The 72089-nt window shown below is 43.0% G+C and overlaps 1 gene segment (V, D, J or C); it reads left to right on the top strand.

Annotated features, from left to right (window-relative positions):
• Window positions 1-15331: 15331 nt before the first annotated feature.
• On the top strand, window positions 15332-48726 carry LOC134372827 (Ig heavy chain V region MOPC 315-like). The segment is given in 7 exon segments: window positions 15332-15377; window positions 15463-15773; window positions 16764-16788; window positions 27831-27838; window positions 37549-37788; window positions 48029-48125; window positions 48695-48726. Coding segments are annotated over 7 exon segments (759 nt in total).
• Window positions 48727-72089: the final 23363 nt, after the last annotated feature.

Here is a 72089-nt window from a genome sequence, read left to right as displayed (position 1 = left end):
TTCCCTTAAAATGTTCTTTCTCTTATTTTAAAATGATTAATGTAAACCAAAAATAAAATTTTAAGTATTTTTTTGTATACTGGTATAGCATTACATTTTAAACTGTACAGTTTAGTGGCATTTAATGTTTTCACATGGTTTATTAACTGTCACCATTGTTTGGTTACACAACATCCTTATCACCTGATAAGGAAATGCCATACCCTAAAATCAGCCACTTCCCGTTCCTTTCTCTCCGTGCTTCTGAAAACCACTAATATGTTTTCTGTCCCTATGGATTTGCCTATTCTGGGTATTTAATATGAATCAGATTATACAAGATGTGGCCTTTGCGTCTGCTTCTTTTACATGGTATAATGTTTTCAAAGTTCATTTATTTTGTAGCATTTGGCAGTACTTCATTACTTTGTATAGGTGACTAGTTTTTCACTTGTATCAAATTACAATGTTTGTTTATCAATTCATCTGTCAGTGAACATTCGGGATTGTTCACTTTCTGGCTACTGTGAATAGAGCTGCTATCAACATTCAGGCATTTGGACTTTGCTTGTAGCAGTTGAGTTTCATAGTTTCTCTTTGCACTGCCAGCTCCTTGACCTTTGTGTGATGAATAAAGACCATTCATTCTCCAACCAAGGCCCCAAGGACCTTTTTGCTGGTTATCTAGCTTATAGACCTGCATGTGAAGGGTGTGTCAATGGGCTTGAGGGGTCTGTGAGCTCCTGACCCAGCTCTAGCTCTATACCAATAAGTAAATTGTTACCAGGAGTTGTTTATTGATCATATCAAATACCTGAAAATGTGGAAGAGGCTTTGGAACGGAGTAATGGGAGGAGGCTGGAAGAGTTTGGAGCAGCAGACTAGAAAAAGCCCAGATCCTAGTGAGGGACTGGAAGGCAGGAAGAGAAAATTATGTCCATACAAAAAACGTACATTTATGTTTATAGCTGCTTTAATTGTAGTTGTCAAAACTGGTCCTTCATAAGTAAATAGATAAACATCCACACAATGGAATGTCACTCACCATTGAAAGAACATGAGCTATCAAGTCATGAAAAGAGATGGAGAAACATTAAATATATATTACTAGGTGAGAGATACCAATGTAGTCAAATAGATTGTTTCTTATTCCAACTACATGACATTACAGGAGAAGTAAAACTATGAAGATTTTTTTTTATAAAACATTCGGTATTGTCAGGCTTTGGGGTGTGTAAACAGGCCAAGGAATGCAGAATCTTAGGAATATTACAGACAGGAGCCACCTATGACATTCTACACAGACAGCCAAACTTAAACCATCATTTTAGGTGTAGTCCTGGACAGTATTAGCTATAATGTATACTTGGTCTGTATACACTACAGATGACAACTTTTTTAGATGTGGGAGCATGTTACCTTCTAACAATAAAATTACTTATGAGAAACTATACTTAAGTGGAGGACTGAACATCAGTGGTCTCTGCCGGAATTGCAAAAATTGGTGACTCAGCCTATGCCTTTGGGCACTTTTGATCTACACTCAAATATGATTTTAGAAATAGCTGAAAATCCACTATGTAATGAGAACTTATGCCAAATTGCTGTGAATGCTGCACAGTGACGATTACTAGGATTTTGAACCATAATGTTTTCAGATGTGATTAAACTGCCATTTCCCAAGGAATGTGCACAAGTGATTCAAAAGATCATGTTTACAAAAATGGCTTCATTGGAATTGTTATATTGGCTTATTATTACTTTTGTTCTGTAGATAATCACACCCTATAATTTCTATGATTTTATTGTGGAAATTTGTGTGAACTCAGCAGTGGCTACACTTAAATTCATCATTGCCGTGGCTATCAGAATAGAAGTGTGTTACTGCTCCAGCCACCAGAGTTCTGGTGCCTCCAGTGAAACCTTATTTTGTTTAAAGATTGACATTGGGTCCTCACCCTGTGCTCTCCAGAGAGAATCTGTCCCTCCACCTCTCCCAGGTGCATCTCAGTGTCACACTCACCTGACCGATGTCAATCCGCACAAGAGGTTGCACTGGACAGTCATTCTCTGACCTTCTGGCTGAGGTGCACTTTCAGGTGAAGATCATGGCCCCTGTCCTTCCTAGTGCCCTGTCCCACCTCCAGAGCTAGTGCTGGCCCTCGTGTTCTTTCGCCACTTCTGCTGAAGAGCATCTGTTGTTTGTCCAGACGCTCGTTCCCACAGCTGACGTTGTTTTCCATCCTTGTCCCATTTCTGCTGCTCTGTGCTTCCTTGACGAATAAGGATTTTAATGTTTTAGGAAGACAGGGGAGATGGTTCTGGACAGAGCTTTGTGTTTTCTTCTGTCGCCTCCCAGTCGCTATGAAATTCCACTAGTACCTGTAGAATACTGGTTTTGGAGTTTTTACTGACGCAAATTAAGTTTTAGTACCATAGAGATGGTAGGGAAGGTCGGTCTGGATGCATTTCAGCAGAAGTCACTGTGTTTTTTCCCAGTCAGAAGCACCACAAGGGTTGGAGCATGCAGATTTCAATAACGTGTCTTCATCCAGAAGCAAAAGGCTTCAAGGAGAATTGGAACCCACAAATATATGCCTTCGGAGAATTTTACACTACAAATCCTTTACCACATTCAACTTCAAGCAATCCAGTAAATATTTCTATTTGAAGCATATACCAGCCTATATGACATTAGGCGTCCTGTAATAAGCTAATATTTTGGTCATCTTTCTCCCTGCAAATACTTACCTTTCTCTAGATTTCAGATCTGTTGGTTGTCTTATAGTGCTAGTTATCTGACGTGCTGAAGAAAATTTGCTAAATTTAAGCAAATACAAATTAGTTATTTTTGTTATAAGAATTAGAACAAACTTTTAATTGGACACCTAAATCTCCAAGCTGAATAGCAGCTTTATTTGTAATATTCAGAAACCGGAAACAATCCGAATATCAAGCAGCTTCCTATGTACAAACAGTGTGTATACATGTATTGAAATACCTTCTATCACTAAAATATCTGATACACGGAAACATGGCACATTCACAAGTAAGTATGCTGAGCAAAGAAGACAAACATATAAAACACATATTGATGATTTTATTCTTATAAATTCTAAAATATTAAAAGAATTCTAAAGTATATTAAAGATGAGACATTGGGAACATGGGTGGAAAAAGAGAATGACTGAAAACAGAACATGAACATACAGTTAACGGTAATTTGTTTATTTTGCTGACTGTTATGACGGATGTGCAGGTGTACATATGCGTCAATATGTATCCCATTGTACACTTCAACTGTGTATGTCGTATTTGCTATATGTCAATTCTATGTCATCAAAGCTGCTAAAATAAGAAAATAATTTGGTAGAAAAGACGTGGTAAAATGATAATCTTGAAATGTCTGAGACTTCTGCAAATACATCTGCATCAACCCTGCATTTTTGTAAACACAGAATTCAAGAAGAAAAAAAAAAAAAAGACCTGCATTTAGGAAACACAAAATGCCAAAAAAAAAAAGAAAAAAAAAAAAGAGCAGGCCATGCTCTTACCACAAAAAATTGTTCTGCAGACCTCACTATTCATTTTCCACCGTGTCCTGGAGTTGGTTCAGCAAAGACTAGGAGTACTGTGGTGAGAAGCAAAGGCCCAGGTACCGGGGCTCAATTATACCAGATATGTGATGCTGGACACATTACACAACTTACTTGAGCTTCTGTTTTTAACTGCATATCTGTGAAATGGAAATAACTTTAATCCTACATACCCTGTTTTTTCTGCATGTAGAAAAATGAAATTAGATGATTGGTGCTTAGTATTTACTAAATATTGCAGATTTTGTAGATTTAGTATACCTCAATAAATCCATTTTTTTCAAATATACATCAAATAAATACACAATGGGTGCTACTAGTTTAAATAGCACAATCTAATAATAGAAAATCACATTTTGCTGAATACTGTTAACGTCAACAAAACCTTCAGGGCTGAATCACCATTGCATGAAGGGCCTGCCCCAGATGACCGTGTGTCCAGGAGCTCACTGGTCCTTCCTCCCAGTGCTCCCATGACTTCTCTCTCATAGGTCTTTACTTTTTGTGTGAAAATGATTCCCATTTCCCTTATCATGTTATTATTAGCAAGGAATACCTTTACGTCTTGAACAAAGAACGGTGTCTTCAAAGTATGTGTGCTTTACACAATATTTCTTCCAAAAATATGAGTGTTTCATCATGAGGGTTTCACGTGTAAACTGAAAGAACTCGCTCACCTCACGGGCAGGTCTCCATTCTCACGTAACTGCTGTGTCTATTTGGAGACACACACGTGTCCTCATTTAAATTCAGCAACAACCCTGGATTAACTGTGTGAGATGCTCCCACAAGATGAGCTCTGCTGAGGTGACGGCTTCAGAACAGGAACGCAAGAGTGACACTGCTGCGCGGTGTATGACGGCTTGTGTAAGACAAGCGGCAACCTCTCCAGGGCCTACTAAAATCTACCACTGCTCCTTCAAAGCTTTTTGTTTGGTTAGATTTTTTTAAAGTTGATTCACTTCAGAATTTCTACAGAGTAAAAACACATTTTATTTTGTCTAGTTCTACTGAGGTTTAACTGACAAATAAAAAGTTTATGTATTTAGGGTGTATAATATGATGGGGTAATAGATGAATACATTGTGAAATCATTGACATAACATGGCTTAATAACACATCCAACATCTCCCATAGTGACCACATTTGGGGGAGGAAACACTTGTGATCTATTCTCTTAGAATATTAGACGTATGCAGTTCACTGTGGTTTGAAAAACTCCTGTTGAAAGCTTAACCCCAATGTTGTATTTTTCAGAGTTATAGCCTAGTGGTTGGTCTGTGGGCCATTGGGGTGAATCCTTCATGAGTAGATTAATGCTCCCTGGGGTGGGAGTGAGTTACCTCTTGCTCTGTTATTTTCCTACAGAGTTGTAAGTTCAAAGGAGCCTGGCACATCCACACTCTCGTGGTGGTTCTTCTCTTGGCATGTGGTCTCATTGCACACGTACATTCCTCTTCCACATCCCACCATTAGCAGATGCAGCCTGAAGCCTGCACAAGATGCAGCTGTCCCAGACTCATGAGACAAATACACCTCCTTTTCCTTATAAATTACCCAGTCTCAGGTATTCTTTTATAGCAACACAGGAAACAGACAAAGACAGAAAATTGTTACTGAGGAGCCGGGTGCAGCAATACACACACCTGAAAACAGAGAAGCAGCTTTGAAAGTGACTAATGGAAAGGGGCTGAAAGGGTTTGGAGGAGCAGAGTAGCGAAAGGCTGTATTGCAGTAGGTACTGAATTAAGGGTGATTTTAGTGAGGGATCAGAGCAAGAGAAATAAAGACACAAAAAAGTGTGAAACTTCTTAGAGATTGGTAAAGTGGGGAAGGAATGGATGTGAACAGGCAAAATTGTGGGGCAGCTGCCAATATGACACCTTGCTGGATGAATTCCCATGTGCATAGAAACAGCACAGCTGTCATGACCGCATACAGTCAATAACACAAAGTAATGTGACTGGATTTATTTTTCATGAGAAAGGATGACCCCACAGTATGCCCAAGTGGAAGAGAAGACTGAAATTGTAGGGGGCCTTTAGCAAGGGCCATGGTGGATGGTAGAAGGCAGACTGTTGCTCCCAAAGACAATCCATTGGAAGATTATCAAGGCTCTACATGATGCCTTCACTTTGGGGAGAGGGGCAACCTTGGCCACGGTCACTCATCTTTTTACAGGCTGGGGATTGGCACAAACAGTTAATAGGTTTCCAGGGCCTGTTCTCTGTGTGCCTACAGCAGCTCGGGCCAAGTGTGCCTCCAAGGTTGGAACCAGTCCAGCAGGGGGGTTCATGTCCAGGGGAAGACCGGCAAGTTGGCTTCACCTATACGCCTCCATGCCGGGGATGAAAATGTCTGCTGGTTTTCATGGACACGTTTTCTGGATGAGGAGAGACTTATCCTACTAGAACAGAAAAGTCCGCTAAGGTGGTTGAAGCTCTTCCCAAGGAAGTGATTCCCAGGTTTGGCCTCCCTGCAGTCTTCAAATCCGTTAGGAACCATCCTTCACCCTTAGGAGTGTGCAATGCCCCAAAGGCAAAGCTTGATTTCAGCCCCTATGAACTGCTGTGTGGCAGACCTTTTCTTTCAACAGACATTTTCACAGATCCTGAGACTGCAGGCCTCATACAAGACATTACCAACTTGAGCCAGTTCCAAGCAGCCCAGAAGAAAAATGTAGCTCATGTTTTACCGTACCCTGGCAGTAACGCTCAGGGGGCACAGACAAAGCCAGGAGACCAGGTCCTAATTAAGACCTGGAAGGAAGGACCTGCTAACAAACAACTAAACACTAAATAGAAGGACCCTTTTACAGTAATTCTAGCAACCCCCTCTGCAATAAAGACAGCTGAAATGGATAGTTGTGTTCATCTCTCCAGGGTGCAGCCTGCCCCCCTTTCCTTACAGGAGAGCAATAACTGTGACCCAACCCGAAGGAGTCAGCCTACTCCTGTGAGCCTTTAGAAGACCTCGAGGTGCTTTATAAAAGGAGATAGAGGGTTCTACCACCAGGCCTTATGACGTGCATTATCCTCCTCTGCCTCCGGACCTCCATCTTCTTTGCTGGATCACTGTTACACCCGTGCCAATGCGATGACATGATCCCCTCCACCAGCAAAGGATGCCTATACCCTCACATGGTCTACTACTAAAGATAAGTATTAGTCAGTAAGGAAAACCTTGTAGTGCCCCATTTATATCTCGGTTTATGTATGATTAACCTCACAGTTACAGAAGATCCATCCACAGAAGGAATCTAAAGGTTGATGGCTTTGTCTGTCTTCATCATCTGCCTGATATTCAGCTGTCACTGTTCATGTTCAAATGTGGGCCACCGGCTCCAGGATCAGAGAGATTCAGTGCTAGGGGTGGTACTGCAAAACAGCAGAGGGTTAGACATCCTAATGCCTGAAAAAGGCATATTTTGCTTATTTGGGGAAGAAAGTTGCTTCTCTGTTAACCAGTCAGGCCTACTGAAGGATGCTGCAAAGAAATTAGCAGTTACGCCATCATGATTATGATTATAAGCACTTTTGTTCTGCGGTGCCTGTGGAAAAATCTGGCATTAGTTCCCACGGCTGTTGCCCCTATTAGGACCTATGATGATGCTAATTCTGGCCCTGCTTTTGGGACCCTGTTGACTAAACCTCTTAAGCAAATTTTTCTTTTCTTGTGTAGAGACCATAAGACTACACATGACCATGCAGCAATGATATCAACCCATTAGAACTGCCACTGACCCCTACCCCACACCGCACAGGCCACACACCAGCTCACCCCTAACATTCTTTGGACTGACCACAGCCATTTCTCCCAATCCTGCCCTCCCACTTAGATCAGGTAGGGCGAGAGGTTTTAGGTGACATTTCATTATGGTTTTAACTTGCATCTCGCTGATGATTAGAGATGTTTAACATTTCGTCATATATCTCTTGGCCATTAATACGTCTTTTAAAAAGTGATGTCTATGCATGTATGTTACCCATTTTTTAATTGGGCTATACTTTCCTTGCTATTCAATTGTGTTAATTTCTTATATTATTTGGATATTAGCCACTTATTAGATGTATGATTTGCAAATATTTTCTCCAGAACCAGACAATTTGCAAATATCGTCTCTTCACTCTGTTAATAGTTTATCTTGCTGTGCAGAGCTTTTTACTTTGATGTAATCCCATTTGTCTATTTTTATTTTAGCTTCCTGTGCTTTCAAGGTAGTAACTAGAAATCATTGCCTGGACCAACGTTATGGAAATATTCCTCTAAATCTGCCTCTAGTAGTTTTACCATTTTGGGTGTCACATCTGAGTCTTTAATCCATTGTGAGTTGATTTTTCTATGTGATGTGAAATAATCATCCCATTTTATTATTCTTCATGTGGATATACAGTTTTTTCCAAAAATTTTATTGAAGAGATTGTCCTTTCCTCCTAGTAGTCTTGATACTTTTGTCAGAAATCCATTGACTGCAAATGTGTGGGTTAACCTTGGGGCTTTTTGTCCTGTTTTATTGGTCAACACATCTGTTTTTGCACCAGGGCCATGTTGTTCTGATTACAAACATTTTATAATATGTATTGAAATCAGAGGATGTGATGCCTCAAGGGTTGCTCTTTGTGCTCAAAATTGTTTTGCCTCGTAGGTCCTTTTCTAATGTTGTACAAATTTTAGAATTGTTATTTTATCATTTCTGCAAAACAATATTGAAATTTTGATAGGGAATGATTGCATTAAACATGTAAATTTCATTAGTGGTATGTATATATTAACAATATTAATTTTTGCAATGCATAAACTCATGGTTTATTTCAGTTCCAATCCTATTCAATTTCTTTCATCAGTGTTGTGTAGTTTCTAGTCTATACATCTTGAACTTTCTTCGTTAAACCTGCTCCTCACATTTTTCTGGATAGAAGGTGGGCCAGACCGCTGACTAGAGGTGCCTGGAGCATGTTCCTCCCACAGAAAAGTACAAGAATAACTAATATACACCCAAATACTGACAGGATCATATCTGGGTGTGTGGAGGAGATTGGCAAGATCCTGTGGAGCACAACAGCCTTTGGTGGCATCACGGAGAGACAGAGAAGCACACGGCCTCATCTGCCAAGACTTTGCCACCTTGATCAGTGCAGGAAAAACTTTCCCTTGTGGAGAAAAGCTAGGAAGAGGGCCAACACCAGTGCTTATCCTTACCTTAGAGGCCTGCAGTCCATACTGCAGGAGGATTCCTTGCAAGCCCACAGCCAAGCACGGGGAGCTGCCTAGGATGCACACACTGCACTTCAGGAGCTCACACTGTGCACCTCCAAACCCCTGCCCCATGATGAGTTAATGCACTATGGAGTGTTCTTGTGGTAGGATGCACTGCCCAGGGACAGAAGCCGCTGCACTTCCCCTGGCTTAAGTCTTTGTTTTTATTTCAACACACTCACAGGAGAGTCTACAAATCCCTGATCCCAGCACTTTAACTTCTGAGCCCAGGAGAGAATGTGACTGCAGTCCTGCAAATCTCGGAAGCCCATCCCAGGCCTGCTGAACTGAAGCACCTTCACATCCCTGGCCAGAGATCAAACAGGTGGAAAACCACCCACCCACCCCATCAGAGGGCTGAGTTCTGTGTGCCCGAGCTCCAGATCCAGAAGACAGCTCACAAGTCCCAACCCTCACAAACACACCCGTGGGATGGTAAAAACAAAGCTTATCACTCTGTCTCTGAGAAGCGGCCAGGGGATATTGCCCTGAAATCTCCAATTGCAGCATTACCCACTGCCTACAAGGTGACTGGAAGGACCCGCTCTCTGCTGGCCTGCTTCACAGCCTCACCCACCATCCAAGAAGCAGTTGTCTGGGCCCCACCTCTGCAGGCCAGCCCTGCAGGTTTGCTCACCACCTCAGAGGAGCTGGCCAGATCCCCTACATTCGGGCCTCCCTAGTGTCCTCAAGCACCACCTGAGCAACAGCTCTGCAGCCTCTCCCTTGGAAGACGTGCTCCTGAAGTGCCACCAGAAGCACGATCTCCCGCCTGGCCCAGATAAGTGCAGTACATTGGCTGCTAGAAGACCCGCACACAGCCAACTGAGCCAAAGCATGTCTGCTGTGAACTGATTGAATTGTGTCCCCCAAACTCATTTACTAAAAACTTAATTCCCACTGAAACTGCTGAGGGTCAAAAATCCTATTATGGTAATTGAAATGTGGGACCTTGAAGAGGTGATGGGACTATAGGACTGTGCTGTAGTGAATGGACTAATAATGGTTGTCAGGGGGCGGGGTTTGAGCGCTTTTAAAGGGGAGCACATGAGAGTCACTCTGTCTCTGATTCACCATTTTCTGACATGTGAGACTCCTGCATTGTTGTAAAGCCAGCACCAAAGAATGCCCTTGTCAGATGTGTTCCCTAGACTTCGGATTTCACAGCTTCTGTACGTAAGCAATTAATTTTCCTTTCTAACAAATCACCCGGTTCCAGGTGTATTTCTATGAGCAACACACATGGACTAATACACAAAATTGTCACTAAAAGTGAGGTGTTGCTTACAGCTAATGCTTGAAAACGTGAAAGTGGCTTTGGAACTGGATAATGGGCGAAGGCTGGAAGAATTCGAGGGAGCAGACTAGAAAAAACCTACCTGCTGGTGGGAATTTAGAAGAAAAGGAATCCAGGAAAAATTTGGAATATTTTAGACAATGGTTAAGTGGTGTTGGTAGGAATGCTTATGGAAATACGGACCGTAAAGACCATTCTAAGGAGGTTTGAGGAGTAAGAAGGAGTTTATTGGAAACCGAGGGGAAGGTCACTTTTGCTATGAACCGGCAAGAAACTTGGCTGCATTCTGTTCATGCCCAAATATTTTGTGGAATGTGGGACATCAAGGTGCTGACTCAGGATATTTCGTGGAAGAACTTTCTAAGAGCAGAGCATTAAAGAAGCTGCATTGCTAGTTACAACAGTCTATGTGATGTTAGGACAGAGGATGTAGATAGTAAAGCCAGAATTTACAATACAAAAGAGATAAGAGGGCAAAAAATTAGAAAACTTTCAACCTGGTTACAAGAGCAAGAGTGTAGAACAGGGATCATTTGCAAAGGAGAAGAGCAAAGGAGAAAGGGATTATGAGGACAGAAAAAAGGCCTTGAAGGCGTTTCAGAAGCTCATGTAGGCGGTGCTTTTCATCACAGGTCCAGAGGCCTACGGAGACAGAATGGTCTCTGGGAACAGGCCCAAGGCTTCCTCCACAGGCTCGCTGACCAGGGCCTCCTCAGGAGCTGCTCCCCACTCCATCACCCTGGTTGCTGCAGCTGTGACTAATTTGGCCCCGGGTTGGCTGGATCCACAGCTTTGGAAAACACAAGGGTGAAGCCTTGGCAGTATCCAAGTGTTGATAAGTCTGTAGGATGACAGAAAGCCAGAGCTATGGTGGCTTGGGAGCCTCCACCACACTCTAAAAGGAGGTATGGAAAAGGCTGCACACCCAGGAAGAGATCGTTCTCAGGTGCTGAGTCAATACAGACAGCTTTTGCTAAAGCAATGTGTAAGGAAAATTGAAGGAAAATGGTCAGGGCCCCTCAGATGTTCAGAATCTTTCCGTGAATTGGATGTAAATGTAAGTGTGAATTTGTGCCCAGGTGTTCCTGGCATGTCTGACTTGTACCCAGGTGTTCCTGGATTATCAGACGTAAGTATAAAGGATGAGTAGCTCTGATCTGCAGGGCCCTCTGCCCCCGACATGCCCACAGGGGGCCCATAGGGAGGCTGCTACTGTTGCCGTAAGCAGTTGCTGCTGCTGCTGAGGAAGCTGAGGACTGAGCTCACACTGGAATGAATGTGTCTAATCTTCCAATAACTCCCTGGATCTTTCCCATTTACCTAGCTCATGACATGCACATGAAGGGTCTCTCACCCAAACTGTGACACAGCCTGGTAAGTGAGGGGTCTGTGACCAAGCTTGGACAATGGGTTTGAAGGGTTTGAGCCCTACCCTGACACAATGCCAAGCAGAAATATAGGTTGGAGTTTCAGCAGAGAAACCCCATCAACATCATGCCTAGTGGAACCATGAGAGTGGCTTAGCCATGGAGACCTCAACTTATGTGGCTACCAGTGTGCAATGCCAGCCTAGTGAGCTGAAACATGGCCTCAGCCCAGGAAATCCATAGAAGCAGACACGTCTGAGGACTTGGGGACCCAACCATTGCACCAGCATACAGAGGACACTGACCATGGAGTCAAGATACATGATTTTCAGCTTTGAGATTTAGTACCTGCCCTGGTGGGCTTTTTAAACTTGTTTCGGACCTGTCGCCCCTTTCTTTTGGGTGATTTCTCCCTATTGAAATAGGAAAATGTATCCTATGCTTGTCCCACCATTGTACATTGTCAGTAGATAACTTGTTCTGATTTCACAGATGGGACTTTGAAACTTGGGCTTTTGAGTGGAAACAAGTAAAGTTTTGGGGGTGGAATGAATATACTTGCTTGCGGGAAGAACATGAACTTTGGGGATACAATGCTGTGGATTGATTGAACTGTGTCCCACAAAGCTCATATACTAGAAGCTTAATTCCCACTGTAACTGTTGAGGGTGGGAAGTCCTATCTTGGTAACTGAAATGGAGCCTTGAAGAGGTGGTTAAATTTTAGGACCATGCCATAGTGAATGGTTTAATAATGGTTGTCAGGGACGTGATTCTGAGGGCTTTAAAAGGAGAGCATGTGACAGCCTCTCTCTCTCTCTCTCTCTCTCTCTCTCTCTCTCTCTCTCTCTCTCTCTCTCTCTCTCTCTCTCTCTCTCTCTTTGCCGTTTTCTGCCACATGAGGTTCCCGTTGCTGAAAAACCACCAAGGAAGGGATTCACCAGATGTGTTCCCTGTACTCTGAATTTTACAGCCTGCAAAACTGTAAGCAATAAATTTTATTTTCTTACAAATCACCCACTTCCATGTGTGTTGTTATAAGCAACAGAAACAGACTCACACAGTGTCCACACCCGAGATCCAGAGAAATAATCAAGCTGCCATGCCCTGGAAGATCCTTCCCTGAGTCTTTGAACAACTGCACACACATGCATCTGAGTAAGAAATAGCTAGACTTACACGTCCCAGGCTGGCCCACCACATTCAGGCACTGGTGATCCAGTCCCCAAATGCCTGGCATGCCACACACCCATACCCAGTCCGAAAATCAGGCCATCAACCCCATCTGCAATGAGCCAGCTGCTGACATGACTGACCCACAGTGAGGATGTGCACACCCCAAGCCTGAGAGTCAGCACAGCAAGTCTGCCCCGGAAAATCCACGCCACCACTGCCACCAACCTCCCAAGCTTAGGTCACCTATTTTATTTTTATTTTTTAACAATAGATCCACCCAGAAAACACAAACACTTCTATTACAAGTTAATATCCAGGATGCGTATGAGGCTAGCAGGACAATTATGATACAAAGAAACAGTGTGCAATTAACTCTCGAGGACACATAGTGTCCTCCTGCTCACTTTGTATCTCAAGGGATTTTTCCTATACACTGTGACAGTTCAAAACAGAACTGTGAAGACGAATGGGTTTTTTGTGTGTTACAACAAATTGCTCAGCATCAATCAAAAGCATCATTACACGTAGATTTCCAAAAAAGACCAATGGCGAGCGCGCGCGCACGCGTGTGAATGTGTGTGTGTGTGTGTGTGTGTGTGTGTGTGTGTGTGTGTGTGTACATGTGTGGAAAGAGATAAAGCTAGAGAAAGACAGACAGAGATAGAGAGATGACACCTGTTTAGTGTATTAGACTCCAGTCCAATCAAAACCTTATTTTTCCCCTTCATCCTGAGATCACAGATAACACACGTGTTGATCTTTTGATGTATGTCAGGGCCACATGATTAATTATGCCATGTACACAGTTATAACACATACACTCACAGCCTGGCTACTTCATTTCAACAGGTACAAAGTTTTAGCTACGCAAGATGAATAAGTTCTAGAATCTGCTATACAACACTGTGCCCGTACTTAACAATACCGTATTGTGCACTTAAAACGGTTAATAGGGAGATCTCATTTTGAGTGTCTTTGCAACAGTTAAAAAATATCCCACCTGAAATGTGTTTCCATCTCCTCTGTATACTGTTATATGTCAGTCCACAAGCTGTAGACTCTGGGTTTAAAACCAGTGGGAGTCTGGATTCCTGAGTGACGCTATGAATCAGACACATCTTCTCACCACAATTTCCCTCCTGAGCACATTAGAATAGAAACAAGCAAGATGCAGATCTCTGTCCTTGTCCCTTACTCCAGATGAGATGCTGGGCTGTTTGCTCCACTAGGCAGAGCGTCCTGATAGATTATCCTGGACAAATAGACGTGGGCAACAAGAACTCTTTAGAGTGAGCTGAAGGGTTGGAAAAAAACTGAAACGTAATTGCAAACTAAACATGGTTGCTTTAAGTCTACTCCCTGATTATTAGAAAATCTGTGTCATATCTTAGTCTGGTTCTGATATTGATTTGTTATTTCAGAGCATTTGTTTCTCTTTGCCTTTTACCAGGACTTCTAACATTTTGGAAAACTCCAAGAAAATGTGTGAGTTAACAGGAACTGAAGAATTGGTCCCAAATTGTCCAACAGGAGCTCCTGTCTTGAAAGTCATTTAGGGCCCTTGAAGGGCTGTCCCTCCATTACATGTACCTGCTCTTGGGAGTGAGAGGGGGCTCATAGGGTCAGACACAGCACAGCATCCACCCCAGCTCCTGGCCTCTTTCTCTGTGGTGGGCAATGGTACAGAGGCTGATGCCCACAGTACCGGAGCAGCTGTCATGGGCCCCAACACACAGACCTCAAAGGGAAATAAGTTTTTAAAATTTTTATATTAAGGATGTTATTACTGCTTGCATGTTAACCATTGCAATTGATTGTGTGTGTGTGTGTGTGTGTGTGTGTGTGTGTGTGTGTGTGTGTGTGTGTGTATTTACAGCTGGAATATCTGATGAGATTGGGAAATTAAATGAAAGATTAACATCCGTAAAATGTGAATGAAAACTGAATTTAGGTTGAACATTATTACACTCTAGATGAACAGGAATGACTAAAGGAAGCCGGAATTTACAAGAGTCTTGATCTCTTTCCAAAACATTGAGAATCCTTTTCCATTCTCCAGAGTAATGCACAGGGCATCGTCTTTGGCAGGTCTCTGTGGATTCTGAAGGGCTGTGTCTTATATGGCAGGACGGAGAGCACAAGGCAGGACTGGAACTCGTGGAGCAGCAACAGTGGAACGATGGAACGAGCTCTCAGGGTGACGAGAACCACATCACGGGAGAGGGTGCAGGGAAAGAAAGCAGGGGGTGCTTGGACCAGAACTGTGGAAGCAAGACCCAGAGCCTGAGTTTATGAGAGAGAGTTGAGCTGAGTCCAAGAGAGCGCAGGAGAAGACAGGGGTTGAAGGAAGGTAGATCGGGCCTCAGACAGCTAGGGTCACATCTTTCCATGTTTGAAACTCAGTAACTTCTCATCCATCTCACAATTACATGTCAAATAATTTTAGGGAAAAAAAAACCTCGCAGTTAATTAAAAGAAAACAAAAAACACAGATAGTCTCACCTCAGTTCCTCAGCACTTATAAGAACAGAGCTCTCCCACATGCAAATTTTCCTTCAAGCTCCAGGGTAAATATAGACTCATGGGCGGTGGAAGCTCACAGGTCTGTCCTCAGGCAGGGCTCAGGTCTCTGGGGAAGGCAGAGTTGAGATCTAACAGAAGATGAGACTGTGGGGTCTTCTCCTTTGCCTGGTGACAGCTCCTCAAGGTGAGTGTCTCAGAGGACAGAAGTGGGTCAGTGGGATGGTTGTGACTGCATGTGACTGACAGGTTCTGATTCTCCTTGTCTCCAGGTGTCTTTTCCGAGGTGCAGCTGCAGGAGTCGGGCCCAGGACTAGTGAAGCCCTCGCAGACCCTCTCCCTCACGTGCACCGTCTCTGGTTACTCCATCACCAGTGGTTACTACTGGAGCTGGATCCGCCAGCCCACGGGGAATAGCCTTGAGTGGATTGGAAGCATTAGTTATAGTGGAAGCACATATTATAACCCGTCCCTCAAGAGCCGCACCTCCATCACCAGAGACACGTCCAACAACCAGTTCTCCCTGCAGCTGAGCTCTGTGACCGACGAGGACACAGGCGTGTATTACTGTGCGAGAGACACAGTGACAGGAAGTCAGCGTGAGCCCAGACACAAACCTCCCTGCAGGATACAGGAGGGGTCTGGGCTGCAGGGGGCGCTCAAGGCCCACCCAGCTCCTGTGCCCCATGGAGCAGGTGCAGAGAGGGATGGGCGTTCCTCTTGGGATCTGAGGTTTCCTCTGCTCTGCTGACTCTCAGATGTCCCCCAGGGTCGTTTCTTGCTTTGTTCTTTGTGACTCTAATTCCCATGTACTCACTGCAGGCAACACAGAGTGAAGTAACTTTTCTCATCTGTAGATAAGATTTTTCCATTCACTGGGACCTTTCTTTTGTTAGGTGATAACATGAGCTGTCCTCTTTCTGACACATAAGTCATTGTCCCTTATTGGCATTCCCCTCAGTCAAGCACACATGTCCCCACATTTTTATGCTCATCCTACAGGACCTCTGCCCATGGCGTCTCTCTCCTCACTGAGGAATTTTAGCCTCTGGATCCTCATCCACACTGTGGACACTGATGTTCAGGGTTGGTCTCACTCTCTGTCCGTTCCTCAGTGTCCTGGACAGAGAAGCAGCTGCCTGAGGGCCAGACACAGCTCTGATACTTCATGTGGAGGATTCACGATGACAAGTGCAGAAATAAAACCCAATTAGGGGCCCTCTGGGCTGACTTTTGGGCTGTGTCTCTCAAAGTAGCCCTGGGAACTGCGTCCTACATCTTGTCTCTCAGCTTCCATGGGGAGAATCCATGCGGATAATGAGAACCAGATGGACAGAGCCCGGAGACCCGCCCACTCCCCACTCTGCTGCCCCCATGTATCCCACAGACACTCACCCTAGTGTCACCTTCTGTCTTCTACTGTGCAAATTCTCACTTGCTCTGTCCCCAGATGCTCAGCTCCACAGGTCCAGAGCCCTGCTCAGTTCCCATCAACCCTCCCCAGTGCAGGTGCAGATCCGAGGCTCAGTGATTGGGATGAGCTGTGAAGGCAGAGACCTCACGTGGTGCAGAGCAGGGATCCTATGGCTTCCACATATGTCAGGAAATGAGGAAATGCCAAGTACATAGGAGGTGATAGAACAGCATGATCCACGGTAGAAACATGAAAAGCCTAGAGTTGTTAATTAAAAACTTTGCCCCTGCAAAGCACACTGTAAGTAGGATAAGACATGCTATAGACTGGATGAAATGTCCCTTGATGTCTAAGAAGAGTTACTGATTTTCAGTCTGTTCAGGGTTTTTCTTGTTGTCTGGATGGGAGTGATGACGTCCAAGCTCCTTATGTGCAAATCCTGAAAACAGAACTCCTCGTGTCACACCGGAAAGTCAAGGACTGTGTGTGTGTGTCCTCATGATTGCTGTTTCTTTGCATCTACTTGTCACATTGAAGGTGTTGAGCAGAAGCTGTGCTGGCAGCCGTGCTCACCTCGTTCATGATTCTGAGGGATGCCTTGATCCTTCACCACTGTGTGGTCTGAGAGACGCTTTATTTCTCCTTCACTTTTTCATTAATGTTATCTTAATTGATAAATCATAATTGTATTCATTTATGGGGAACATGATATTTTGATAAATGTATATAATGTGGAAAAATCAGGTTAAACTGATGAACCCATGCCTCCCCTCACCGTACCATTTTTGTGGTGAGATGTTTTAAATTTACTCTTTTCACTATTTTGAAATTACAATCTATTATTATTGACTATAATTTCCATGCTATTCGACATATATCAAATAGTCATTCCTTCTCGGAGGGAGGGAACATATGAGGAGATGCTGGTCTCCACTTTTGCAGGATCATTTAGCTGAATATAGATTCCTGGGGCGTGGTGAGTGCAGCTTCCAACACTTTGAGTATTTCAAACCTCTGCATTGTTGTTTGCACTGATTCTGACATGAAGTCCCCTGTAACCTGTGTCATTCTTCTCTTGTATTTAAGCATGTTTATACCTAACCTCTTTGAATATGTTCTGCCATTTTATTATGATATGGCCTAAGGTTTGGGTCATGGTTCTGTGTGTCTGTGTGTATTTGTGCATCTGTGTGTGTTTGTGTTTAGGCGTGTGCATGTGTGTATCTGTATGTGTTTGTGTGGGTGTATGTGTGGGGGGGGATGTGTATGTATGTAGTGTATCTGTATGTGTGTGTGTGCCTGTGTGTGTGTGTGCATGTGCATGTACGTCATTGCTGTTGTTTTATTTATCCTGTTTTGTCTTCTCTGGGCTTCCTTGATCTTTATTTTTGTGTCTGCCATCATTGCTGAAAAATTCTCATCCATTTATATTTAAACTGATTCTGTTCTGCTTGCCGTCTGCATCAATGGAGATCCAACTATTCACATGTTACATGTTTAGACGTTCTCCCACAGATCATCTATGTTCTGTCTATTTTTAATTGTTTTTCTTAATTTTCATTTCAGTTTGAAATCTTCTATTTGACACGTGACGAAACTCTCTGACTCTTTCCTTGGCAGTGTCTATTCTACTTATGACCCCCCCCCCAACATTCTGCGCTTCTCTTGCAGTGCTTTTCTATTAACCTTTTCTTTTCATCCTTTCTAGTATCCTAAGGAAGTTGAACAAGTTATGGAGTCTTGTAACATAATCTCTAAAGGTTTCAGTACATATTATAATCACTGACGGCCTTCAACTTTGCTGTTTAGTTCAGAATTGCTTTGATTCTTTGAGGTCCTTCGTGGTTTAAAACAAATTTTCGATTTTTTTTTTAATTTCTGTGAAACAATTACATTGGGATTTTGATACATATTGTGTTACATGCTTGCTTGTGTTTGATTCTATATCAATTCTTCAAATTCATGAAAACAAGATATCTTTCCAATTTTTATGTCATTTCCATTTTTTATCAATGGTTTAGTGTTTACAGGATACACATTTTAAAACCACTTGGTTAAATTCATTCCCATAAATTTAATTTGTCTTTCTAATTCTACTGTAATTGGGACTATTTTTTAGGAAGTACGTTGTTATTGTTTAGGAACACTACTGATTTCTGAGTGTTGATTTTTATCATGCTATATTCCAACTTTTTTCATTAGTTCTCAAAATTTATAGGTGGAGTTTTTAGGGTTTTATATGTAAGATCATATTATCAGCAAACAGAAGCAATTTTCATTCTCCTTTCCCCTGTGGATGACATTTGTTTATTTTTATTACCTAACTGCTCGGACTAGAACTTCCAGTTCTATGTTGAAGAGATGTGGTGAAAGAGGGTGGTGTTGTCTTCTTCTGATCACATATAACAAACTTGCAACTTTCACTGTGAAGCATATCGGTAGCTGTGGGATTGTCATATATGACCTTTAATATAATGAGGTATATTTTTTTCTGTAACTGATTTTTTCAAATTTTTGTTATAAAAAAGGTATTAAAGTATGGTGAATGTTTTTTCTGCCTGTGTTAAGATGATCATATGCTTTTTCTCCTTCATTCAGTAATGCAGTTTATCACATACATTTGCTTGCTTATTTTGGATCGTCCTTGCATCCCATAGATAACGCCTACTTAACCTTGGTTCTAAATATATTGTAAAGGTAAAGTAATCAAAACAGCATGCTAAAGACATACAATCAGACTTAGAGACAAACAGAACAGAGAGTCAAGAAATAAAACCAAACATTTGTGTTCTCATTACTTTGAACAATGTACAAGAACACATAATGAGAAGGGTACAATTTCATAAGAAAACTTATGCTGGGAAAATTGGATATCCATATGCAAAAGAATGAAATTAGACCCTCTTAGAAAAATTCACTCAAAATGGATTATACATTACTTTTGAATCCTGAAACTATGATACACTTAGAATAAAACATAGAGGAAAATCTGTACAATATTGGCCTATGGAAAGCAGCAAGAGCCCTGGACGGTGACACAGGACTGGTTTAGAGGGAACTCAGGACCCTCAGCTCAAAAGACCCAGATCCGTTTGCACATGCAGAGCAAGGCTGAGAGTAAGCACTTGTTTGTTTGTTTGTTGAAGGGGTCTGCATCTTCCATTTCTATGAGAAAATCTATGCCTGTAGACCTACTATACCTTCCCATATTTAAGTCTTTGTTTTACATAGATGCATAGTCCCTGTTTTTTATTTGTACCTCTGATCCATTTCAAAGTCCATGTTTTCACTGTGATTAGCTGAGATTATCTGCTGTATGTCCTGAACCATCATAAAGGGGTAGTTTTTACTTATGTTTTAATATTTTTCACAACCTGTAACTTCTTCTAGCTCATTTTAAATTAAAAAGACTAAAAGATGTAATCCACTGCAAACAAGAACAATTTAAAATTGAGAAAGGATGTGTCCTAACAGGGTGGGACTAGAATGCCAAAGGGGAAGCTGTGAGTCTTGCAGTGTCATCACCAGACAGTAGAAATAAACCAGCACCAGACAGTGGCACCACGTGCCCAAAAAGTGTTCAAAGTTGCTGTGATCCAGTGACTCCCAGGGGCCTGGAATTACTCTTTGAACACGGTTGTCTACAGTTTTCATCCTAGAAGTGACTCATCACAGTACATTGGGTTAAGGGGAGGCGGGGCACAGAGTGTCCAGCTCACAGGTTTGCAGATGCAGGAGGAGCTGCGCTTGAGAGAACACCACCGAGGAGTCACCTGTGACGGGAAGCAAGTGACGAGATCACGAACCTCAAGACTGAGTCTGATGTGACAGTCAAGGCTGACATTGTAGGTGTTGGGGCAGGAGTGTGAACAGATGATTTCCAAATGAGACTGAGGAAGGTCAAGCTTTCTAGAAATTTCCAACATAATATTTCTACTCCCATGTGATTTTGTCACACAGTGGGTACGGGGCATCTTTTCTATGTGTTTGCCTTAGTGACTTGTCTCTGAGGAACAAGATGTGGTAGAGGTCTCTCTCTCTCTCTCTCTCTCTCTCTCTCTCTCTCTCTCTCTCTCTCCCTCGATAAACACATGCGTACATAAGTATATGTGTGTGTATGTATGTGTATGTATGTATGTGTATATATATACACGCACCACAAAGACTTATACCTGATTCTCCTATAAATGTCTCTTTGTTCTGGCGGGAGCCAACAATAAGATTCAAAAAATTCCAACTGTATCATTGAAGTGACATATAATGGGTTTTTGTCCAGAGAGACTGAAGCCAACAGCTGGCAGCCAGCATCAATATCAACACAGATATTGTGCATGGAGCATTTGAGGATCAAAAGGTCATGGACCTCTCCTTGAACCTCGAATCTCTTTAATTCAAATGTTTCTTCATGGTCTGCTCTGTCAAACCCTCCATGCTCAATCCCCGCTTCTCTTCATATTTGTCTGGACACAGGAAGACCAGGCAGTGATGCAGAGAAGAGTCTCTGAGGTTCTGTCTCCCCAGTTCCTCTCAGCAGCACAAGGTAAAACGCTCTGCCCAGACAAGGACAGACAGAGACCGTCCCCTCTGCTCCCACACTTATATCCTCGGGGGCCTCTTCATGCAAAGCAGACCCCAGTGTCAGGCTGAAAGGCCAGCCCTGGGCTGAGCAGCCCCAGTCTCCTTCCACCAGGAGCCCTTCATCAGAGCATGGGTGTCCTGGTGGCCTCTCTCTGCTGTGAATATCTCAGGGATTTTAGGGAAGGGACATGGACATGTGGTGATTTCAGGTGTGTTTGATGATGATTCTCCTTGTCCCCTGGTGTTCTGTCCCAGATATACCTGCAGGAGTCAGGACCTGGCCTGGTGAAGCCCTTGCAGACTTTGTCTATAACCTGCTCTATCTCTGGATTCTCTTTAACCAGCTGTGCTGTGAGCTGAATCCTCCAGGAACCAAGGAAAAGGCTGGAGCGGGTCGTTGTGATGTGGAGTGGTGATCGCACCACTATAATACAGATCTTAAATCTCAAGTCAGCATCACCAGACATACCTCCACGAACCAAGCTTATTTAACACTGAGCAATCCTAATAGTTGAGGACAAAGCTGTGTCTTACTGTGTGAGAGACACATATGTGAGGGGAAGTCAGCATGAGCCCGGACACAAACCTCTTTGTGGGAAGACAGGAGGGGACTTGGTGGTTGAGTGAACCCAGAGCACACTACATGGAAACTTTCCACGAGGAGCAGGTGCACACAATACCCAGGGTTTCCTTTCAGACCTTGGTGTTTCCTGTCTCTATTCAGCAAAATTCTTACTCAGGAACTCTTATATTTTATTCATTTCTTTTGTGGATTCCCTTAAAATGTTGTTTCTCTTATTTTAAAATGATTAATGTAAACCAAAAATAAAATTTTAAGTATTTTTTTCGTATACTGGTATAGCATTACATTTAAAACTGTACAGTTTAGTGGCATTTAATGTTTTCATATGGTTTATTAACTGTCACCATTGTTTGGTTACACAACATCCTCATCACCTCAAAAGGAAATGCCATACCCCAAAATCAGCCACTTCCCGTTCCTTTCTCTCCGTGCTTCTGAAAACCACTAATATGTTTTCTGTCCCTATTGATTTGCCTATTCTGGGTATTTAATATGAATCAGATTATACAAGATGTGGCCTTTGTGTGTGCTTCTTTTACATGGTATAATGTTTTCAAAGTTCATTTATTTTGTAGCATGTGTCAGTATTTCATTTGTTTGTATAGGTGAATAGTTTTTCACTTGTATCAAATTACAATGTTTGTTTATCAATTCATCTGTCAGTGAACATTCGGGATTGTTCACTTTCTGGCTACTGTGAATAGAGCTGCTATCAACATTCAGGCATTTGGACTTTGCTTGTAGCAGTTGAGTTTCATAGTTTCTCTTTGCACTGCCTAGCTCCTTGACCTTTGTGTGATGAATAAAGACCATTCATTCTCCAACCAAGGCCCTAAGGACCTTTTGGCTGGTTATCTAGCTTAGAGACCTGCATGTGAAGGGTGTGTCAATGGGCTCGAGGGGTCTGTGAGCTCCAGACGCAGCTCTAGCTCTACACCAATAAGTAATTTGTTTCCAGGAGTTGTTTATTGATCATAACAAATAACTGAAAATGTGGAAGAGGCTTTGGAACGGAGTAATGGGAGGAGGCTGGAAGAGTTTGGAGCAGCAGACTAGAAAATCCCAGATCCTAGTGAGGGACTGGAAGGCAGGAAGAGAAAATTATGTCCACACAAAAAACGTCATTTATGTTTATAGCTGCTTTAATTATAGTTGTCAAAACTGGTCCTTCATAAGTAAATAGATAGATAAACATCCACACAATGGAATGTCACTCACCATTGAAAGAACATGAGCTATCAAGTCATGAAAAGAGATGGAGAAACATAAAAAATATATTACTAGGTGAGGGATACCAATGTAGTGAAATAGGTTATTTCTTATTCCAACTACATGACATTACAGGAGAAGTAAAACTATGAAGATATTTTTAAATAAAACATTAGGGATTGTCAGGGTTTGGGGTGTGTAAACAGGCCAAGCGATGCAGAATCTTAGGAATATTACAGACAGGAGCCACCTATGACATTCTACACAGACAGCCAAACATAAACCATCATTGTCACCTACCCCTAGACAATATTAGCTATATTGTATACTTGGTCTGTATACACTACAGAGGACAACTTTTTTAGATGTGGGAGCATGTTACCTTCTAACAATGAAATTACTTATGAGAAACTATATTTAAGTGGAGGACTGAACATCATTGGTCTGTGCCTGAATTGCAAAAAGTGGTGACTCAGCCTATGAATTTGGCCACTTTTGATCTACACTCAAATATGATTTTAGAAAGAGCTGAAAATTCCACTATGTAATGAGAACTTATGCCAAATTGCTGTGAATGCTGCACAGTGACGATTACTAGGATTTTGAACCATAATATTTTCAGATGTGATTAAACTGCCATTTCCCAAGGAATGTGCACAAGTAATTCAAAAGTTCATGTTTACAAAAATGGCTCTATTGGAATTGTTATATTGGCTTATTATTACTTTTGTTCTGTAGATAATCACACCCTATATTTTCTATGATTTTATTGTGGAAATTTGTGTGAACTCAGCAGTGGCTACACTTAAATTCATCATTGCCGTGGCTATCAGAATAGAAGTGTGTTACTGCTCCAGCCACCAGAGTTCTGGTGCCTCCAGTGAAACCTTATTTTGTTTAAAGATTGACATTGTGTCCTCACCCTGTGCTCTCCAGAGAGAATCTGTCCCTCCACCTCTCCCAGGTGCATCTCAGTGTCGCACTCACCTGACCGATGTCAATCCGCACAGGGGTTGCACTGGACAGTCATTCTCTGACCTTCTGGCTGAGGTGCACTTTCAGGTGAAGATCATGGTCCCTGTCCTTCCTAGTGCCCTGTCCCACCTCCAGAGGTGGTGCTGGCCCTCGTGTTCTTTCGCCAAATCTGCTGAAGAACATCTGTTGTTTGTCCAGAGGCTCTTTCCCACAGCTGATGTTGTTTTCCATCCTTGTCCCATTTCCACTGCTCAGTGCTTCCTTGACGAATAATGATTTTAATGTTTTAGGAAGACAGGGGAGGTGGTTCTGGACAGAGCTTTGTGTTTTCTTCTGTCGCCTCCCAGTCACTATGAAATTCCACTAGGACCTGTAGAATATTGGTTTTGGAGTTTTTAGTGATGCAAATTAAGTTTTAGTACCATAGAGATGGTAGGGAAGGTGGGTCTGGATGCATTTCAGCAGAAGTCACTGTGTTTTTTCCCAGTCAGAAGCACCACAAGGGTTGGAGCATGCAGATTTCAATAACGTGTCTTCATCCAGAAGCAAAAGGCTTCAAGGAGAATTGGAACCCACAAATATATGCCTTCGGAGAATGTTGCACTGCAAATCCTTTACCACATTCAACTTCAAGCAATCCAGTAAATATTTCTATTTGAAGCATATACCAGCCTATATGACATTAGGCGTCCTCTAATACGCTCATATTTTGGTCATTTTTCTCCCTGCACATACTTACCTTTCTCTAGACTTCAGATCTGTTGGTTGTCTTATACTGCTAGTTATCTGACGTACTGAAGAAAATTTGCTAATTTAAGCAAATGCAAAATAGTTATTTTTGTTATAAGAATTAGAACAAACTTTTTATTGGACATCTATATCTCGAAGCTGAATAGCAGTTTTATTTGAAATATTCAGAAACCAGAAACAATCCGAATATCAAGCAGCTTCCTATATACAAACAGTGTGTATACATGTATTGAAATACCTTCTATCACTAAAATATCTGATACACAGAAACATGGCACATTCACAAGTAAGTATGCTGAGTAAAAAGACAAACAAATAAAACACATATTGATGATTTTATTTTTATAAATTCTAAAATATTAAAAGTAATCTAAAATATATTAAAGATGAAACATTGGGAACAGAGGTGGAAAAAGAGAATGACTGAAAGGAGAACATGAAAATACAATTAAAGGTAATTTGTTTATTTTGCTGATTGTTATGACGGATGTGCAGGTGTACATATGCGTCAATATGTATCCCATTGTACACTTCAACTGTCTATGTGGTATTTGCTATATGTCAATTCTATGTCATTAAAGCTGCTAAAATAAGTAAATAATTTGGCTGAAAAGAAGTGGTAAAATGATAATCTTGAAATGTCTGAGACTTCTGCAAATACATCTGCATCAACCATGCATTTTTGTAAACACAGAATTCAAAAAAGAAAAAAAAAAAGTGACTTGCATTTAGAAAACACATAATGCCAAAAATAACAATAAATACATAAAGCATGCCATGCTCTTACCAAAGAAACTTGTTCTGCAGACCTCACTAGTCATTTCCCACCGTGTCCTGGAGTTGGTTCAGCAAAGACTAGGAGTAGTGTGGTGAGAAGCACAGACCCAGATACCAGGGCTCAATTTTACCAGATATGTGATCCTGGACACATTGCACAACTTGCTTGAGCTTCTGTTTTTAACTGCATATCTGTGCCATGGAAATAACATTAATACTACATACCCTGTTTTTTCTGCATGTAGGAAAATGAAATTAGATGATTGGTGCTAAGTATTTACAAAATATTGCAGATTTTGTAGATTTAGTATACCTCAATAAATCTATTTTTAAAATATACATAAAATAAATACACAATGGGTGCTACTAGTTTAAATAGCACAAGCTAATAATAGGAAATCACATTTTGCTGAATACTGTCATCGCCCACAAAACCTTCAGGGCTGAATCACCATTGCATGAAGGGCCTGCCCCAGTTGACCGTGTGTCCAGGAGCTCACTGGTCCTTCCTCCCAGTGCTCCCATGACTTCTCTCTCACAGGTCTTTACTTTTTGTGTGAAAACGATTCCCATTTCCCTCAATCATATTATTATTAGCAAGGAATACCTTTACGTCTTGAACGAAGGTCAGTATCTTCAAACTATGTATGCTTTACACAATATTTCTTCCAAAAATTTGAGTGTTTCATCATGAGGGATTCACGTGTAAACTGAAAGAACTCGCTCACCTCACGGGCAGGTCTCCATTCTCACGTAACTGCTGTGTCTATTTGGAGACACACACGTGTCCTCATTTAAATTCAGCAACAACCCTGGATTAACTGTGTGAGAAGCTCTTACAAGATGAGCTCTGCTGAGGGGACGGCGTCAGAACAGGAACGCAAGAGTGACGCTGCTGCACGGTGTACTACGGCTTGTGTAAGACAAGCGGCAACCTCTCCAGGGCCTATTAAAATTTACCACGGCTCCTTCAAAGCTTTTTGTTTGGTGAGATTTTTTATAGTTGATTCTCTTCAGAATTTCTACAGAGTAAAACATTTTATTTTGTCTAGTTCTACTGAGGTATAACTGACAAATAAAAAGTTAATGTATTTAGGGTGTATAATATGATGGGTTAATAGATGAATACATTGTGAAATCATTGACATAACATGGCTTAATAACACATCCAACATCTCCCATAGTGACCACATTTGTGGGAGGAAACACTTGTGATCTATTCTCTTAGAATATTAGACGTATGCAGTTCACTGTGGTTTGAAAAACTCCTGTTGAAAGCTTAACCCCAATGTTGTAGTTTTGAGAGTTTTAGCCTAGTGGTTGGTCTGTGGGCCATTGGGGTGGATCCTTCATGAGTAGATGAATGCTCCCTGGGCTGGGAGTGAGTTACCTCTTGCACTGTTAATTTCCTAGAGAGTTGTAAGTTCAAAAGAGCCTGGCACATCCACACTCTCGTGGTGGTTCTTCTCCTGGCATGTGGTCTCATCGCACACATACACTCCTCTTCCACATCCCACCATAAGCAGATGCAGCCTGAAGCCTGCACAAGATGCAGCTGTCCCAGACTCGTGAGACAAATACACCTCCTTTGCCTTATAAATTACACATTCTCAGGTATTTTTTTATAGCAACACAAAACAATCAAAGACAGAAAATTGTTACTGAGGAGTCGGGTGCAGCAATACACACACATGAAAACAGAGAAGCAGCTTTGAAAGTGACTAATCGAAAGGGGCTGAAAGGGTTTGGATGAGCAGAGTAGCAAAAGGCTGTATTGCAGTAGGTACAGAATTAAGGGTGATTTTAGTGAGGGATCAGAGCAAGAGAAATAAAGACCAGAGAGAGTGTGAAACTTCTTAGAGATTGGTAAAGTGGGGAAGGAATGGATGTGAACAGGCAACATAGTGGGGCAGCTGCCACCATGACACCTTGCTGGATGAATTCCCATGTGCATAGAAACAGCACAGCTCTCATGACCACATACAGTCAATAACAAAAAGCAATGTTATTGCATTTATTTATCATGAGAAAGGATGACCCCACAGTATGCCCAAGTGGAAGAGAAGACTGAAATTGTAGGGGGCCTTTAGCAAGGGTCATGGTGGATGGTAGAAGGCAGACTGTTGCTCCCAAAGACAATCCATTGGAAGGTTATCAAGGCTCTACATGATGCCTTCCCATTGGGGAGAGGGGCAACCTTGGCCACGGTCACTCATCTTTTTACAGGCTGGGGTTTGGCACAAACAGTTAATAGGTTTGCAGGGCCTGTTCTCTGTGTGCCTACAACAGCTCGGGGCCAAGTGTGCACCCACGGTTGGAACCAGTCCAGCAGGGGGGTTCATACCCAAGATCAGACTGGCAAGTTGACTTCAACTATATGCCTCCATGCCGGGGATGAAAATATCTGCTGGTTTTCATGGACACTTTTTCTGGATGAGTAGAGACTCATCCTACTAGAACAGAAAAGTCCACTAAGGTGGTTGAAGCTCTTCCCAAGGAGGTGATTCCCAGGTTTGGCCTCCCTGCAGTCTTCAAATCCATTAGGGACCATCCTTCACCTCCCATATAACCCAGGAGATAGCAAAGGCCTTGGGAATACAATATCTTCTACATTCTGCCTGGAGGCCACAGCCCTCTGGAAAAGTAGAAAGGGCCAAATAAATCCTAAAAAGCACTGTTGCCAAATTATGCCAGGAAACCTCTACGCACTGGGTCTCTGTGCTCCGCATTGCCCTTATGAGTGTGCAATGCCCCAAAGGCAAAGCTTGATTTCAGCCCCTATGAACTGCTGTGTTGCAGACCTTTTCTTTCAACAGACATGCTCACAGATCCTGAGACTGCAGGCCTTATACAATACATTACCAAATTGAGCCTATTCGAAGCAGCCCAGAAGAAAAATGTAGCTCATGTTTTACAGTCCCCTGGCAGTAATGCTCAGGGGGCACAGACAAAGCTAGAAGACCAGGTCCTAATTAAGACCTGGAAGGAAGGACCTGCTAACAAACAACTAAACCCTAAATGGAAGGACCGTTTTACAGTACTTCTAGCAACCCCCTCTGCAATAAAGACAGCTGAAATGGATAGTGAGGTTCATCTCTCCAGGGTGCAGCCTGCCCCCCTTTCATTACAGGAGAGCAATAACTGTGGCCCACTCCTGAAGGAGGCAGCCTATTCCTGTGAGCTTTTAGAAGACCTCGAGGTGCTTTATGAAAGGAGATACAGGCTTCTACCACCAGGCCTTATGACGTGCATTATCCTCCTCTGCCTCCGGACCTCCATCTTCTTTGCTGGATCACTGTTACACCCGTGCCACTGCGATGACATGATCTCCTCCACCAGCAAAGGATGCCTCTACCCTCACCTGGTCTACTAATAAAGATCAGGATTAGTCAGTACGGAAAACCTTGTAGTGCCCCATTTATATCTCGGTTTATGTGTGATTAACCTCACAGTTACAGAAGATCCATCCACAGAAGGAATCTAAAGGTTGATGGCTTTGTCTGTCTTCATCATCTGCCTGATATTCAGCTGTCACTGTTCATGTTCAAATGTGGGCCACCGGCTGCAGGATCAGAGAGAGTCAGTGTTAGGGGTGGTACTGCAAAACAGCAGAGGGTTAGACATCCTAATGCATGAAAAAGGCATCTTTCGCTTATTTGGGGAAGAATGTTGCTTCACAGTTAACCAGTCAGGCCTAGTGAAGGATGCTGCAAAGAAATTAGCAGTTACAGCCTCATGATTATGATTATAAGCACCTGAGTTCTAGGGGTGCCTATGGAAAAAGCTGGCAATAGTTAACATGGCTGTTGCCCCTATTAGGACCTCTGATGATGCTAATTCTGGCCCTGCTTTTGGGGGCCCTGTTGACTAAACCTCTTAAGCAAATTTATCTTTTCTTGTGTAGAGACCATAAGACTACAGATGACCTTGCAACAAGGATATCAACCCATTAGAACTGCCACTGGCCCCTACCCCACACTGCACAGGCCACACACCAGCTCACCCCTAACATGCTTTGGACTGACCAGAGCCGTTTGTCCCAATCCTGCCCTCCCACTTAGATCAGGTAGGGGCAGAGGTTTTAGGTGACATTTCATTATGGTTTTAACTTGCATCTCGCTGATGAATAGAGATGTTTAACATTTTGTCATATATCTCTTGGCCATTAATACGTCTTTTAAAAAGTGATGTCTACGCATATATGTTACCCATTTTTTAATTGGGCTATACTTTCCTTGCTATTCAATTGTGTTAATTTCTTATATTATTTGGATATTAGCCACTTATCAGATGTATGATTTGCAAATATTTTCTCCAGAACCAGACAATTTGCAAATATTGTCTCTTCCCTCTGATAATAGTTTATCTTGCTGTGCAGAGCTTTTTAGTTTGATGTAATCCCATTTGTCTATTTTTATTTTAGCTTCCTGTGCTTTCAAGGTAGTAACTAGAAATCATTGCCTGGACCAACGTTATGGAAATATTCCTCTAAGTCTGCTTCTAGTAGTTTTATCATTTTGGGTGTCACATCTGAGTCTTTAATCCATTGTGAGTTGATTTTTCTATGTGATGTGAAATAATCATCCCATTTTATTATTCTTCATGTGGATATACAGTTTTTTCCAAAAATTTTATTGAGGATATTGTCCTTTCCTCCTAGCAGTCTTGATACCTTTGTCAGAAATCCATTGACTGCAAATGTGTTCGTTAACCTTGGGGCTTTTTGTCCTGTTTTATTGGTCAACACATCTGTTTTTACACCAGGGGCATGTCGTTCTGATTACAAACATTTTATAATATGTATTGAAATCAGAGGATGTGATGCCTCAAGAGTGGCTCTTTGTGCTCAAAATTGTTTTGCCTCTTAGGTCCTTTTCTAATGTTGTACAAATTTTAGAATTGTTATTTTATCATTTCTGCAAAACAATATTGAAATTTTGATAGGGAATAATTGCATTAAACCTGTAAATTTCATTAGTGGTATGTATATATTAACAATATTAATTTTTGCAATGCATAAACACATGGTTTATTTCAGTTCCATATCCTATTCAATTTCTTTCATCAGTGTTGTGTAGTTTCTAGTCTATACGTCTTGAACTTTCTTGGTTAAACCTGCTCCTGACATTTTTCTGGATGGAAGCTGGGCAAGACAGCTGACTAGAGGTGCCTGGAGCATGTTCCTCCCACAGAAAAGGACAAGAATAACTTATATACACCCAAATATTGACAGAATCATATCTGGGTGTTTGGAGGAGATTGGAAGGTCCTGTGGAGCACAACAGCCTTTGGTGGCATCACGGAGAGACAGAACAGCACACGGCCTCATCTGCCAAGACTTTGCCACCATGATCAGTGCAGGAAAAACTTTCCCTTGTGGAGAATAGCTAGGAAGAGGGCCAACACCAGTGCTTATCCTTACCTTAGAGGCCTGCGGTCCATACTGCAGGAGGATTCCTTGCAAGCCCACAGCCAAGCACGGGGAGCTGCCTAGGATGCACACACTGCACTTCAGGAGCTCACACTATGCACCTCCAAACCCCTGCCCCATGACGAGCTAATGCAGTATGGAGTGATCTTCCAGTAGGATGCACTACCCAGGGGAAGCCGCTGCACTTCCCCTGGCTTAAGGCTTTGTTTTTATTTCAACACACTCACAGGAGAGGCTACAAATCCCAGATCCCAGCACTTTAACTTCTGAGCCCAGGAGAGAATGTGACTGCAGTCCTGCAAATCTCGGAAGCCCATCCCAGGCCTGCTGAACTGAAGCACCTTCACATCCCTGGCCAGAGATCAAACAGGTGGAAAACCACCCACCCACCCCATCAGAGGGCTGAGTTCTGTGTGCCCGAGCTCCAAATCCAGAAGACAGCTCACAAGTCCCAACCCTCACAAACACACCCCTGGGATGGTAAAAACAAAGCTTATCACTCTGTCTCTGAGAAGCGGCCAGGGGATATTGCCCTGAAATCTCCAATTGCAGCATTACCCACTGCCTACAAGGTGACTAGAAGGTCCCCCTCTTTGCTAGGCTTCTTCAAAGCCTCACCCACCATCCAAGAAGCAGTTGTCTGGGCCCCACCTCTGCAGGCCAGCCCTGCAGGTTTGCTCACCACCTGAGAAGTGCTGGCCAGATCCCCTACATTCAGGCCTCCCTAGTGTCCTCAAGCACCACCTGAGAAGCAGCTCTGCAGCCTCTCCCTTGGAAGACCTGCTCCTGAAGTGCCACCAGAAGCACGATCTCCCGCCTGGCCCAGATAAGTGCAGTAGATTGGCTGCCAGAAGACCCGCACACAGCCAACTGAGCCAAAGCATGTCTGCTGGGAACTGATTGAATTGTGTCCCCCAAACTCATTTACTAAAAACTTAATTCCCACTGTAACTGCTGAGGGTCAAAAATCCAATTATGGTAATTGAAACGTGGGACCTTGAAGAGGTGATTGGACTATAGGACTGTGCTGTAGTGAATGGACTAATAATGGTTGTCCGGGGGGTGGTTTGAGGGCTTTTAAAGGGGAGCACATGAGAGTATCTCTGTCTCTAATTCACCATTTTCTGACATGTGAGACTCCTGCATTATTGTAAAGCCACGACCAAAGAATGCCCTTGTCAGATGTGTTCCCTAGACTTCGGATTTCACAGCTTCTGAACGTAAGCAATTAATTTGCTTTTCTTACAAATCACCCAGTTCCAGGTGTATTTCTATAAGCAACACATATGGACTAATACACAAAATTGGCACTAAAAGTGAGGTGTTGCTTATAACTAATGCTTGAAAATGTGAAAGTGGCTTTGGAACTAGATAATGGGCAAAGGCTGGAAGAATTCGAAGTAGCAGACTAGAAAAAACCTACCTGCTGGTGGGAATTTAGAAGAAAAGGAAACCAGGAACAATTTGGAATATTTGAGACAATGGTTAAGTGGTGTTGGTAGGAATGCTTATTTAAATACGGAACGTAAAGACCATTCTAAGGAGGTTTAAGGAGTAAGAAGGAGTTTATTGGAAAGCGAGGGGAAGGTCACTCTTGCTATGAACCGGCAAGAAACTTGGCTGCATTCTGTTCATGCCCAAATATTTTGTGGAATGTGGGACATCAAGGTGCTGACTCAGGATATTTCGTGGAAGAAATTTCTAAGAGCAGAGCATTAAAGAAGCTGCATTGCTAGTTACAACAGTCTATGTGATGTTAAGACAGAGGATGTAGATAGTAAAGCCAGAATTTACAATACAAAAGAGAAAAGAGGGCAAAAAATTAGAAAACTTTCAACCTGGTTACAAAAGCAAAGTGTAGAACAGGGATCATTTGCAAAGGAGAAGAGCACAGGAGAAAGGGATTATGAGGACAGAAAAAAGGCCTTGAAGGCGTATCAGAAGCTCATGTAGGCTGTGCTTTTCATCACAGGTCCAGAGGCCTAGGGAGACAGAATGGTCTCAGGGAACAGGCCCAAGGCTTCCTCCACAGGCTCGCTGACCAGGGCCTCCTCAGGAGCTGTTCCCCACTCCATCACCCTGGTTGCTGCAGCTGTGACTAACTTGGCCCCAGGTTGGCTGGATCCACAGCTTTGGAAGATACAAGAGTGAAGCCTTGGCAGTATCCAAGTGTTGATAAGTCTGTAGGATGACAGAAAGCCAGAGCTATGGTGGCGTGGGAGCCTCCACCACACTCTAAAAGGAGGTATGGAAAAGGCTGCACACCCAGGAAGAGATCGTTCTCAGCTGCTGAGTCAATACAGACAGCTTTTGCTAAACCAATGTGTAAGGAAAATTGAAGGAAAATGGTCAGGGCCCCTCAGATGTTCAGAATCTTTCCGTGACTTTGATGTAAATGTAACTGTGAATTTGTGCCCAGGTGTTCCTGGCATGTCTGACTTGTACCCAGGTGTTCCTGGATTATCAGACTTAAGTATAAAGGATGAGTAGCTCTGATGTGCAGGGCCCTCTGCCCCCGACATGCCCACAGGGTCCCATAGGGAGGCTGCTACTTTTGCCGTAAGCAGTTGCTGCTGCTGAGGAAGCTGAGGACTGAGCTCACATTGGAATGAATATGTCTAATCTTCCAATAACTCCTGGGATCTTTCCCATTTACCTAGCTCATGACATGCACATGAAGGGTCTGTCATCCAAACTGTGACACAGCCTGGGAAGTGAGGGGTCTGTGACCAAGTCTGGACAATGGGTTTGAAGGGTTTGAGCCCTACCCTGACACAATGCCAAGCAGAAACATAGGTTGGAGTTTCAGCAGAGAAACCCCATCAACATCATGCCTAGTGGAACCATGAGAGTGGCTTAGCCATGGAGACCCCAACTTATGTGGCTACCAGTGTGCAATGCCAGCCTAGTGAGCTGAAACATGGCCTCAGACCAGGAAATCCATAGAAGCAGAGATGTCTGAGGACTTGGGGACCCAACCATTGCACCAGCATACAGAGGACACTGACCATGGAGTCAAGATACATGATTTTCAGCTTTGAGATTTAGTACCTGCCCTGGTGGGCTTTTTAAACTTGTTTTGGACCTGTTGCCCCTTTCTTTGGGGTGATTTCTCCCTATTGAAATAGGAAAATGTATCCTATGCTTGTCCCACCATTGTACATCATCAGTAGATAATTTGTTCTGATTTCACAGACGGGACTTTTAACCTTGGGCTTTTGAGTGGAAACAACTTAAGTTTGGGGGGTGGAATGAATATACTTGCTTGGGGGAAGAACATGAACTTTGGGGGTACAATGCTGTGGATTGTTTGAACTGTGTCCCACAAAGCTCATATACTAGAAGCTTAATTCCCACTGTAACTGTTGAGGGTGGGAAGTCCTGTCATGGTAACTGAAATGGAGCCTTGAAGAGGTGGTTAAATTTTAGGACCATGCCATAGTGAATGGTTTAATAATGGTTGTCAGGGACATGGTTCTGAGGGCTTTAAAAGGAGAGCATGTGAGAGTCTCTCTCTCTCTCTCTCTGTTTTGCCGTTTTCTGCCACATGAGGTCCCCATTGCTGAAAAACCACCAAGGAAGGGATTCACCAGATGTGTTCCCTGTACTTTGAATTTTACAGCCTGCAAAACTGCAAGCAATAAATTTTATTTTCTTACAAATCACCCACTTCCATATGTGTTGTTATAAGCAACAGAAACAGACTAACACAGTGTCCACACCCGAGATCCAGAGAAATAATCAAGCTGCCATGCCCTGGTAGATCCTTCCCTGAGTCTTTGAACAACTGCACACACATGCATCTGAGTAAGAAATAGCTAGACTTACACGTCCCATGCTGGCCCACCACATTCAGGCACTAGTGATTCAGTCCCCAAATGCCTGGCATGCCACACACCCATACCCAGTCTGAAAATCAGGCCATCAACCCCATCTGCAATGAGCCAACTGCTGACATGACTGACCCACAGTGAGCATGTGCACACCCCAAGCCTGAGTCAGCACAGCAAGTCTGCCCCAGAAAATCCATGCCACCACTACCACCAACCTCCCAAGCTTAGGTCGCCTATTTAATTTTTATTTTTTAACAATAGATCCACCCAGAAAACACAAACACTTCTATTACAAGTTAATATCCAGGATGCGTATGAGGCTAGCAGGACAAGTATGATACAAAGAAACAGTGTGCAATTAACTCTCCAGGACACATAGTGTCCTCCTGCTCACTTTGTATCTCGAGGGATTTTTCCTATACACTGTGACAGTTCAAAACAGGACTGTGAAGATGAATGGGTTTTTTGTGTGTTACAACAAATTGCTCAGCATCAATCAAAAGCAGCATTACAGGTAGATTTCAAAAAAAGACCAATGGCGTGTGTGTGTCTGTGTGTGTGTGTGTGTGTGTGTGTGTGTGTGTGTGTGTGTGTGTGTGTGTGTGTGTGTGTGTACATGGGTGGAAAGAGATAAAGCTAGAGAAAGACAGACGGAGATAGGGAGCGATGACACCTGTTTAGTGTATTAGACTCCAGTCCAATCAAAACCTTATTTTTGCCCTTCATCCTGAGATCACAGATAACACACGTGTTGATCTTTTGATGTAAGTCAGGGCCACATGGTAAATTATGCCATATACACAGTTATAACACATACATTCACAGCCTGGCTACTTCATTTCAACAGATACAAAGTTTTACCTACGCAAGATGAATAAGTTCTACAATCTGCTATAAAACACTGTGCCCGTACTTAACAATACCGTATTGTGCACTTAAAACGGTTAATAGGGAGATCTCATTTTGAGTGTCTTTGCAACAGTTAAAAAATATCCCACCTGAAATGTGTTTCCATCTCCTCTGTTCACTGTTATATGTCAGTCCACAAGCTGTAGACTCTGGGTCTCAAACCAGTGGGAGTCTGGGCTGAGTGACGTTATGAATCAGACAACTCTTCTCACCACAACTTCCCTCCTGAGCACATTAAAATAGAAACAAGCAAGATGCAAATCTCTGTCCTTATCCCTTACTCCTGATGAGATGCTGGGCTGTTTGCTCCACTAGGAAGAGCGTCCTGATAAATTATCCTGGACAAATAGACGTGGGCAACAAGAACTTTTTAGAGTCAGCTGAAGGGTTGGAAAAAAAGTGAAACGTAATTGCAAACTAAACATGGTTGCTTTAAATCTACTCCCTGATAATTAGAAAATCTGTGTCATATCTTAGTCTGGTTCTGATATTGATTTCTTATTTCAGAGCATTTGTTTTTCTTTGCCTTTTACCAGGTCTTTTAAAATTTGGAAAACTCCAACAAATTGTATGAGTTAACAGGAAGTGAAGAATTGGCCCCAAATTGTCCAACAGCAGCTCCTGTCTTGAAATTCATTCAGGGCCCTTGAAGGGCTGTCCCTCCATGACATGAACCTGCTCTTGGGACTGAGAGGGGGCTCACAGGGTCAGACACAGCACAGCGTCCACCCTAGCTCCTGGCCTCTTTCTCTGTGATGGGCAGTGGTACAGAGGGTGGTGCCCACAGTCTCGGAGCAGCTGTCGTGGGCCCCAACACACAGACCTCAAAGGGAAATATGTTTTTAAAATTTTTATATTAAGGATGTTATTACTGCTCGCATGTTAACCATTGCAATTGATTGTATATATATATTTACAGCAGGAATATCTGATGAGATTGGGAGATTAAATGAAAGATTAACATCCGTAAAATGTGAATGAAAACTGAATTTAGGTTAAACATGTTTACACTTTAGATGAACAGGAATGACTGAGGGAAGCCGGAATTTACAAGAGTCTGGATCTCTTTCCAAAACATTGAGAATCCTTTTCCATTCTCCAGAGTAATGCACAGGGCATCGTCTTTGGCAGGTCTCTGTGGATTCTGAAGGGCTGTGTCTTATATGGCAGGACGGAGAGCAGAAGGCAGTCCTGGAGCTCATGGAGCAGCAACAGTGGAACGATGGAACGAGCTCTCAGGGTGACGAGAACCACGTCACGGGAGAGGGTGCAGGGAAAGAAAGCAGGGGTCGTGCTGGGACCAGAACTGTGGTAGCAAGACCCAGAGCCTGAGATAATGAGAGGGAGTTGGGCTGAGTCCAAGAGAGCACAGTGGAAGACAGGGGTTGAAGGAAGGTAGATCTGGCCTCAGACAGCTAGGGTCACATTTTTCCATGTTTGAAACTCAGCAACTTCTAACCCATCTCACAATTACATGTCAAATAATTTTAAAGAAAAAAAAAAAGCTCGCAGTTAATTAAAAGAAAACAAAAAAAAACAGAATATCTCACCTCAGTTCCTCAGCACTTATAAGGACAGAGCTCTCCCACATGCAAATTTTCCTTCAAGCTCCAGGGTAAATGTGGACTCATGGGTGGTGGAAGCTCACAGGTCTGTCCTCAGACAGGGCTCAGGTCTCTGGGGAAGGCAGAGTTGAGATCTAACAGAAGATGAGATTGTGGGGTCTTCTCCTTTGCCTGGTGACAGCTCCTCAAGGTGAGTGTCTCAGATGACAGACATGGGTCAGTGGGATGGTTGTGCCTGCATGTGACTGACAGTGATTGATTCTCCTTGTCTCCAGGTGTCCTGTCCGAGGTGCAGCTGCAGGAGTCGGGCCCAGGACTGGTGAAGCCCTCACAGACCCTCTCTCTCACCTGCGATGTCTCTGGTGACTCCATCACCAGTGGTTACTACTGGCACTGGATCCGCCAGCCCACAGGGAAGAGCCTTGAGTGGATGGGACGCATTAGTTATAGTGGAAGCACATATTATAACCCGTCCCTCGAGAGCCGCACCTCCATCACCAGAGACACGTCCAACAACCAGTTCTCCCTGCAGCTGAGCTCTGTGACCGACGAGGACACAGGCGTGTATTACTGTGCGAGAGACACACTGACAGGAAGTCATCCTGAGCCCAGACACAAACCTCCCTGCAGGATACAGGAGGGGTCTGGGCTGCAGGGGGCGCTCAAGGCCCACCAAGCTCCTGTGCCCCATGGAGCAGGTGCAGAGAGGGGATGGGGGTTCCTCTTGGGATCTGAGCTTTCCTCTGCTCTGCTGACTCTCACATGTCCCCCAGTGTCATTTCCTGCTTTGTTCTTTGTGACTCTAATTCCCATGTTCTCATTGCAGGCAACACAGAGTGAAGTAACTTTTCTCATCTGTAGATAAGATTTTTCCATTCACTGGGACCTTTCTTTTGTTAGGTGATAACATGAGCTGTCCTCTTTCCTGACAATTAAATCATTGTCCCTTATTGGCCTTTCCCTCAGTCAAGCACACATGTCCCCACATGGTTATGCTCATCCTACAGGACCCCTGCCCATGGCGTCTCTATCCTCATTGAGGAATTTTAGCCTCTGGATCCTCATCCACACTGTGGACACTGATGTTCAGGGTTGGTCTCACTCTCTGTCCGTTCCTCAGTGTCTTGGACGGAGAAGCAGCTGCCTGAGGGCCACACCCAGCTCTGATACTTCCATATGGAGGATTCAGGATGACAAGCACTGAGATAATCAATCAGAGGCCCGCTGGGCTGAATTTTGGGCTGGGATCTATGTACCCTTGGGAACTGTGTTCTAAGACTTGTCTCTCAGCTTCCATGGGGAGAAGATAATCCATGCGGATAATGAGACCAGATGGACAGAGCCCTGAGACCCGCCCACTCCCCACTCTGCTGCAACCATTTATCCCACAAACACTCACTCTAGTGTCACCTTCTGTCTTCTATTGTGTAAATTCTCACTTGCTCTGTCCCCAGACGCTCAGCTCCACAGGTCCAGAGCCCTGCTCGGTTCCCATCAACCCTCCCCAGTGCAGGTGCAGATCCGAGGCTCAGTGATGAGGATGAGCTGTGAAGGCAGAGACCTCACGTGGTGCAGAGCAGGGAACCTACGGCTTGTATATTTCAGGAATTGAGGAAATTCCACATGTAGAGGAGGTGAGACAACAACAAGATCCAGGGAAAAACCATAGACAGGCTGGAGTCATTAATCAAAACTTTGCCCCTGCAAAAGACACTGTAAAGAGGATGACATGACAAGTCACCGACTCGGTACAATGTCCCCTGATGTCCTCCTTATTTTCTCGTCTGTGGATTATGGTTTCACAGACACTGCTTAAATGTGGTGCTTTAGTTTTTCTCTGATATTACACAGAAGCCCCGTCCATGTGGGTAAGGTGTGGGGTAGGGGAAGCACTGCACAGTCCTATGATGACTTCTGTCCTTTAGTGAGCCGTGTCCTGGGTGGGACCTTCCAAGTGCTTCTGCCTTCACCCTCCCTTAGTGGAGACTAGAAAGCTCTCAGGGGCAGAGGGATGGAGTTGAGCGCATCTCTTCTCTCAGGTCGATGATGCTCTGATAAAACCCCAACCTATTAGGATCAGCTAAATTAGTTCCTCCTGATGTCAGTCTTCTCAGAAAGAACGTCCTGCTCTGGTGTGTCTCAGGCTGGCTCCTTTCCCCCTTTCTCTGCTGGGAGCAGGAGGATTCTTCTATGATATTTTCCTTGGGAACCTAGTTGGGTCCTTCAGGTAGAGTTTAATAGTTTTGGGGATCCCTAAGGCTGGCCTCCTAGGGTGCACCCAACTCTGATTGGCACACACTGAGTCTTCAGCAATTTTTCATTTACAGTTCATGTTTTTCTACCCCGTCCTGGATCCCATTCAGGTTTCTGCTCGTGAGTTTCTGATCAGGCAAGCTGTGACCCTCTGTTCCTTCCTGACTGCATCTTCAATTTGGGGACAGCAGTTCACCCTGTGACTTCACTTCTTTTACAAATAGAAGAAGAGTTACTGATTTTCAGTCTGTTCAGGGTTTTTCATGTTGTCTGGTCGGCAGTGATGACGTCCAAGCTTCATATGTGCAAGACCTGAGACCAGAACTCCTCGTGTCACACCTGGAGATCAAGGACTGTGTGTGTCCTCATGATTGCTGCTTGTTTACGTCCACTTGTCACATTGAAGGTGTCGAGTAGAAGCTGTGCTGGCCGCCGTGCTCACCTCGTTCATGATTCTGAGGGACGCCTTGATCCTTCACCACTGTGTGGTCTGAGAGAGGCTATTTCTCCTTCACATTTTTCGTTAATGTTTTCTTAATTGACACATCATAATTGTATTCATTTATGGGGAACAGCGTGATTTTTTGATAAATGTGTATAATGTGGAATAATTAGGTCAAACGGATTAGCAGATCTATCACTTTCCCTTATAAGTTTTGTGGTTAGACTTTTGAAATTTACTCTTTGCTGTTTTAAAATAAACGATCTATTTTTATTGACTATAGTTCCAGTGAAATTCAACAAATATCAAATGTTCACTCCTTCTTGGGTAGAAGGAGGATATAAGGAGACCCTGGTCTCCTTCAGTTTTGAAGGGTCATTTAGCTGAAGGTAGAATCCAGGTGATGGTGCTTGTTGCCTCCAACACTTAAAATATTTCAAACCTCTCCATTTTTGTTTGCGTGGATTCTGACAAGAAGTCCTCTGTAATCCCTATCATTCTTCTTTTATATGGAAGCATCTTTAAAATGGTTAGTAGGGAGAACTCATTTTGAGTGTCTTTGCAACAGTTAAAAAATATTCCACCTGAAATTTGTTTCCATCTACTCTATTTACAGTTATATGTCAGTCCACAAGCTGTACATTCTGGGTTTAAAACCAGTGGGAGTCTGGGTTCCTGAGTAACGTTATGAATCAGACACATCTCCTCACTGCAACTTCCCTCATGAGCACATTATAGTACAAATGAGCAAGATGGAACAGCCCGAGGTGGCAGTGGCTGAGAACGGGGAAGGCGGCAAACCAAAGGCAGAGAGTGAGCGCAGGACCTGGCAGAACCCTGTGAGTGACCCCTGGACCAGCCCTGTTTGGGGGGCTGATGCCCACACGGCTCTCGCTTGCATCACCAGGCCACTGACCGCCCCCGGGGCTGCCTCCATTTTCCCAGGTGCTGACAGCTCTGCAAGGCTCGGCCGTCACTGAGCCTTCCCAATTGCTTGCCCCGGAGCGGGGCTTTCTGGAGCCTGTGGGCCGGCTTCCCATCCCACTCCCTCCATGGTTCTCTGGCGGGTTGGTGGCATGGGGCATCCCCGTCCAGTGTCGAGAGGGCAAGGATGTACGGGCGAGCCGACTGTCATTCCACCACACCCTGGACTCTGGCCCCTGGTAAAATTCCTGTTACTGGGAGGCAGATACCATCTCTGCGGCCACCAGTTCGGAAAAAAGCCTAACCAATTTCTGGTTGGGAATAGTGTGCTAGGAGAGTTCCCAGGTCCGCTTGAACCTGCCGGAGAGCTGGCTGCAGGCGGGCGCAAGACTCGGTTTATACCGGGGGGATACAAAGGTGAACAAGTCCCAAGAAAGATCTACACAGTGCTACAAAGGCACCCAGAGCGACTGGTCGTCTGTGCCTAGCAGAAACCTGGTAGACTTCCTGGGTGAGGCGGTGCCGAGCAGGGTCTTGAAGGCCCAGCTGATAGACGAGGGTTGTAGAAGACACGCCCCAGCCCAGCACAGTGTGCACAGAGTGGGGAGACCTGCGGCCAGGGAGGCGGAAACTCGACAGAAACCACACACCCGGTGGGGTCGCCACTGCACGATCTAACAGCCTGGGCCAGAGCACACAGAACAGGGAGAAGTCCTGCACAGGAAGGGAAAGCTCAACAGAGATCACACACCCTGGGGTACGTGATGCACCAGCCCAGCAGAGTCCAAGCTGACCAGAAAGGTGGCTCTCGGGAGAAGCCCAAGACCGGAGCCAACAACACACACAAGGCACTAGAGGCCAACTGAGCAGCCACGGAGGGAGCCATACAAAATTGGCAACCACAGCAACATCCTAGTTATTCATCAGTCTCAAACCAGTGGACTATGAAACCCCCTGCCAGAATGAATAAACATCAAAAAAAAAGATACCAGAAATACAAAAAATCAAGAAAGTACACCACCAAAAGTTAATAAATCTCAAACTCTAGATCCTGTAGAACAAGAACCCCTTGAAATGACTGACAAGTATTTTCGAGTGATAATTCTAAGGAAACTGAATGAGATACAAGAACACACAGATAGACATCATGATGAAATGAGGAAAAGTATACAGGATCTGAAAGAGGAAATGTACAAAGAAATCAATGTCCTGAAAAAAAATGTAGCAGAACTTGCTGAACTGAAGAAGTTATTCAGCGAAATAAAAAATACAATGGAGAGTTTAACCAGCAGGCTTGTCGAAGTTGAAGAGAGAACCTCTGAAGTTGAAGATGGGCTGTTTGAAATAAAACAAGCAGACAAAAAGAAAGAAAAAAGAATCAAAGACATTGAAGAAAATCTGAGGGAGATATCAGACAACCTTAAGCGCTCAAATATCTGAGTCACGAGTATCCCAGAAGGGGAGGAAAACGGAGATTCCATTGAAAACATATTCAACAAAATACTGGCAGAAAACTTCCCAGGTATAGGAAAAATCACAGATCTTCAGATCCAGGAAGCTCAATGATCTCCAAACGTATTCAACCCAAAAAGGCCTTCTCCAAGTCATGTCATAGTCAAATTGGCAAAACTCAGACACAGAGAGAGAATCTAAAAAGCTGCAAGAGAGAAGCATCAAATCACATATAAGGGAGCCCCAATCAGGCTAACATGAGACTTCTCATCACAAACCCTAAAAGCTAGAAAGGAATGGGATGATATTTTCAAAATACTAAAAGACAAAGATTGCCAGCCAAGAATACTCTACCCTCCAAGCCTATCCTTCCGAAATGAAGGGCAAATAATATATTTCTCAGACAAACAAAACTGCTAGAGTTCACTACCACACGACCACCCTTACAAGAAATCCTCAAGGGAGTACTGGGTTTGGTTCCTGAAAAATAAATACCACTGCCATAAAAACCCAAGAAAAATCAATACCTACTAGTATAATAAAAATGGCATTCATGAAGAGAAAACAAGCAAACAAAAATGCTATCTACAACCTAAGGAACCAACAAACACAGAAACCAAACAGTAAATCAGAAAGCAAGGAACAAAAGACACCTAAGACAACCAAACAACCAATAAAATGCAAGGAATAAATCAACACCTTTCAATAACAACTCTGAATGTAAAAGGCTTAAATTCCCCAATCAAAAGACACAGACTGGCTGACTGGATCAAAAAGGAGGACCCAACTATATGCTTCGTACAAGAGACCCACCTCACCCATAAACATTCACACAGACTAAGAGTGAATGGATGGAAAAAGATTTACCATGCAAACAGAAAAGAAAAACGAGCTGGAGTGGCTATTCTTATATCTGACAAAATAGACTTTAAACTAAAAACCATAAAAAGAGACAATGAGGGACACTACTTAATGATAAAAGGACTGATCCATCAAGAAGACATAACAATCATAAATATGTACGCACCCAATGTTGGAGCAGCCAGATTTATAAAACAAACTCTATTAGACCTAAAGAAGGAAATAGACACTAATACCATAATAGCAGGGGACCTGAACACCCCACTGTCAATATTAGACAGATCATCTAGGCAAAGTATCAGTAGAGAAACACAAGATCTAAACAAGACTCTAGACCAATTGGAATTGGCAGATATCTACAGAACATTCCACCCAACAACCTCAGAATATTCATTCTTCTCATCAGCACATGGATCATTCTCCAGGATAGATCACATATTAGGTCACAAATCAAGTCTCAATAAATTCAAAAAAAATGGAACTATCCCATGTATTTTCTCAGACCACAATGGATTAAAACTAGAAATTAATAACAAACGAAACTCTGGAAACTATACAAACACATGGAAATTAAACAGCATTCTACTTAATGACATATGGGTCCAAGAAGAAATCAAGCAGGAAATCAAAAAATTTATTGAAACTAATGAAAACAATGATACATCATACCAAAACCTGTGGGATACTGCAAAAGCAGTATTGAGGGGGAAATTTATTGCATTAAACACTCACTTCAGAAGAATGGAAAGATGGCAAGTGAACAACGTAACACTTCACCTTAAAGAACTACAAAAACAAGAACAATCCAAACCTAAAGTTAGCAGACGGAGAGAAATCATTAAGATCAGAGGAGAACTGAATGAAATGGAAAACCAAAAAACAATTCAAAAGATCAACGAATCAAAAAGTTCGTTTTTTGAAAAGATAAATAAAATTGACAAACCATTAGCATGGCTAACAAAAACAAGAAGAGAGAAGACTCAAATAAAAAATTAGAAATGAAAAAGGCGATATTACAAATGATTCATCTGAAATACAAGGAATCATTCGAGACTACTATAAACAACTAAACGCCAACAAATTTGAAAATCTGGAGGAAATGGATAAATTTCTGGACACACACAAGCTCCCAAAACTGAACCATGAAGACGGAGAAAATTTGAACAGACCAATAACAATAAAGGAGATTGAAGCTGTTATCAGAAGGCTCCCAACAAAGAAAAGCCGAGGACCAGATGGATTCACAGCAGAATTTTACCAAACATTCAAAGAGGAATTGACACCGATTCTTTACAAACTATTCCAAAAGATTGAAACGGACGCAAATCTCCCAAACTCATTCTATGAAGCAAACATCATCCTGATACCAAAACCAGGTAAAGATATAACCAAAAAAGAAAACTACAGGCCGATATCCTTGATGAATATAGATGCAAAAATCCTCACTAAAATACTAGCAAACAGAATACAGCAACACATACGTAAAATTATTCAACACGATCAAGTGGGATTCATCCCAGGGATGCAAGGTTGGTTCAACATACGCAAATCAATAAATGTGATACACCATATTAATAAACTCAAACACAAGGACCATATGATCATCTCTATAGATGCTGAAAAAGCATTTGATAAAGTTCAGCACTCATTCATGACAAAGACCCTCTATAAGTTAGGTAGAAGGGAAAGTATCTCAACATAATTAAAGCCATATATCACAAACCCACTGCCACTATCATCCTGAATGGGGAAAAGCTGAAAGCTTTTCCTTTAAGAACAGGAACTAGACAAGGATGCCCACTCTCACCACTCCTATTTAACATAGTGTTGGAAGTACTAGCCTGAGCAATCAGAGAAGAGAAGGAAATAAAGGGCATCCAGATTGGAAAAGAGGAATTCAAACTGTCCCTGTTTGCAGATGACATGATCCTATATATCGAACAGCCTAAAACCTCTACAAAAAAAACTGCTGGAATTGATAAATGATTTCAGCACAGTAGCAGGATACAAAATCAACACACAAAAATCAGTAGCATTTCTTTTCTCCAATAGTGAACATGCAGAACGAGAAATCAAGAAAGCCTGCCCATTTACAATAGCCACCAAAAAAATAAAATACTTAGGAATTGAGTTAACCAAGGAGGTGAAAAATCTCTATAATGAGAACTACAAACCACTGCTGAGAGAAATTAGAGAGGATACAAGAAGATGGAAAGATATCCCATGCTCTTGGATTGGAAGAATCAACATAGTGAAAATGTCCATACTACCCAAAGTGATATACAAATTCAATGCAATCCCCATCAAAATTCCAAAGACATTTTTCTCAGAAATAGAAAAAACTATCCACTCATTTATATGGAACAATAAAAGACCACACATAGCCAAAGCAATGCTGAGCATAAAAAATAAAGCTGGAGGCATAACACTACCCAACTTAAGCTATACTACAAAGCTATAATAACCAAAACAGTATGGTACTGGCATAAAAACAGACACACTGACCAATGGAATAGAATAGAGAATCCAGAAATCAACCCACACACTTCCTGCCATCTGATCTTTGACAAAGGCACCAAGCCTATTCACTGGCGAAGGGACTGCCTCTTAAGCAAATGGTGCTGGGATAACTGGATTTCCATATGCAGGAGAATGAAACTAGATCCATACCTCTCACCGTATACTAAAATCAACTCAAAATGGATCAAGGATTTAAATATACACCCTGAAACAATAAAACTTCTTAAAGAAAACATAGGAGAAACACTTCAGGAAATAGGACTGGACACAGACTTCATGAATACGACCCCAAAAGCACAGGCAACCAAAGGAAAAATAAACAAATGGGATTATATCAAACTAAAAAGCTTCTGCACAGCAAAAGAAACAATTAACAGAGTTAAAAGACAACCAACAGAGTGGGAGAAAGTATTTGCAAAATGTACATCTGACAAAGGATTAATATCCAGAATATATAAGGAACTCAAACAACTTTACAAGAAGAAAACAAGAAACCCAATTAAAAAATGGGCAAAAGAGCTAAGCAGGCATTTCTCTAAGGAAGATATCCAAATGGCCAACAGACATATGAAAAAATGCTCAACATCACTCAGCATCCGGGAAATGCAAATCAAAACCACATTGAGATACCATCTAACCCCAGTTAGGATGGCTAAAATCCAAAAGACTCTGAACGATAAATGCTGGCGAGGCTGCGGAGAAAAAGGAACAATCATACATTGTTGGTGGGACTGCAAAATGGTGCAGCCTCTATGGAAAATGGTATGGAGGTTCCTCAAACAATTGCAGATAGATCTACCATACGACGCAGCTATCCCACTGTTGGGAATATACCCAGAGGAATGGAAATCATCAAGTCGAAGGTATACCTGTTCCCCAATATTCATCGCAGCACTCTTTACAATAGCCAAGAGTTGGAACCAGCCCGAATGTCCATCATCAGAAGAGTGGATATGGAAAATGTGATACATCTACACAATGGAATACTACTCAGCTATTAAAACGAATGAAATACAGCCATTTGCAACAACATGGATGGACCACGAGAGAATTGTATTAAGTGAAACAAGTCAGGCACAGAAAGAGAAATACCACATGTTCTCACTTATTGTTGGGAGCTAAAAATTAATATATAAATTCACACACACACACACACACACACACACACACACACACACACACACACGAAACCGGGGGGGGGGCGAAGAAGATATAACAACCACAATTACTTGAAGTTGATAGGACAAGCAAACAGAAAGGACATTGTTGGGTGGGAGGGGGTGAGGGAGAAGGGAGGGAGGTTTTGGTGATGGGGAGCAATAATCAGCCACAATGTATATCGACAAAATGAAATTTAAAAAAAAATAAAAATAGAAATAAAAATTTTAAAAAAAAAAGAAATGAGCAAGATGCAGATCTCTGTCCTTCTCTGTTACTCCAGATGAGATGCTGGGCTGTTTGATCCACTAGGCAGACCGTCCGGTTAAATTATTCTGGACAAATAGACGTGGGCAACAAGAACTCTTTAGAGTCAGCTGAAGGATTGGAAAAAAACTGAAACATAATTGCAAACTAAACATGGTTACTTTAAATCTACTCCCTGATAATTAGAAAATCTGTGTCATATCTTAGTCTGGTTCTGATATTGATTTGTTATTTCACAGCATTTGTTTTTCTTTGCCTTTTACCAGGATTTTTAACATTTTGGAAAACTCCAAGAAAATGTATCAGTTAACAGGAACTGAAGAATTGGCTCCAAATTGTCCAACAGCAGCTCCTGTCTTGAAATTTATTCAGGGCCCTTGAAGGGCTGTCCCTCCATGACATGGACCGGCTCTTGGGACTGAGAGGGGGCTCACAGGGTCAGACACAGCACAGCATCCACCCTAGCTCCTGGCCTCTTTCTCTGTGGTGGGCAGTGGTACAGAGGGTGGTGCCCACAGTCCTGGAGCAGCTGTCGTGGGCCCCAACACACAGACCTCAAAGGGAAATATGTTTTTAAAATTTTTATATTAAGGATGATATTACTGCTTGCATGTTAACCATTGCAATTAATTGCGCGTGTGTGTGTGTGTGTGTGTGTGTGTGTGTGTGTGTGTGTGTACTTACACCTGGAATATCTGATGAGATTGGGAGATTAAATGAAAGATTAACATCCGTAAAATGTGAATGAAAACTGAATTTACGTTGAACATTTTTACACTTTAGATGAACAGGAATGACTGAGGGAAGCCGGAATGTACAAGAGTCTTGGTCTCTTTCCAAAACATTGAGAATCCTTTTCCATTCTCCAGAGTAATGCACAGGGCATCATCTTTGGCAGGTCTTTGTGGATTCTGAAGGGCTGTGTCTTATATGGCAGGACGAAGAGCACAAGGCAGGCCTGGAGCTCATGGAGCAGCAACAGTGGAACGATGGAACGAGCTCTCAGGGTGACGAGAAGCACATCACGGGAGAGGGTGCAGGGAAATAAAGCAGGGGGTGCGGGGACCAGAACTGTGGAAGCAAGACCCAGAGCCTGAGTTTATCAGACAGAGTTGGGCTAAGTCCAAGAGAGCACAAGGGAAGACAGGGGTTGAAGAAAGTTAGATCTGGCCTCAGGCAGCTAGGGTCACATCTTTCCATGTTTGAAACTCAGCAAGTTCTCACCCATCTCACAATTACTTGTGAAAAAATTTTAAAGAAAAAAAAAAAGCTCGCAGTTAATTAAAAGAAAACAAAAAAACAGATAATCTCACCTCAGTTCCTCAGCACTTATAAGGACAGAGCTCTCCCACATGCAAATTTTCCTTCAAGCTCCAGGGTAAATGTGGACTCATGGGTGGTGGAAGCTCACAGGTCTGTCCTCAGACAGGACTCAGGTCTCTGGGGAAGGCAGAGTTGAGATCTAACAGAAGATGAGATTGTGGGGTCTTCTCATTTCTCTGGTGACAGCTTCCCACGGTGAGTGCCTCAGATGACAGACATGGGTCTGTGGGATGTTTGTGACTGCACGTGACTAATAGAGACTGATGCTCCTTGTCTCCAGGTGTCCTGTCCGAGGTGCAGCTGCAGGAGTAGGGCCCAGGACTGGTGAAGCCCTCGCAGACCCTCTCTCTCACCTGCGATGTCTCTGGTTACTCCATCACCAGTGGTTATGCTTGGAGCTGGATCCGCCAGCCCACGGGGAAGAGCCTTGAGTGGATGGGAGTAATTGGTTATGAAGGAAGCACATATTATAACCCATCGCTCAAGAGCCGCACCTCCATCACCAGAGACACGTCCAAGAACCAGTTCTCCCTGCAGCTGAGCTCTGTGACCGATGAGGACACAGGTGTGTATTACTGTGCGAGAGACACAGGGACAGGAAGTCAGCGTGAGCCCGGACACAAACCTCCTTCAGGATACAGGAGGGGTGTCGGCTGCAGGGGGCGTGCAAGGCCCACCCAGCTCCTGTGCCCCATGGAGCAGGTGCAGAGAGGGGATGGGGGTTCCTCTTGGGATCTGAGGTTTCCTCTGCTCTGCTGACTCCCAGATGTCCCCCTGGGTCATGTCCTGCATTTTTCTTTGTGACTCTAATTCCCATGTTCTCACTGCAGGCAACACAGAGTGAAGTAACTTTTCTCATCTGTAGATAATATTCACTGGGACCTTTCTTATATTAGGTGTTAACATGAGCTGTCCTCTTACCTGACAAATAAATCATTGTAAGGATTCTTATCATTCCTTTATGAATAATAATTTTCTCTAGAGGTTATCTCAGTCTAGGCGAACACTGTCCCTCACTGGGCCTTCCCCTCAGTCAAGCACACATGTCCCCACATGGTTATGCTCATCCTACAGGACCTCTGCCCATGGCGTCTCTATCCTCATTGAGGAATTTTAGCCTCTGGATCCTCATCCGTGGACACTGATGTTCAGGATTTGTCCCACTCTCTGTCCTTCCCTCAGTGGCCTGGATGGAGAAGCAGCTGCCTGAGGGCCGACGCAGCTCTGATACTTCCATGTGGAGGATTCAGAATGACAAGCGCAGAGATAAAACCCAATTAGGCCCCCACTGGGCTGACTTTTGGGCTGTGTCTCTCAAAGTAGCCCTGGGAACTGCGCCCTACATCTTGTCTCTCAGCTTCCATGGGGAGAATCCATGCGGATAATGAGAACCAGATGGACAGAGTCCTGAGTCCTGCCCACTCTCTGCTGCCTCCAGGTATCCCAGAGACACTCACCCTAGTGTCACCATCTGTCTTCTATTGTGTAAATTCTCACTTGCTCTGTCCCCAGACGCTCAGCTCCACAGGTCCAGAGCCCAGCTCGGTTCCCATCAACCCTCCCCAGTGCAGGTGCAGATCCGAGGCTCAGTGATAGGGATGAGCTGTGAAGGCAGAGACCTCACGTGGTGCACAGCAGGGATCCTACGGCTTCCACATATATCAGGAAATGAGGAAATGCCAAGAACAAAGGAGGTGATAGAACAGCATGATCCACGGTGGAAACGTGGACAGGCAAAGCACACTGTAAATAGGATAAGATGTGCTATAGACTGGATGAAATGTCCCTTGATGTCTTTCTTTTTGTCTCCTCGGTGGACTAGGTTTTCACAGAGACTGAATAAGTACTGTCTAAGGTGCATGTGCTGTTTTAGTTTTTCTCTGTATTACACAGAAGCCCTGTTGATATGGGTAGGATGTGGGGTAGGGGAAGCAGTACACTGTCCCATGATGACTTCTGTCCTTTAGTGAGCTGTGTCCTGGGTGTGACCTTCACAGATGCTTCTCCTTTATTCCTCCCTTAGTGTAGACTAGAAGGTTCTCAGCGCTGGGGCATGGGATTGCCTGTTTCTCTTCTCTCAGGTCAATTGTGCTCTGTATGAGTCCCAACCTATTAGAATCAGCTAATTTAGTTTCCCTTGAGGTCAATCCTTGTCATAAATAACATCATGCTGCTGGTGGTGAAAAGAGATCGTGGTGTGATTCAGAATGGCTGCTTTCCCCCTTTCTCTGCTAGGGCCATGAGGATTCTTCTATGACATTTTCTTTAACAACCTAGTCAGGCCCCTGAGGTAGAGTTTAAAAGCTTTGGGATCTCTAAGGCCATCTCCCTGGGGTGCACCCAACACTTAGATTTGCCCACTGAGTCTTCAGCAGTTCTCCAATACAGTTCATGATTTTCTACCCCCATCCTGGATCCCACAGATATTTCTGCTCATGAGTTTCTGATCGGACAAGCTGTGACCCTCTGTACCTTCCTGACTGCATCTTCAACTTTGGGGACAACAGTTTACCCTGTGATTTCACTTCTTTTACAGATATAAGAAGAGTTACTGATTTTCAGTCTGTTCAGGATTTTTCTTGTTGTCTGGATGGGAGTGATGACGTCTAAGCTCCTTATGTGCAAGTCCTGAAACCAGAACACCTCGTGTCCCACCAGAAAGTCAAGGACTGTGTGAGTGTGTCCTCATGATTGCTGCTTCTTTACATCCACTTGTCACATTGAAGGTGTCGAATAGAAGCTGTGCTGGCAGCCGTGCTCACCTCGTTCGTGATTCTGAGGGACGCCTTGATCCTTCACCACTGTGTGGTCTGAGAGACGCTTTATTTCTCCTTCACTTTTTCATTAATGTTATCTTAACTGATAAATCATAATTGTATTCATTTCTGGGGAACGTGATGTTTTGATAAATGTGGATAATGTGGAAAAATCAGGTCAAACTGATCAACACATGCATCCCCTCACCGTACCATTTTTGTGGTGAGATATTTTAAATTTACTCTTTTCACTATTTTGAAATTTACAATCTATTATTATTGACTATAATTTCCATGCTATTCGACATATATCAAATAGTCATTCCTTCTCGTAGGGAGGGAACATATGAGGAGATGCTGGTCTCCACTTATGCAGGATCATTTAGCTGAATATAGATTCCTGGTGCATGGTGGGTGCAGCTTCCAACACTTTAAGTATTTCAAACCTCTGCATTTTTGTTTGCACTGATTCTGACATGAAGTCCCCTGTAACCTGTGTCATTCTTCTTTTGTATTTAAACATGTTTATACCTAACCTCTTTGAATATGTTCTGCCATTTTATTATGATAAGGCCTAAGGTTTGGGTCATGGTTCTGTGTGTCTGTGTGTATTTGTGCGTTTGTGTGTGTGTTTGTGTTTATGTGTGTGCATGTGTGTATCTGTATGTGTTTGTGTGTGTGTGTGTAGGGATGTGCATGTATGTATCTGTATGTATTTGTGTATGTACGTATGTGTGTGTGTCTTTATGTGTGTGTTTCTGTGTGCAGGGATGTGTATGTATGTATGTGTATCTGTATGTGTGTGTGTGTGCATGTGTGTCTGTGCATGTGCATGTACTTCATTGCTGTTGTTTTATTTATCCTGTTTTTTCTTCTCTGGGCTTCCTTGATCTGTATTTTTGTGTCTGCCATCAATGTTGAAAAATTCTCATCCATTTATCTTTGAACAGATTCTGTTCTACTCTCCTTCTGCATCAATGGAGATCCAATTATACACATGTTACATGTTTTGACGTTCTCCCACAGATCATCTATGTTCTGTCTTATTTTTAATTGTTTTTTTAATTTTCATTTCAGTTTGAAATCGTCTATTTGACACGTGATGAAACTCTCTGACTCTTTCCTTGGCAGTGTCTATTCTACTAATGACACCCCCCCTAACATTCTGCGCTTCTCTTGCAGCGCTTTTCTATTAACCTTTTGTTTTCATCCTTTCTCATATGCTAAGGAAGTTGAACAAGTTATGGAGTCTTGTAACATAATCTCAAAAGGTTTCAGTACAAATTAAAATCACTGACGGCCTTCAACTTTGCTGTTTAGTTCAGAATTGCTTTGATTCTTTGAGGTCCTTCGTGGTTTAAAACAAATTTTAAATTTTTTTTTAATTTCTGTGAAAATATTTCATTGGGGTTTGATACATATTATGTTAAATGCTTGCTTGTGTTTGATTCTATATCAATACTTCAAATTCATGAAAACAAGATATCATTCCATTTTTTATGTCATTTCCATTTTTTACCAATGGTTTAGTGTTTTCAGCACACACATTTAAAAACTACTTGGTTAAATTCAATCCCAAGAATTTAATTTGTTTTTCTAATGCTACTGTAATTGGGATTATTTTTTAGGAAGTACATTGCTATTGTTTAGGAACACCACTGATTTCTGAGTGTTGATTTTCTTATCATGCTATATTGCCAACATTTTGTATTAGTTCTCAAATTTTATAGGTGGAGTTTTTAGGGTTTTATATGTAAGATCATATTATCAGCAAACAGAAGCAATTTTCATTCTCCTTTCCCCTGTGTATGACATTTGTTTATTTTCATTACATAACTGCTCAGACTAGAACTTCCAGTTCTATGTTGAAGAGATGTGGTGAAAGAGGGTGGTGTTGTCTTGTTCTGATCACATATAACAAACTTGCAACTTTCACTGTGAACCATATTGTTAGCTGTGGGATTGTCAGATATGACCTTTAATATAATGAGGTGTATTTTTTTCTATAACTGTTTTGTTAAAATTTTTGTTATAAAAAAGGTATTAAAGTATGGTGAATGTTTTTTCTGCCTGTGTTAAGATGATCATATGTTTGTTCTCCTTCATTCAGTAATGCACTTTATCACATACATTTGCTTGCTTATTTTGGATTATCCTTGCATCCCATAGATAACGCCTACTTAACCTTGGTTCTAAATATATTATAAAGCTAAAGTAATCAAAACAGTATGCTAAAGACATACAATCAGACTTAGAGACAAACACAACAGAGAGTCAAGAAACAAAACCAAACATCTGTGTTCACATGACTTTTACCAATGTACAAGAACACATAAAGAGAAGGGTACAATTTCATCAGAAAACTTCTGCTGGGAAAATTGGATATCCATATGCAAAAGAATGAAATTAGACCCTCTTACAAAAATTCACTCAAAATGGATTATACATTACTTTTCAATCCTGAAAGTATGAAACGCTTAGAATAAAACATAGAGGAAAATCTGTACAAAATTGGCCTATGGAAAGCAGCAAGAGCCCTGGATGGTGACACAGGAATGGTTGAGAGGGAATTCAGGACCCTCAGTTCAAAAGACCCAGCTCCCTTAGCACATGCAGAGCAAAGCTGAGAGTAAGCACTTGTTTGTCTGTTTGTTGTAGGGCTCTGCACCTTCCATTTCTATGAGAAAATCTATGCCTGTAGACCTACTATACCTTCCCATATTTAAGTCTAAACTTTCCTAAATCCCAGACTCTGAGAAAACAAGTCAGTTGCTCCAGTCACTTCACCATTTCCTTATTTAGAATTGGCTGTTTTACACAGATGCATAGTCCCTGTTTTTTATTTGTACCTCTGATCCATTTCAAAGTCAGTGTTTTCAATGTGATTAGCTGAGATTATCTGCTGTATGCCCTGAACCATCCTAAAGGGGCAGTTTTTACTTATGTTTTAATATTTTTCACAACCTGTAATTTCTTCTAGCTCATTTTAAACAAAAAAGACTAAAAGATGTAATCCACTGCAAACAAGAACAATTTAAAATTGAGAACGGATGTGTCCTAACAGGGTGGGACTAGAATGCCAAAGAGGGAAGCTGTGAGTCTCGCAGTGTCATCACCAGACAGTAGAAATAAACCAGCACCAGACAGTGGCACCACGTGCCCAACCAGTGTTCAAAGTTGCTGTGATCCAGTGACTCCCAGGGGCCTGGAATTACTCTTTGAACAGGGTTGTCTACAGTTTTCATCCTAGAAGTGACTCATCACAGTACATTGGGTAAGGGGAGGCAGGGCACAGAGTGTCCATCTCACAGGTCTGCAGATGCAGGAGGAGCTGCGCTTGAGAGAACACCACTGAGGAGTCATCTGTGACCTGAAGCAAGTGACGAGATCACGAACCTCAAGACTGAGTCTGATGTGACAGTCAAGGCTGACATTGTAGGTGTTGGGGCAGGAGTGTGAACAGATGATTTCCAAATGAGACTGAAGAAGATCGATCTTTCTAGAAATTTCCAACTTAATATTTGTAGTCCCATGTGATTTTGTCACAGAGTGGGTAGGGGGCATCTTGTCTATGTGTTTGCCTTAGTGACTTGTCTGTGAGGAACAAGATGAGGTAGAGGTCTCTCTCTCTCTCTCTCTCCCTCGATAAACACATGCGTACATAAGTATATGTGTGTGTATGTATGTGTATGTATGTATGCGTATATAAATACACGCACCACAAAGACTTATACCTGATTCTCGTATAAATGTCTCTTTGTTCTGGTGGGAGCCAACAGCAAGATTCTAAAAAATTCCAACTGTATCACTGAAGTGACATATAATGGGTTTTTGTCCAGAGAGACTGAAGCCAACAGCTGGCAGCCAGCATCAATATCAATACAGATATTGTGCATGGAGCATTTGAAGATCAGAAGGTCATGGACCTCTCCTTGAACCTCGAATCTCTTTAATTCAAATGTTTCTTCATGGTCTGCACTGTCAAACCCTCCATGCTCAATCCCCGCTTCTCTTCATATTTGTCTGGACACAGGAAGACCAGGCAGTGATGCAGAGAAGAGTCTCTGAGGTTCTGTCTCCCCAGTTCCCCTCAGTAGCACAAGGGAAAATGCTCTGCCCAGACAAGGACAGACAGAGACCGTCCCCTCTGCTCACACACTTATATCCTCAGGGGCCTCTTCATGCAAAGCAGACCCCAGTGTCAGGCTGAAAGGCCAGCCCTGGGCTGAGCAGCCCCAGTCTCCTTCCACCAGGAGCCCTTCATCAGAGCATGGGTGTCCTGGTGGCCTCTCTCTGCTGTGAATATATCAGGGATTTTAGGGAAGGGACATGTACATGTGGAGAGTTCAGGTGTGTATTATGATGACTCTCCTTGTCCCCTGGGGTCCTGTCCCAGATATACCTGCAGGAGTCAGGACCTGGCCTGGTGAAGCCCTCGCAGACTTTGTCTATAACCTGCTCTATCTCTGGATTCTCTTTAACCAGCTGTGCTGTGAGCTGAATCCTCCAGGAACCAAGGAAAAGGCTGGAGCGGGTCGTTGTGATGTGGAGTGGTGATCGCACCACTATAATACAGATCTTAAATCTCAAGTCAGCATCACCAGACACACCTCCACGAACCAAGCTTATTTAACACTGAGCAACCTGATAGTTGAGGACAAAGCTGTGTCTTACTGTGCGAGAGACACATACGTGAGGGGAAGTCAGCGTGAGCCCAGACACAAACCTCTTTGTGGGAAGACAGGAGGGGACTTGGTGGTTGAGTGAACCCAGAGCACACTACGCAGAAAATTTCCACGAGGAGCAGGTGCACACAATACGCAGGGTTTCCTTTCAGACCTTGGTGTTTCCTGTCTCTGTTCAGCAAAATTCTTGCTCAGGAACTCTTATATTTTATTCATTTCTTTTGTGGATTCCCTTAAAATGTTCTTTCTCTTATTTTAAAATGATTAATGTAAACCAAAAATAAAATTTTAAGTATTTTTTTTGTATACTGGTATAGCATTACATTTTAAACTGTACAGTATAGTGGCATTTAATGTTTTCACATGGTTTATTAACTGTCACCATTGTTTGGTTACACAACATCCTTATCACCTGATAAGGAAATGCCATACCCTAAAATCAGCCACTTCCCGTTCCTTTCTCTCCGTGCTTCTGAAAACCACTAATATGTTTTCTGTCCCTATGGATTTGCCTATTCTGGGTATTTAATATGAATCAGATTATACAAGATGTGGCCTTTGCGTCTGCTTCTTTTACATAGTATAATGTTTTCAAAGTTCATTTATTTTGAAGCATTTGGCAGTACTTCATTACTTTGTATAGGTGAATAGTTTTTCACTTGTATCAAATTACAATGTTTGTTTATCAATTCATCTGTCAGTGAACATTCGGGATTGTTCACTTTCTGGCTACTGTGAATAGAGCTGCTATCAACATTCAGGCATTTGGACTTTGCTTGTAGCAGTTGAGTTTCATAATTTCTCTTTGCACTGCCTAGCTCCTTGACCTTTGTGTGATGAATAAAGACCATTCATTCTCCAACCAAGGCCCCAAGGACCTTTTTGCTGGTTATGTAGCTTAGAGACCTGCATGTGAAGGGTGTGTCAATGGGCTTGAGGGGTCTGTGAGCTCCTGACCCAGCTCTAGCTCTATACCAATAAGTAAATTGTTACCAGGAGTTGTTTATTGATCATATCAAATACCTGAAAATGTGGAAGAGGCTTTGGAACTGAGTAATGGGAGGAGGCTGGAAGAGTTTGGAGCAGCAGACTAGAAAAAGCCCAGATCCTAGTGAGGGACTGGAAGGCAGGAAGAGAAAATTATGTCCATACAAAAAACATACATTTATGTTTATAGCTGCTTTAATTGTAGTTGTCAAAACTGGTCCTTCATAAGTAAATAGATAAACATCCACACAATGGAATGTCACTCACCATTGAAAGAACATGAGCTATCAAGTCATGAAAAGAGATGGAGAAACATTAAATATATATTACTAGGTGAGAGATACCAATGTAGTCAAATAGATTATTTCTTATTCCAACTACATGACATTACAGGAGAAGTAAAACTATGAAGATTTTTTTTTATAAAACATTCGGTATTGTCAGGCTTTGGGGTGTGTAAACAGGCCAAGGAATGCAGAATCTTAGGAATATTACAGACAGGAGCCACCTATGACATTCTACACAGACAGCCAAACATAAACCATCATTGTCACCTACTCCTGGACAGTATTAGCTATAATGTATACTTGGTCTGTATACACTACAGATGACAACTTTTTTCGATGTGGGAGCATGTTACCTTCTAACAATAAAATTACTTATGAGAAACTATACTTAAGTGGAGGACTGAACATCAGTGGTCTGTGCTGGAATTGCAAAAATTGGTGACTCAGCCTATGCCTTTGGGCACTTTTGATCTACACTCAAATATGATTTTAGAAATAGCTGAAAATCCACTATGTAATGAGAACTTATGCCAAATTGCTGTGAATGCTGCACAGTGACGATTACTAGGATTTTGAACCATAATGTTTTCGGATGTGATTAAACTGCCATTTCCCAAGGAATGTGCACAAGTGATTCAAAAGATCATGTTTACAAAAATGGCTTCATTGGAATTGTTATATTGGCTTATTATTACTTTTCTTCTGTAGATAATCACACCCTATATTTTCTATGATTTTATTGTGGAAATTTGTGTGAACTCAGCAGTGGCTACACTTAAATTCATCATTGCCGTGGCTATCAGAATAGAAGTGTGTTACTGCTCCAGCCACCAGAGTTCTGGTGCCTCCAGTGAAACCTTATTTTGTTTAAAGATTGACATTGGGTCCTCACCCTGTGCTCTCCAGAGAGAATCTGTCCCTCCACCTCTCCCAGGTGCATCTCAGTGTCACACTCACCTGACCGATGTCAATCCGCACAAGAGGTTGCACTGGACAGTCATTCTCTGACCTTCTGGCTGAGCTGCACTTTCAGGTGAAGATCATGGCCCCTGTCCTTCCTAGTGCCCTGTCCCACCTCCAGAGCTAGTGCTGGCCCTCGTGTTCTTTCTCCACTTCTGCTGAAGGGCATCTGTTGTTTGTTCAGAGGCTCTTTCCCACAGCTGACATTGTTTTCCATCCTTATCCCATTTCCGCTGCGTTGTGATTCCTTGACGAATAATGATTTTAATGTTTTAGGAAGACAGGGGAGGTGGTTCTGGACAGAGCTTTGTGTTTTCTTCTGTCGCCTCCCAGTTGCTATGAAATTCCACTAGTACCTGTAGAATACTGGTTTTGGAGTTTTTACTGATGCAAACTAATTTTTAGTACCATAGAGATGGTAGGGAAGGTGGGTCTGGATGCATTTCAGCAGAAGTCACTGTGTTTTTTCCAGTCAGAAGCACCACAAGGGTTGGAACATGGAGGTTTCAATAACGTGTCTTCATCCAGAAGCAAAAGGCTTCAAGGAGAATTGGAACCCACAAATATATGCCCTCAGAGAATTTTACACTACAAATCCTTTACCACATTCAACTTCAAGCAATCCAGTAAATATTTCTATTTGAAGCATATACCAGCCTATATGACATTAGGCGTCCTCTAATACGCTAATATTTTGGTCATCTTTCTCCCTGCAAATACTTACCTTTCTCTAGATTTCAGATCTGTTGGTTGTCTTATAGTGCTAGTTATCTGACGTACTGAAGAAAATTTGCTAAATTTAAGCAAATACAAATTAGTTATTTTTGTTATAAGTATTAGAACAAACTTTTTATTGGACATCTATATCTCGAAGCTGAGTAGCAGTTTGATTTGTAATATTCAGAAACCGGAAACAATCCGAATATCAAGCAGCTTCCTATGTACAAACAGTGCGTATACATGTATTGAAATACCTTCTATCACTAACATATCTGATACACGGAAACATGGCACATTCACAAGTAAGTTTGCTGAGTAAAGAAGACAAACAAATAAAACACATATTGATGATATTATTCTTATAAATTCTAAAATATTAGAAGAATTCTAAAGTATATTAAAGATGAGACATTGGGAACATGGGTGGAAAAAGAGAATTACTGAAAAGAGAACATGAAAATACATTTAAAGGTAATTTGTTTATTTTGCTGATTGTTATGACGGATGTGCAGGTGTACATATGCGTCAATATGAATCCCATTGTACACTTCAACTGTGTATGTGGTAGTTGCTATATGTCAATTCTATGTCATTAAAGCTGCTAAAATAAGTAAATAATTTGGCTGAAAAGAAGTGGTGAAACGATAATCTTGTAATGTCTGAGACTTCTGCAATTACATCTGCATCAATCCTGCATTTTTTTAAAGACAGAATTCAAAAATGAAAAAAGAAAGTGACCTGCATTTAGGAAACACAAAATGCCAAAAATAACAATAAATAAATAAAGCATGCCATGCTCTTACCACAGAAACTTGTTCTGCACACCTCACTAGTCATTTCCACCGTGTCCTGCAGTTGGTTCAGCAAAGACTAGGAGTAGTGTGGTGAGAAGCACAGACCCAGATACCAGGGCTCAATTTTACCAGACATGTGATCCTGGACACATTGCACAACTTACTTGAGCTTCTCTTTTTAACTGCATATCTGTGCAATGGAAATAACATTAATACTACATACCCTGTTTTTTCTGCATGTAGAAAAATGAAATTAGATGATTGGTGCTAAGTATTTACAAAATATTGCAGATTTTGTAGATTTAGTATACCTCAATAAATCTATTTTTAAAATATACATAAAATAAATACACAATGGGTGCTACTAGTTTAAATAGCACAATCTAATAATAGGAAATCACATTTTGCTGAATACTGTCATCGCCCACAAAACCTTCAGGGCTGAATCACCATTGCATGAAGGGCCTGCGCCAGATGACCGTGTGTCCAGGAGCTCACTGGTCCTTCCTCCCAGTGCTCCCATGACTTCTCTCTCACAGGTCTTTACTTTTTGTGTGAAAATGATTCCAATTTCCCTAATCATATTATTATTAGCAAGGAATACCTTTACGTCTTGAACGAAGATCGGGGTCTTCAAAGTCTGTGTGCTTTACACAATATTTCTTCGAAAAATATGAGTGTTTCATCATGAGGGATTCACGTGTAAACTGAAAGAACTCGCTCACCTCACGGGCAGGTCTCCATTCTCACGTAACTGCTGTGTCTATTTGGAGACACACACGTGTCCTCATTTAAATTCAGCAACAACCCTGGATTAACTGTGTGAGATGCTCCTACAAGATGAGCTCTGCTGAGGTGACGGCGTCAGAACAGGAACGCAAGAGTGACGCTGCTGCGCGGTGTATGACGGCTGGTATAAGACAAGCGGCAACCTTTCCAGGGCCTATTAAAATTTACCACGGCTCCTTCAAAGCTTTCTGTTTGGTTAGATTTTTTATAGTTGATTCTCTTCAGAATTTCCACAGAGTAAAAACACATTTTATTTTGTCTAGTTCTACTTAGGTATAACTGACAAATAAAAAGTTAATGTATTTAGGGTGTATAATATGATGGATTAATAGATGAATACATTGTGAAATCATTGACATTACATGGCTTAATAACACATCCAACATCTCCCATAGTGACCACATTCGGGGGAGGAATCACTTGTGATCTATTCTCTTAGAATATTAGACGTATGCAGTTCACTGTGGTTTGAAAAACTCCTGTTGAAAGCTTAACCCCAATGTTGTAGTTTTGAGAGTTATAGCCTAGTGGTTGGTCTGTGGGCCATTGGGGTGAATCCTGCGTGAGTAGATTAATGCTCCCTGTGGTGGGGGTGAGTTACCTCTTGCTCTGCTAGTTTCCTAGAGAGCTGTAATTTCAAAGGAGCCTGGCACATCCACACTCTCATGGTGGTTCTTCTCTTGGCATGTGGTCCCATCGCACACGTACACTCCTCTTCCACATCCCACCATAAGCAGATGCAGCCTGAAGCCTGCACAAGATGCAGCTCTCCCAGACTCATGAGACACATACACCTCCTTTTCCTTATAAATTACCCAGTCTCAGGTATGCTTTTATAGCAACACACGAAACAGACAAAGACAGAAAATTGTTACTGAGGAGTCGGGTGCAGCAATAAACGCACCTGAAAACAGAGAAGCAGCTTGAAAGTGACTAATGGAAAGGGGCTGAAAGGGTTTGCAGGAGCAGAGTAGCGAAAGGCTGCATTGCAGTAGGTACAGAATTAAGGGTGATTTTAGTGAGGGATCAGAGCAAGAGAAATAAAGACCAGAGAGAGTGTGAAACTTCTTAGAGATTGGTAAAGTGGGGAAGGAATGGATGTGAACAGGCAACATTGTGGACCAGCTGCAACCATGACACCTTGCTGGATGAATTCCCATGTGCATAGAAACAGCACAGCTGTCATGACCACATACAGTCAATAACACAAAGCAATGTGACTGCATTTATTTTTCATGAGAAATGATGACCCCACAGTATGCCCAATTGGAAGAGAAGACTGAAATTGTAGGGGGCCATTACTAAGGGTCATGGTGGATGGTAGAAGGCAGACTGTTGCTCCCAAAGACAGTCCAATGGAAGGTTATCAAGGCTGTACATGATGCCTTCCCTTTGGGTATAGGGGCAACCTTGGCCACTGTCACTCATCTTTTTACAGGCTGGGGTTTGGCACAAACAGTTAATATGTTTGTAGGACCTGTTATCTGTTTGCCTACAACAGCTCGGGGCCAAGTGTGCCTCCATGGTTGGAACCAGTCCAGCAGGGGGGTTCATATCCAGGGGAAGACCGGCAAGTTGGTTTCACCCATACGCCTCCATGCCGGGGATGAAAATATCTGCTGGTTTTCATGGACACTTTTTCTGGATGAGTAGAGACTCATCCTACTAGAAAAGAAAAGTCGACTAAGGTAGTTGAAGCTCTTCCCAAGGAAGTGATTCCCAGGTTTGGCCTCCCTGCAGTCAGTCTTCAAATCCATTAGGGACCATCCTTCACTTCCCATATAACCCAGGAGTTAGCAAAGGTCTTGGGAATACAATATCTTCTACAATCTGCCTGGAGGCCCCAGTCCTCTGGAATAGTAGAAAGGGCCAATTAAATCCTAAAATGCCCTCTTGCCAAATTATGCCAGGACACCTCTATGCAATGGTTCTCTGTGCTCCGCATTGCCTTTATGAGTCAGCAATGCCCCACAGGCAAAGCTTGATTTCAGCCCCTATGAACTGCTGTGTGGCAGACCTTTTCTTTCAACAGACATGCTCACAGATCCTGAGTCTGCAGCCCTTATACAAGACATTACCAACTTGAGCCAATTCCAAGCAGCCCAGAAGAAAAATGTAGCTCATGTTTTACCATCCCCTGGCAGTAACGCTCAGGGGGCACAGACAAAGCCAGGAGACCAGGTCCTAATTAAGACCTGGAAGGAAGGACCTGCTAACAAACAGCTAAACCCTAAATGGAAGGACCCTTTTACAGTAAATCTGGCAACCCCCTCTGCAATAAAGACAGCTGAAATGGATAGTGGGGTTCATCTCTCCAGGGTGCAGCCTGCCCCCCTTTCATTACAGGAGAGCAATAACTGTGACCCACCCCTGAAAGAGGCAGCCTACTCCTGTGAGCCTTTAGAAGATCTCGAGGTGCTTTATAAAAGGAGATAGAGGGTTCTACCACCAGGCCTTATGATGTGCATTATCCTCCTCTGCCTCCGGACCTCCATGTTCTTTGCTGGATCACTGTTACACCCGTGCCACTGCGATGACATGATCCCCTCCACCAGCAAAGGATGCCTCTACCCTCACGTGGTCTTCTACTAAAGATGAGTATTAGTCAGTACGGAAAACCTTGTAGTGCCCCGTTTATATCTCGGTTTATGTGTGATTAACCTCACAGTTACAGAAGATCCATCCACAGAAGGAATCTAAAGGTTGATGGCTTTGTCTGTCTTCATCATCTGCCTGATATTCAGCTGTCACTGTTCATGTTCAAATGTGGGCCACCAGCTCCAGGATCAGAGAGATTCAGTGCTAGGGGTGGTACTGCAAAACAGCAGAGGGTTAGACATCCTAATGCCTGAAAAAGGCATCTTTTGCTTATTTGGGGAAGAATGTTGCTTCACTGTTAACCAGTCAGGCCTAGTGAAGGATGCTGCAAAGAAATTAGCAGTTACAGCCTCATGATTATGATTATAATCACCTGAGTTCTGGGGTGCCTGCGGAAAAATCTGCCATTAGTTCCCACAGCTGTTGCCCCTATTAGGACCTCTGATGATGCTAATTCTGGCCCTGCTTTTGGGGCCCTGTTGACTGAACCTCTTAAGCAAATTTATCTTTTCTTGTGTAGAGACCATAAGACTACACATGACCATGCAGCAAGGATATCAACCCATTAGAACTGCCACTGGCCCCTACCCCACACCGCACAGGACACACACCAGCTCACCCCTAACATGCTTTGGACTGACAACAGCCATTTGTCCCAATCCTGCCCTCCCACTTAGATCAGGTAGGGTGAGAGGTTTTAGGTGACATTTCATTATGGTTTTAACTTGCATCTCGCTGATGATTAGAGATGTTTAACATTTTGTCATATATCTCTTGGCCATTAATACATCTTTTAAAAAGTGATGTCTATGCATATATGTTACCCCTTTTTTAATTGGGCTATACTTTCCTTGCTATTCAATTGTGTGAATTTCTTATATTATTTGGATATTAGCCACTTATCAGATGTATGATTTGCAAATATTTTCTCCAGAACCAGACAATTTGCAAATATTGTCTCTTCACTCTGATAATAGTTTATCTTGCTGTGCAGAGCTTTTTAGTTTGATGTAATCCCATTTCTCTATTTTTATTTTAGCTTCCTTTGCTTTCAAGGTAGTAACTAGAAATCATTGCCTGGACCAACGTTATGGAAATATTCCTCTAAGTCTGCTTCTAGTAGTTTTATCATTTTGGGTGTCACATCTGAGTCTTTAATCCATTGTGAGTTGATTTTCCTATGTGATGTGAAATAATCATCCCATTTTATTATTCTTCATGTGGATATACAGCTTTTTCCGCAAATTTTATTGAGGAGATTGTCCTTTCCTCCTAGTAGTCTTGATACCTTTGTCAGAAATCCATTGACTGCAAATGAGTGGGTTAACCTTGGGGATTTTTATCCTGTTTTATTGGTCAACACATCTGTTTTTACACCAGGGCCATGTCGTTCTGATTACAAACATTTTATAATGTGTATTGAAATCAGAGGATGTGATGCCTCAAGAGTTGAACTTTGTGCTCAAAATCGTTTTGCCTCTTAGGTCCTTTTCTAATGTTGTACAAATTTTAGAATTGTTATTTTATCATTTCTGCAAAACAATATTGAAATTTTGATAGGGAATGATTGCATTAAACCTGTAAATTTCATTAGTGGTATGTATATATTAACAATATTAATTTTTGCAATGCATAAACACATGGTTTATTTCAGTTCCATATCCTATTCAATTTCTTTCATCAGTGTTGTGTAGTTTCTAGTCTATACATCTTGAACTTTCTTGGTAAAACCTGCTCCTGACATTTTTCTGGATGAAAGCTGGGCTAGACAGCTGACTAGAGGTGCCTGGAGCATGTTCCTCCCACAGAAAAGGACAAGAATAACGAATATACACCCAAATATTGACAGGATCATATCTGGGTGTGTGGAGGAGATTGGCAAGATCCTGTGGAGCACAACAGCCTTTGGTGGCATCACGGAGAGAAAGAGAAGCACACGGCCTCATCTGCCAAGACTTTGCCACCATGATCACTGCAGGAAAAACTTTCCTTGTGGAGAAAAGCTAGGAAGAGGGCCAACACCAGGGCTTCTCCTTACCTTAGAGGCCTGTGGTCCATACTGCAGGAGGATTCCTTGCAAGCCCACAGCCAAGCATGGGGAGCTGCCTAGGATGCACACACTGCACTTCAGGAGCTCACACTATGCACCTCCAAACCCCTGCCCCATGACGAGCTAATGCAGGATGGAGTGATCTTGTGATAGGATGCACTGCCCAGGGACAGAAGCCGCTGCACTTCCCCTGGCTTAAGGCTTTGTTTTTATTTCAACACACTCACAGGAGAGGCTACAAATCCCTGATCCCAGCACTTTAACTTCTGAGCCCAGGAGAGAATGTGACTGCAGTCCTGCAAATCTCGGAAGAACATCCCAGGCCTGCTGAACTGAAGCACCTTCACATCCCTGGCCAGAGATCAAACAGGTGGAAAACCACCCACCCACCCACCCCATCAGAGGGCTGAGTTCTGTGTGCCCGAGCTCCAAATCCAGAAGACAGCTCACAAGTCCAAACCCTCACAAACACACACCAGGGATGGTAAAAATAAAGCTTCTCACTCTGTCTCTGAGAAGCGGCGAGGGGATATTGCCCTGAAATCTCCAATTGCAGCATTACCCACTGTCTACAAGGTGACTGGAAGGACCCCCTCTTTGCTAGGCTTCTTCACAGCCTCACCCACCATCCAAGAAGCAGTTGTCTGGGCCCCACCTCTGCAGGCCAGCCCTGCAGGTTTGCTCACCACCTGAGAAGTGCTGGCCACATCCACTACATTCGGGCCTCCCTAGTGTCCTCAAGCATAACCTGAGCAGCAGCTCTGCAGCATCTCCCTTGGAAGACGTGCTCCTGAAGTACCACCAGAAGCACGATCTCCCGCCTGGCCCTGATAAGTGCAGTAGATTGGCTGCCAGAAGACCCGCACACAGCCAACTGAGCCAAAGCATGTCTGCTGTGAACTGATTGAATTGTGTCCCCCAAACTCATTTACTACAAACTGAATTCCCACTGTAACTGCTGAGGGTCAAAAATCCTATTATGGTAATTGAAACGTGAGATCTTGAAGAGGTGATTGGAGTATAGGACTGTGCTGTAGTGAATGGACTAATAATGGTTGTCTGGGGTGGGGTTTGAGGGCTTTTAAAGGGGAGCACATGAGAGTATCTCTGTCTCTGATTCACCGTTTTCTGACATGTGAGACTCCTGCATTATTGTAAAGCCAGCACCAAAGAATGCCCTTGTGAGATGTGTTCCCTAGACTTTGGATTTCACAGCTTCTGAACGTAAGCAATTAATTTTCTTTTCTTACAAATCACCCGGTTCCCGGTGTATTTCTATAAGCAACACACATGGACTAATACACAAAATTGGCACTAAAAGTGAGGTGTTGCTTACAACTACTGCTTGAAAATGTGAAAGTGGCTTTGGAACTGGATAATGGGCGAAGGCTGGAAGAATTCGAAGGAGCAGACTAGAAAAAACCTACCTGCTGGTGGGAATTTAGAAGAAAAGGAAACCAGGAAAAATTTGGAATATTTGAGACAATGGTTAAGTGGTGGTGGTAGGAATGCTTATGGAAATACGGACCGTAAAGACCATTCTAAGGAGGTTTGAGGAGTAAGAAGGAGTTTATTGGAAACCGAGGGGAAGGTCACTTTTGCTATGAACTGGCAAGAAACTTGGCTGCATTCTGTTCATGCCCAAATATTTTGTGGAATGTGGGACATCAAGGTGCTGACTCAGGATATTTCGTGGAAGAAACTTCTAAGAGCAGAGCATTAAAGAAGCTGCATTGCTAGTTACAACAGTCTATGTGATGTTAGGACAGAGGATGTAGATAGTATAGCCAGAATTTACAATACAAAAGAGATAAGAGGGCAAAAAATTAGAAAACTTTCAACCTGGTTACAAGAGCAAGAGTGTAGAACAGGGATCATTTGCAAAGGAGAAGAGCGCAGTAGAAAGGGATTATGAGGACAGAAAAAAGGCCTTGAAGGCATTTCAGAAGCTCATGTAGGCGGTGCTTTTCATCACAGGTCCAGAGGCCTAGGGAGACAGAATGGTCTCTGGGAACAGGCCCAAGGCTTCCTCCACAGGCTCGCTGACCAGGGCCTCCTCAGGAGCTGCTCCCCACTCCATCACCCTGGTTGCTGCAGCTGTGACTAATTTGGCCCCGGGTTGGCTGGATCCACAGCTTTGGAAAACAAAAGAGTGAAGCCTTGGCAGTATCCAAGTGTTGATAAGTCTGTAGGATGACAGAAAGCCAGAGCTATGGTGGCTTGGGAGCCTCAACCACACTCTAAAAGGAGGTATGGAAAAGGCTGCACACCCAGGAAGAGATCGTTCTCAGGTGCTGAGTCAATACAGACAGCTTTTGCTAAAGCAATGTGTAAGGAAAATTGAAGGAAAATGGTCAGGGCCCCTCAGATGTTCAGAATCTTTCCGTGAATTGGATGTAAATGTAAGTGTGAATTTGTGCCCAGGTGTTCCTGGCATGTCTGACTTGTACCCAGGTGTTCCTGGATTATCAGACTTAAGTATAAAGGATGAGTAGCTCTGATGTGCAGGGCCCTCTGCCCCCGACATGCCCACAGGGGGCCCATAGGGAGGCTGCTACTGATGCTGTAAGCAGTTGCTGCTGCTGCTGAGGAAGCTGAAGACTGAGCTCACATTGGAATGAATGTGTCTAATCTTCCAATAACTCCTGGGATCTTTCCCATTTACCTAACTCATGACATGAACATGAAGGGTCTGTCATCCAAACTGTGACACAGCCTTGTAAGTGAGGGGTCTGTGACCAAGTCTGGACAATGGGTTTGAAGGGTTTCAGCCCTAACCTGACACAATGCCAAGCAGAAACATAGGTTGGAGTTTCAGCAGAGAAACCCCATCAACCTCATGCCTAGTGGAACCATGAGAGTGGCTTAGCCATGGTGACCCCAACTTATGTGGCTACCAGTGTGCAATGCCAGCCTAGAGAGCTGAAATATGGCCTCAGACCAGGAAATCCATAGAAGCATTGATGTCTGAGGACTTGGGGACCCAACCACTGCACCAGCATACAGAGGACACTGACCATGGAATCAAGATACATGATTTTCAGCTTTGAGATTTAGTATATGCCCTGGTGGGCTTTGAAAACTTCTTTTGGGTATTTACTCCCAAAAGTTGCCCTTTCTTTTGGGTGATTTCTCCCTATTGAAATAGGAAAATGTATCCTATGCTTGTCCCACCATTGTACATCGTCAGTAGATAACTTGTTCTGATTTCACAGACGGTACTTCAAACTTTGGGCTTTTGAGTGGAAACAAGATAAGTTTTGGGGAATGGAATGAATATACTTGCTTGTGGGAAGAACATCATCTTTGGGGGTACAATGCTGTGGATTGATTGAACTGTGTCCCACAAAGCTCATATACTAGAAGCTTAATTCCCACTGTAACTGTTGAGGGTGGGAAATCCTTTCATGGTAACTGAAATGGAGCCTTGAAGATGTGGTTAAATTTTAGGACCATGCCATAGTGAATGGTTTAATAATGGTTGTCAGGGATGTGGTTCTGAAGGCTTTAAAAGGAGAGCATGTGAGAGTCTCTCTCTCTCTCTGTTTTGCCATTTTCTGCCACATGAGGTCCCCGTTGCTGAAAAACCACCAAAGAAGGGATTCACAAGATGTGTTCCCGGTACTCTGAATTTTACAGCCTGCAAAACTGTAAGCAAGAAATTCTATTTTCTTACAAAGCACCCACTTCCATGTGTGTTGTTATAAGAAACAGAAACAGACTAACACAGTGTCCACACCCGAGATCCAGAGAAATAATCAAGCTGCCATGCCCTGGTAGATCCTCCCCTGAGTCTTTGAACAACTGCACACACGTGCATCTGAGTAAGAAATAGCTAGACTTACATGTCCCAGGCTGGCCCACCACATTCAGGCACTGGTGATCCAGTCCCCAAATGCCTGGCATGCCACACACCCATACCCAGTCAGAAAATCAGGCCATCAACCCCATCTGCAATGAGCCAGCAGCTGACATGACTGACCCACAGTGAACATGTGCACACCCCAAGCCTGAAAATCAGCACAGCAAGTCCGCCCAAGAAATTCCACGCCACCACTGCCACCAACCTCCCAAGCTTAGGTCACCTATTTTATTTTTATTTTTTAACAATAGATCCACCCAGAAAACACAAACACTTCTATTCCAAGTTAATATCCAGGATGCGTATGAGGCTAGCAGGACAATTATGATACAAAGAAACAATGTGCAATTAACTCTCCAGGACACATAGTGTCCTCCTGCTCACTTTGTATCTCGAGGGATTTTTCCTATACACTGTGACAGTTCAAAACAGGACTGTGAAGATGAATGGTTTTTTGTGTGTTACAACAAATTGCTCAGCATCAATCAAAAGCAGCATTATAGGTAGATTTCAAAAAAAGACCAATGGCGTGTGTGTGTGTGTGTGTGTGTGTGTGTGTGTGTGTGTGTGTGTGTGTGTGTGTGTGTACATGTGTGGAAAGAGATAAAGCTAGAGAAAGACAGACAGAGATAGAGAGAGATGACACCTGTTTAGTGTATTAGACTCCAGTCCAATCAAAACCTTATTTTTCCCCTTCATCCTGAGATCACAGATAACACACGTGTTGATCTTTTGATGTAAGTCAGGGCCACATGATTAATTATGCCATGTACACAGTTATAACACATACACTCACAGCCTGGCTACTTCATTTCAACAGGTACAAAAGTTTTAGCTACACAAGATAAATAAGTTCTAGAATCTGCTATAAAACACTGTGCCCGTACTTAACAATACCGTATTGTGCACTTAAAATGCTTAGTAGGGTGATCTCATTTTGCGTGTCTTTGCAACAGTTAAAAAATATTCCACCTGAAATTTGTTTCCATCTCCTCTATTTACTGTTATATGTCAGTCCACAAGCTGTAGATTCTGGGTTTAAAACCAGTGGGAGTCTAGGTTGTTGAGTAACGTTATGAATCAGACACATCTTCTCACTGCACTTCCCTCATGAGCACATTAGAGTAGAAATGAGCAAGATGTAACAGCCCGAGGTGGCAGCGGCCAAGAACGGGGAAGGCAGCAAACCAGAGGCAGAGAGTGAGCTCCCGACCTGGCAGAACCCTGTGAGTGACCCCTGGACCAGCCCTGTTTGGGGGGCTGACGCCCATCCAGCTCTCGCTTGCATCACCAGGCCACTCACCGCCCCAGGGCTGCCTCCATTTTCCCAGGTGCTGGCAGCTCCACACGGCTAAGCCGTCACTGAGCCTTCCCAATTGCTTGGCCCGGAGCGGGGCTTTCCGGAGCCTGTGGGTCGGCCTCCCCTCCCACTCCCTCTGCGGTTCTCTGGCGGGTTGGTGGTGTGGGGCGTCCCCGGCCAGTGTCGGGAGGGCAAGGAAGTACGGGCGGCCGACTGTCACTCCACCACACCCTGGAATCTGGCCCCCGGTAAAATTCCTGTTACTGGGAGGCAGATACCATCTCTGCGGCCACCAGTTCAGAAAAAAGCCTAACGAATTTCTGGTTGGGAATAGTGTGCTAGGAGAGTTCCCAGGTCCGCTTGAACCTGCCGGAGAGCTGGCTGCAGGTGGGCGCTAGACTCGGTTTATACCGGGGGAGATACAAAGGTGAACAAGTCCCAACAAATATCTACACAGTGCTACAAAGGCACCCAGCACGACTGGTCATCTGTGCCTAGCAGAAACCTGGTAGACTTCCTGGGCGAGGCGGTGCCGAGCACGGTTTGAAGGCCCAGCTGATAGACGAGGGTTGCAGAAGACACGCCCCAGCCCAGCACAGTGTGCACAGATTGGGGAGACATGCGGCCAGGGAGGCGGAGACTCGACAGAAACCACACACCCTGTGGGGTCGCCACTGCACGATCCAACAGCCTGGGCCAGAGCACATGGACCAGGGAGAAGACCTGCACAGGAAGTGAAAGCTCAACAGTGATCACACAACCTGTGGTACGTGATCCACCAGCCCAGCAGAGTCCAAGCTGACCAGAAAGGCGGCTCCTGGGAGAAGCCCAAGACCGGAGCCAACAACACACACAAGGCACTAGAGGCCAACTGAGCAGCCACGGAGGTAGCCATACGAAATTGGCAACCACAGCAACATCCTAGTTATTCATTAGTCTCAAACCGGTGGACTGTGAAACCCCCTGCCACAATGAATAAACATCAAAAAAAAGATACCAGAAATACAAAAAATCAAGAAAGTACACCACCAAAAGTTAATAAATCTCAAACTCTAGATCCTATAGAACAAGAAGCCCTTGAAATGACTGACAAGGAATTTCGAGTGATAATTCTAAGGAAACTGAATGAGATACAAGAAAACACAGCTAGACATCATGATGAAATGAGGAAAAGCATACAGGATCTGAAAGAGGAAATGTACAAAGAAATCAATGTCCTGAAAAAAAATGTAGCAGAACTTGCTGAGCTGAAGAAGTTATTCAGCAAAATAAAAAACACAATGGAGAGTTTAACCAGCAGGCTTGTCAAAGTTGAAGAGAGAACCTCTGAACTTGAAGATGGGCTGTTTGAAACAACACAAGCAGACAAAAAGAAAGAAAAAAGAATCAAGGACATGGAAGAAAATCTGAGAGAGATATCAGACAACCATAAGCGATCAAATATCCGAGTCATGGGTATTCCATAAGGGGAGGAAAATGGAGATTCCGTTGAAAACATATTCAAAAAAATAGTGGCAGAAAACTTCCCAGGTATAGGAAAAGTCACAGATCTTCAGATCCAGGAAGCTCAATGATCTCCAAACGTATTCAACCCAAAAAGGCCTTCTCCAAGACATGTCATAGTCAAATTGGCAAAACTCAGAGACAAAGAGAGAATCTTAAAAGCTGCAAGAGAGAGGCGTCAAACCACCTATAACGGAGCACCAATCAGGCTAACATCAGACTTTTCATCACAAACCCTAAAAGCTAGAAAGGAATGGGATGATATTTTCAAACTACTAAAAGACAAAGATTGCCAGCCAAGAATACTTTACCCTGAAAGGCTATCCTTCCGAAATGAAGGGCAAATAGTATATTTCTCAGACAAACAAAAACTGCAGGAGTTCA

Source organism: Cynocephalus volans, chromosome 3 (genome assembly GCF_027409185.1).
Source record: "Cynocephalus volans isolate mCynVol1 chromosome 3, mCynVol1.pri, whole genome shotgun sequence".
In the NCBI taxonomy this organism is placed as follows: Eukaryota; Metazoa; Chordata; class Mammalia; order Dermoptera; family Cynocephalidae; genus Cynocephalus; species Cynocephalus volans.
Note: the sequence above shows the minus strand (reverse complement) of the source record. Positions and strands in the feature narration are given on the sequence as shown.